Source organism: Bos taurus, chromosome 11 (assembly GCF_002263795.3).
Source record: "Bos taurus isolate L1 Dominette 01449 registration number 42190680 breed Hereford chromosome 11, ARS-UCD2.0, whole genome shotgun sequence".
NCBI lineage: Eukaryota > Metazoa > Chordata > Mammalia > Artiodactyla > Bovidae > Bos > Bos taurus.
In genome coordinates, this window is record NC_037338.1 from 78,056,927 (window position 1) to 78,129,015 (window position 72,089).

Genomic DNA, 72,089 nt, shown 5'->3' on the forward strand with positions numbered 1-72,089 from the left:
CAATTGCTGCTATTAAAGCTGATATTCCTAAAATAAGTAGGCCCACAAACCATCACGATCACATTAAATCTTGTAGTTGTTGTAACACAGAGAGACCATAATTAACATATCAATAAGTGGTTACATCATAAGATAAGGTGGATGTTGTAACACTACAAAGGAGCAAACATTATACTGAGGGTTTAAACAAGATGAGAGCATGCATTGTTCACAAGTCACTACATTGGGTCCACCAGTGAAAGTCACATGTACATTAAGTTTTCCAGAATCGTTGGTAAAGAGAAAAACATAAGGAGAGGGTAGACAAGCCAAAACAGAATAAAGTAGAATTATTTTCTGGTTGGAGTTCGCGCTGCAGCAGCCCCGTCGGTCCCGCCGGGATCTCGATGTTTATTTTGCCTCCCCTTCCGGCGGGCTCTTCTTTTGTGATCGAAGCAATGGGGGAACTGGATGTCTGGGGGTCTGCAACATGGCGAATCAACCTGTCCTGGATCTAAATTGGAGAATCTGCATCCTGTGGAAAAATACAAGCACATCCTCCACCGCTAGTTAATAATGGGTCAGGACCCTTCCATTGTCCTGAGAGGAGGTCCTTTCATTTGACTAAATGTTTTGCATTTAATTGCTCCAGGCACCAATGGCGAAGCATTGCAGTAGTTCTGGCTGAATCAGTATTTAAAATATTTATTACAAAAAGAGCATGTTGCAAGATTTGATGGGGAGAACTATACTTAAACTCCCCTTCTTTTAGTTTTTGAATTTGGATTTTTAATGTTTGATGCGCTCTTTTAACAATGGCCTGTCCCTGGGGATAATAAAGGATGACAGTATTATGTTTAATTTGAAACTTTATACAAAATTCCTGAAAAGACTTAGAAGTGTAAGCAGGAGCATTGTCAGTTTTCAGAGCTTTTGGCAGGCCCAAATATGAAAAACAAGTAAAGAGATGTTGTATTACATCTTTAATTGCTTCCCCTGTACGAGCAGTTGTAATAACATGAGAAAAGGTATCTACAGTTACATGAACAAAGGACAGTTTTCCAAATGAAGAGACATGAGTTACATCCATTTGCCAGAGTACGTTAGGTTTGAGACCGAGAGGCTTTTGAACTGTGGTGTTGGAGAAGACTCTTGAGAGTCCCTTGGCCTGCAAGGAGATCCAACCAGTCCATTCTGAAGGAGATCAGCCCTGGGATTTCTTTGGAAGGAATGATGCTAAAGCTGAAGCTCCAGTACTTTGGCCACCTCATGCGAAGAGTTGACTCATTGGAAAAGACTCTGATGCTGGGAGGGATTGGGGGCAAGAGGAGAAGGGGACAACAGAGGATGAGATGGCTGGATGGCATCACTGACTCGATGGACGTGAGTCTGGGTGAACTCCGGGAGTTGGTGATGGACAGGGAGGCCTGGCGTGCTGTGATTCATAGGGTCACAAAGAGTCGGACACGACTGAGCAACTGATCTGATCTGATCTGAGCACATAATAAAAGTTGCAAAACAAAATGACAATACCTGCGTAGGTGTGCTACACAAGTTCACATCATACCCATTTGGCTTTAATACTTTGGAGGATTGAACTGCCAGAACCCACATGTGTGGGCAGAGACCAGGCTACAGGTTTTCTGACTCCAAGCTCAGTGCTTCTGTTAAGCACTCTAGATTGTTCCTGGACTTCCCTGGTGGCTCAGATGGAAAAGAATCCTCCTGCAATGCAGGAGACCTGGGTTCGATCCTTGGGTTGGGAAGATCCCCTGGAGAAGGGAACGGCTACCCCCTCCAGATTGTTCCTATCAGTAAACTCAAAAATGTGCTAATTATGCTGCTAATTAGTTAAATGGTCAATCTACCACTTGCTGAAACACAATCTTACTTGAGCTTCCAAAATGTCATTTCCTACTAACATTAAAACTTAATGGAGAATGAAACGTGGTCGAAGAGATGAGCAAATTATGTAAAGCAGGGTGTATAAACTTAGCCCAGTGATGGAAAAAAAAGAAAAGCTGACATCTAGAAAGAGCTGAACAAAGTAACAAAGAACATTTAAGCCAGTGGTTCTCAGACAGGGGTGAATTTTACCCTTGTGGCATTTCTAGAAACATCCAGAGTCATGTTTTATTGTCACTCTGAGGACAGGGTGCTACTGGGTAGAGACCACGGATGCTGCTAAATAGCTTACAATGCACAGGACAGCCCCTCAGCAAACAAGAAAGAGCTAACTGGCCCCAATTGTCCATAGTTGCTAAGGCCAAGAAACCCTGCTTTAAGGGCCACTTGTTTAGGGAGGTAAAAATGAGATGTACTCTGAAGACTAACAACATACATTTTTTAAAATTTATTTATTTTAATTGGAGGCTAATTACAATATTGTAGTGGTTTTTGCCATGCTTTGACATGAATCAGTCATGGGCGTACATGTGTTCCCCATCCTGAACCCCCCTCCCACCTCGCTCCCCACCCCATCCCTCAGGGTCATCCCAGTGCACCAACCCTGAGCACCCTGTCTCATGCATCGAACCTGGACTGGCAATTCATTTCACATATGATAATATACACGTTTCAATACTATTCTCTCAAATCATTCCACCCTCGCCTTCTCACACAGAGTCCAAAAGACTTTTCTTTTCATCTGTGTCTCTTGCTGTCTTGCATATAGGGTCATCGTTACCATCTTTCTAAATTCCATATATATGCGTTAATATACTGTATTGGTGTTTTTCTTTCTGACTTACTTCACTCTGTATAATAGGTTCCAGTTTCATCCACCTCATTAGAACTGATTCAATGCATTCTTTTTAATAGCTGAGTAATATTCCATTGTATATATGTACCACAGCTTTTTTATCCATTCGTCTGCTGATGGACATCTAGGTTGCTTCCATGTCCTGACTATTATAAACAGTGCTGCGATGAACATTGGGGTACACGTGTCTCTTTCAATTCTGGTTTCCTCAGTGTGTATGCCCAGCAGTGGGATTGCTGGGTCATATGGCAGTTCTATTTCCAGTTTTTTAAGGAATCTCCACACTGTTCTCCATAGTGGCCATACTAGTTTGCATTCCCACCAACAGTGTAAGAGGGCTCCCTTTTCTCCACACCTTCTCCAGCATTTATCATTTGTAGATGTTTTGATAGCAGCCATTCTGACCGGCGTGAGATGGTACCTCATTCTGGTTTTGATTTGCATTTCTCTGGTAATGAGTGATGTTGAGCACCTTTTCATGTGTTTGTTAGCCATCTGTATGTCTTCTTTGGAGAAATGTCTGTTTAGTTCTTTGGCCCAGTTTTAACAACACACACCTTGAAGGGAATGGTTTCCTCTGTGCAATCTTTTCCCCTTCACATGTTTAGCTGTTTATAGCCCAGTTTCTATTTCAGAAAGAATCCACGTTCTTATATTCATTCTGTCAGCCTGCAGTCCTGGGTGAAGTTCTGTTTTGCTTGCCTGTTTTTTCTGGCACAATCGCCTCTCCACCAACTCTCTTTATGAGCTTGACTCTCACGCTCAGTGAAGAGATAGGCCATTATTGCCTCGAGTTTTGTCCCTGCTCCCAGTGCATTGCCTGGACAAGGCTCCCAGGTCAGGCAGAGCAGCAGGGGTCTCTGGCTCAATCTACTCCCTTCCAGGCCAAGGTCAGCCCAGGAACCATCCCAGGCAGGGGAGGGTTTTCTGTTCCTTTCCATCCTTCTCTCCAACACCGTAATCCCCAACATCTCTTCTGTCTTTTCTCACTCCTCTTTCAGACAGCGAGTGGAATCCTTATCCTGCTGTCTGACGAGCCTGCCCCACCTGGTGTCCCTACTGAAGCGTACATTCTTTCAATCTTCCCCTTGAACCCCATTCTCAGATAAGGTCACTCAGGGAAGAGTCAAGAAGTTACTGCTTGTGTGTGCTCAGTCATGTTCCACTCTTTGCGACCCCATGGACTGTAGCCCACCAGGCTGCTCTGTCTACAGAATTCTTCAGGCAAGAATACTGGAGTGAGTTGCCATTCCCTTCTCAAGTGTATCTTCCCAACCCAGGGACTGACCCTGCATCTACTGCATTTCCTGCACTGGCAGGCAAATTCTTAATCACTGAACCACCTGGGAAGGAGCAAGAAGTGGTTACTGACTGATGATTAATGTCTGACCCCTTCCATGCAAAGCTGCCTTCTCACAAAGGGCTTTGTTTTGGTTCAGGGAGTAAAGGGCTAATGGGGGTTATCAGACATTCTCGTACAAAGTCCTTTCCCATCCTTCATCTCACTGGCTCTCAGATCTCTTCTCTAACACTGAGAGAGCAAGGCATTTCTAATGCTCAGCAGGGAGATGGGGAAAAGCGTTCAGAGCTCCAGGTGACCCAGTTGGCTCCTGGTGGTACCTGTTTGAACAAGGGCTGCAGACCCCAAGCCTGGTCTTTTCAGTAGAGAGACACCTGTGTGGAGGGGTCAGGGAGGGGTGGAAGAGTAGAACCCTTGCAGGACCCACCCAGGCTCCTCCTTATAAGCACAGTCCCTCTTATGCAGACACCAAAAGGCAGCCAGCCCAACAACCCAGAAGGGGAATCCAGGCTCCGCTTCATGGGGTGGGGTGGTGGTGGGGGGTGGGTGCTGCTCCTGTGTCCTGGCCCTCAGAGCTGCTTTGCTGTTGTTCAGCCGCTAAGTCATGTCCAACTCTTTGCGACCCCATGGACTACAGCACGCCAGGCTTCCCTACTCTTCATGTCTTCCAGAGTTGGCTCAAACTCATGTCCTTTGAGGTGATGATGCCATCCAACCATCTCATCCTCTGTCATCCCCTTCTCCTCCTGCCTTCAATCTTTTCCAGCATCAGGGTCTTATCCAATAAGTCGGCCCTTTGCATCAGTTGGCCAAAGTACTGGAGCTTCAGCATCAGTCCTTTCAGTGAATATTCAGGGTTGATTTCTTTAGGATTTACTGGTTTGATCTCCTTGCAGTTCAAGGGACTCTCAGAGTCTTTTCCAGAGCTGCATGGTTTGGTGCAATTCAGAGTCCTGAATGTCTTTTCCTTATTAGACCCTGACAGAATTGTGCAGTTAGCATCCTTCTTCCTCATGAGGAACAATTCTCAGCAGATGCTCACCCCTTCAAAAAGACCTAGCAAGCTTTCACGTGTTTGATGTCTGAATTTCCTCTCACTCCGTTCTGGCCAGGGAGGAGGACCCCAGATGAAATGGTTCACATTCTTCTTCTGAGTTCTCACTTAGCTTTCTTGCCTCACTAAAGTAAGGGTAATTTATTTAAAAAAAAAAAAAAAAAAGGCAAAACAAAACTTAGAATTTCATTGTTGGGTGAAACACAAATCATTTAAGAAATCTCCTGGAGATCCCATAGGAGCCTTAAGTCTAGAAGGGAAACAAAAAACACAATTATTTAAGTAAGGCCTGAAAAATGTTATAATTGGTATATGCCCGCAAGGTGGTGGGTGCCCAGAGGAGGGAGAGAATGCCTGGGCAGGGTGGCAGGGACGTAGGGACACCTTCCCAGAACAGAGTCACCTGCTATCATTATCAAGTAATAACAGCATCCTCAGGTGAGAAACTTTGGCCTGTTTCAATGGCACCCCTACTTCAGTAGGTGGTTTTATTTCCCAATATATAAACTCCAAATGTCAGTATTCTTGGCACGCTGCATTGCTTTACTAGAAAAATCAAAGTTTTTAAATGATTTCCCATGTAATTCAAAAGGTAAAATATAATTAAGAAAAATGTAAAGTGTTTTGTTGTTGTTGTTTTCGTCCAAATTATGCTCCGTCTATGCTTTTCCAGACTGTTGAATTTTACCCTGGGTTGAACTTCATCTGATTCATGATAAAGATCCTGGCTACAACTGCCTGCATGCCATCGTGTTTCTCCTCAACAATCATAGGCAAGTTACCTTATCTCACAGATGCAGGAAAATAGGACAGCGATTACCTAACGCACCCTGACATATGATGTGACAAGTATTGAGCGTCTTGCCTTGATGTTATCACTGCTGTGCTGATCCCATTTTATTACTCTGTGGCTAAACAGCCTTGACCTAGTTGTCTGCTCCATGCCCTTTGTCTTGAAACTCCCACAGGGATCTGATCATACTTGGTCCAAATGTTTTGCTTTGTTTTGTTTTCACAGGACATTTATGTGTTACAAACAACTTTTCCTTTTTTAACCAAATCAAGTGGCAAAGCTCCTGAAGGTGCGCTGGTTTGGTATGTTCTCCATCCATGATGCATCTCCACTGAGGGCATCAAGTGGATTATGATCAATGATGCATGGTCCTATTTCAAATTAGAAGTGGCACCAGACACACCAACTCTAGATAGAGCCTGCTCCCTCTAGCACTCCACACTAAGCTCTCCTGAGGTGGCTGTGACCACCAGTATACAAAGCAATCTCTCTGGAAGTGCAGGGGAAGCAGAGCCTACTATAATCTAAGGAAATGCCAGAAAACTGGAAACAGAGACAGGAAGCCTGGCTCACTGCAGTCCATGGGGTCACAGAGAGTCGGACACAACTTGGCGACTGAACAACAACAACAGCAGAGGATCTTTAAGCCTGGGTAGAATTTCAAAAAGTCTAGAATAGGAAAAAAGCCATCCAGGGAAATGGAACCACCTCTGGCAAGATGCCGTGGTAGAGAAGGACATATTTAAGAAAGAGTCATTCAGTGTGGCTAGAGATCAAGTCTCTGGGAAAAGGGCAGAAAGGGAGGTAAGGCTATGTAGTTGGGTCTGAGTCAGGTCATGCAGGACATTAGATAACAAGCTGGGCAAAGACTTTATTCTCAATGGATTCCAGTGATAAAAGTGAAAGGTTTTGAAACTTTAATTAGGACACCAGCTTCAGAGAGGAAGAGGAGGGGGAAAGAAACTATGTAGTCATCAAACTGATTAGACTCAAGTCAGGTTGGATATGGCAAACAAGGGATGAAAGGCTGGTAAGAAGAAGAAGAAGAAAGCCAAAGATTAGACCATGTATATCAAAATATCCTCCCTGTGCAAGGTTCAAAGGAGGCACCCAACAAATATTCATTGAAGTTGATGATTCCAGAATTTGGAGTATGAAGACCCAGTGATGATACTCACTGGGATCAGAAAGAGAAAACTAGGCATTGGGAAGGAAATGATGGGTTAAGCCATGGGCAGGTTGCACGTGATGTGCTTAAAAGACCTCTAGGTGGGAATGTCTAACTGGCATTGGATATACAAATCTGGAGCTCAGAAGGGAGATTTGGGATAAAGATGGAATCATCAATGTTGAAAGCACAATATAAATTATATCTTACAAGAAGCACGTATAGAAGAAAACAGAGGGCAGGAGGGATCTTCGGGGAACATCAATGTTTGTGGCATGGCATGCTTTGCAAAGGCATCATTATGCCCACCATATTCCCCATGGTATCTCCAGAGCCTGAGGCAGTCCTGGCAAAGGAGCAGATGCTCAATAAACATTTGTCGAGCAGCAGAATGACTGAATTCAAGGACCAGGTAGTCTGCACTTCAGCAGAGGAATGGAGAGAGATGGGACAGAAATGAGACCTTACCTCTGCTGAACATCAGCTCTCTACCAAGATACTGGCTTTACTTGTGGTTTCTCCTTTAAGAGAATGAAGTGATGTCATGTAAAGCTTTACAAAGCTTCAGAGTCAAGCTTTGTAGTGACCTCAGCTATCACAGTGTCTGCAACTCCCATTGAGTTTTCCCTATCTGCAACATTTTTGTGTTTAGTATTCACTTAAAGAGTCAAGATGGGGTTGAGGGCTTCTTTGGTGGCTCAGATGGTAAAGAATCTGCCTGCAATGTGGGAGACCTGAGTTCATTCTCTGGGTTAGGAAGATTCCATGGAGGAGGGCACAGAAACCCACTCCAGTATTCTTGCCTGGGAAACCTCATGGACAAAGGAGCCTGGTGGGCTACAGTCCATGGAGTCATAAAGACTCGGACACGACTGAGTGACTAAACACAGCACAGCAAGGAGTCAAGGCAAAACAACAGTCCTTTAGCTTGCAAGATTCTTTTTTCAGGAGTAATTTTTTATTAAGGTATAATCAGTATAACTCAGAGAAGGCAATGGCACCCCACTCCAGCACTCTTGCCTGGAAAATCCCATAGATGGAGGAGCCTGGTAGGCTGCTGTCTATGGGGTCGCACAGAGTCGGACACAACTGAAGCGACTTAGCAGCAGCAGTAGCACCAATCAGTATAACTATATTAGTTTCAGTTGTACATTAGGGTCTTTTCCAATGAGTTGGCTCTTTGTATCAGGTTGCCAAAGTGTTGGAGCTTCAGCATCATTCCTTCCAGGGAATATTCAGGACTGATTTCCTTTAAGATTGACTGGTTGGATCTCCTTGCAGTCCAAGGGACTCTCAAGAGTCTTCTCCAACACCACAGTTCAAAAGCATCAATTCTTTGACACTCAGCCTCTCTATGGTCAAACTCTCACATCCACACATGACTACTGGAAAAACCATAGCTTTGACTAGACAGACCTTTGTTGACAAAGTAATGCCTTTGCTTTTCAGTATGCTGTCTAGGTTTGTCATAGCTTTCCTTCCAAGGAACAAGCAAGTATCTTCTTTTAATTTTCATAGCTGCAGTCACCATCCACAGTGATTGTGGAGCCCCCAAAAATAGTCTTTCACTGTTTCCATTGTTTCCCCATCTATATGCTATGAAGTTATGGGATCAGATGCCATGATTTTAGTATTTTCAGTGTTGAGTTTTAAGCCAGCCTTTTCACTCCTCTTTCACCTTCATCAAGAGGCCTTTTTAAGGCCTCTTTGCTTTCTGCTATAAGGGCAGTGTCATCTGCATATCTGAGGTTACTGGTATTTCTCCCAGCAATATTGATTCCAGCTTGTGCTTCATCCAGGCTGGCATTTTGCATGATGCACTCTGCATATAAACTAAATAAACAGGGTGACAATATTCAGCCTTGATGTACTCCTTTCCCAATTCTGAACCAGTCTGTCATTACATCTTATATTCTAACTGTTGCTTCTTGACCAGCATACAGGTTTTGCAGGCGGCAGGTAAGGTGGTCTGGTATTCCCAACTCTTTAAAAATTTCCCACAGTTTGTTGTGATCCACACAGTCAAAGGTGTCAGCATAGTCAGTGAAGCAGAAGTAGATGTTTCTCTGAATTCCCTTGCTTTTTCTATGATCCAAAGGATGTTGGCAATTTGAGCTCTGATTCCTATGGCTTTTCTAAAACCAGCTTGAACATCTGGAAGTTCACAGTTCATGTACTGTTGAAGCCTGGCTTGGAGAATTTTGAGCATTACTTTATTAGCGTGTGAGATGAGTGCAATTGTGCAGTGGTTTGAGCATTCTTTGGCATTGCCTTTCTTTGGGATTGGAATGAAAACTGACCTTTTCCAGTCCTATGGCCACTGCTGAGTTTTCCAAATTTGTTGGCATATTGAGTGCAGCACTTTCACAGCATCATCTTTTAGGATTTGAAATAGCTCAGCTGGAATTCCATCCCCTGCACTAGCTTTCTTCATAGTGATGCTTCCTAAGGCCCATTTGACTTCACACTCCAGGATGTCTGGCTCTAGGTGAGTGACAACACCATCATGGTCATCCGGGTCATTAAGATCTTTTTTGTACAGTTCTTCTGTGTATTCTTGCCACCTCTTCTTAATATCTTCTGCTTCTGTTAGGTCCATACCATTTATGTCCTTTATTGTGCCCATCTTTGCATACAATATTCCCTTGGTATCTCTAATTTCTTGAAGAGATCGCTAGTCTTTCCCATTCAATTGTTTTCCTCTATGTCTTTGCATTCGTCACTTAGGAAGACTTTCTTATCTCTCTTTGCTATTCTTTGGAACTCTGCATTCAGATAGATATATCTTTCCTTTTCTCCTTTGCGTTTTGTTTCTCTTCTTTTCTCAGCTATTTGTAAAGCCTCCTCAGGCAACCATTTTGCCTTTTCGCCTTTCTTTTCCTTGGGAATGGTTTTGATCACTGCCTCCTGTACCATGTTACAAACCTCTATCCATAGTTCTTCAGGCACTATGTCCATCAGATCTAATCCCTTGAATCTGTTTGTCACTTTCACTGTATAATTGTAAGGCATTTGACTTAGGTCATACCTGAATGGCCTAGTGGTTTTCCCTACTTTCTTCAATTTAAGTCTGAATTTGGCAATAAGGAGTTAATGATCTGAGCCACAGTCAGCTCCCTGTCTTGTTTTTGCTGACTCCACAGAGCTTCTCCATCTTCAGCTGCAAAGAACATAACCAATCTGATTTCGGTATTGACCGTCTGGTGATGTCCATGTGTAGAGTTGTTTCTTGTATTGTTGGAAAAGGATGTTTACTATGACCAGTGTGTTCTCTTGGCAAAACTCTGTTAGCCTTTGCCCTGCTTCATTTTGTACTCCAAGGCCAAATTTGCCTGTTACTCCAGGTATCTCTTGACTTCCTACTTTTGCATTTGATTCCCCTATGATAAAAGGACACCTTTTTTGGATGTTAGTTCTAGAAGGTCTTGTAAGTCTTCACAGAACTTTTCAATTTCCGCTTCTTCAGCATTACTGGTTGGGGCATACACTTGGATTACTGTGATATTGAACAGTTTGCCTTGGAAGTTGAACAGTGATCATTTTGTTGTTTTTGAGATTGCACCCTAGTACTGCATTCTGGGCTCTTTTGTTGACTCCATTTCTTCTAAGGGATTCTTGCCCACGTTAGTAGATATAATGGTCATCTGAATTAAATTCGCCTGTTCCCGTACATTTTAGTTCACTGATTCCTAAAATGTTGATGTTTACACTTGCCATTGCAAGTCTGACCACTTCCAATTTTCCTTGATTCATGGATCTAACATTCCAGGTTCCTATGCACTATTGTTCTCCATACAATACAGCATCAGACTTTACTTTCACCACCAGACACATCCACAACTGGGTGCTGTTTCCACTTTGGCTTAGCCTTTTCATTCCTTCTGGAGCTATTTCTCTGCCCTTCTCCACTAGCATATTGGGCATCTGCCAACCTGGGGAGTACAACACAATGATTGATATTTGTATTTATTGCAAAATAATCACCAGGGTAAGTCCAGTTAACATCCAAGTGAACTTGGGACATTCTTAACATTCTCTTCTGTAAAGACAACTCTCATATAACCAGAAACTTTGTGTTCTTCTGGGACTGTTGCAAGTGTTCATCTAATTGACCAATTAATCATTTTCTAAGAGCTAGCACTATACTATACTATATATATATATATATATACACACACACACACAAGGTATATATACAATACAATACGTATGATACAATATGGCTCAGCCCTCAACAAGCTCAACATTCATACAGTTCAAATGTATGCATACTCATTCATATGCACACATGGGCATGAATATTCATTCATAATATAATCTGTAAGTAAGTACAGAATCTGTATTCTGTGGGCACACAGAGAACAGTGAACCACATAGTCATGTCTTAAAAGCGGAGACAGATATGAAAGATCATGGAAGTCTTCACAAAAGAAAAGGAGCAAAAATAGAGCCTTGAGAACTAAATGGATCTTGGAGGGTTTTTGGTTATTGCTTTTTTCCAGGCAGAAGGGGCCACGTAAGCAAAGATGATGAGACGTGAGAGGGCCTGAGTGTGAACTGCTTGAAAAAGGTGGGAAGGAAGCTGGTGCAGTATCCCAGAAGGGTTTTAAATTGAGTGTAGCATGACTGGATTTGTGTTTGGAGGAGACCTTTCTGGCAGCTAGTGTAGACATTGGACTATAGCCTGGAAAGATGCCTAAACAGAGAACTTTATCCCAAGGTGGCTTCCTTTCCATCCTCTCATCTGCCACGTAAGGGCTTCGGGAGGGCTGGATTTTGAGGACTGACATTTACATATGGGTTTTGAACCATTAGAATAGGGTTCAGACCTACATGTATACATGAATGTGTTAGCAGTCAGCAGAAGGCATGGAGGGTTCAGACTCGTCATTGTGGGGGATAAAAATGAGGCTGCTCAAGAAAATAGCTCGGTGGTTTGGTCTAATTTGTACTTACAAGTCTTAATTCATCATGAATAAGATTTCCTCTAATCATTGTTAGGTTTGCATTTAACTTCCTAAAGCCCCTTCTGTATTCTAAGAAGAGTTTGCCTTATGTGTTAACACTGGCCCCAGCTGGGCTCCAGCTTAGCCCCAGCCCTAGACCCAGCCACAGCTACAAGGAAAATTTCAAAACTCTCTTAACCTCAACTTGGCATAGCTCCTTTCATCAGGATTTACTCTTAGTGATTTACATTTTAACAACTCTGTTAACACAGATAGACCATCATGCTATGAAATTCAAGTGGGATTTGCAAAGAGCTCTTAGACCTAATACAGTCCTTTAGATTGTATCTTGAAATATGGCTTAACCACCTCATCAGATTCAAGAGTTTTAACTATCCAAAACCATTTTTTAAGTGCTAACTTAATTGATGTTGCATTTAACTGCCTTTTCACACACGTGTTAGGCATTTTGTACATATGTCACCAAATGAACTAGAGATTGAATTTCTACAGTAATTTCTTAAGAGCCAAGAAATAACAATGGAGGGATTTTATTCCACAGTTTAAGATGCACAAGTCTTAGCATGTCTGGCAACAAACAGAAGCCATGAAAAGGGCTGTTGTCTGCAGCCCTGGGAATCTTCTTCTACCTGTTGATTTACTCTTAAAGAATAAAAATACGTTGCTTAATCTGGCCCTTAATCTATGTTACAGTGTGTGGTACAACATCTATGCCACATAGATGTTAGGTGAGGCTCCACATCAGGAAATTTTTAAACAATAATGACACTCAGGCACGTGCCTTCTGAATGCCGTCTGTGCCTTCCTTTACTCTCAGCATCTTCTTTCCCCTGGTCTGCAACTAAAGTCCCATTATAGTTTCTGGGACTTTTTGGTAAATGGATGGCTACCCAGAACATGGCTATCAATCCCCTTGGTGCAGAGTGAGGATGGGACGTGCCTTCTCTCAGAAAATTCCCACAAAGCCTGAGAGGATGGGCAATTTCATGGCATGTGGACAGGTAGGCTAAGGATCTCCAGTAAGAGATGAAAACCAACCCACCTAACTTGTAGAGTCAATGGCATCATTTACGCCTCCAAGAGCTTTATTATTCCACAAATCTTATTTTTACCTTATATCTGATTTTTTTTTTAATCAAGACATTCCCCCCTCACTTACACCCCAGGCAGGGAGTCCATTCCAAGTTTCACTAAATTAACTACATTTAAAAATATTGTTAACATAAACCTACTATTTCTAACAACCTATGAAATTGAACTTGTTTTCCCTTTCCTTTCTTTTTCCTGCGTCAAGTTTTATTTTCTCTTGATGTTATAACAGAAACAGGACTTCCCTGGTGGCTCAGATGGTAAAGCATCTGCCTACAATGCGGGAGACCCGGGTTCAATTCCTGGCTAGGGATCTCCTGGAGAAGGAAATGGCAACCCAGTCCAGTATTCTTGCCTGGAAAATCCCATGGACAGAGGAGCCTGGTAGGTTACGGTCCATGGTCACAAAGGGTCGGACATGACTGAGCAACTTCACTCCACTATATAATAGGAACAGCACACAGTGAAGAGTCCAGAGGTCTGTGTTTCAGCCTGGACCCTGCCAATACTACTGGAAACTATAGAAGGTCAATTAACCCTTCTAATTGTCAGATTTCTCTCTCCTCAAAGGAGACGGAAGTTTTCTGGACCATGTGCCTCACAAGATGGTTGTGAACCTCAGACAAGAACCAGGTCTGTGAATGAAGTCTAAAACCCACTATGAGCCAGAGCAAAGAAAAGGAGCCTCATATTTCCCACAGATATTTCACATCAAGCATCATGTAGCTTCGATGTATTTAGTTTCCTTTGATAGCAACCATAACTCTAGCCCTCAAATAGTTCACATTCTTAGAATTAATTTAATAATAATTTGCTGCATGTGCTTCCTGCAATATTTATAACCAATCCTGAAAACAGTAACTTTCTCACCCGGGAATTAAAGATTTTAGTGGATATGATTCCATATTAAAATTGATTTAAATTATATAGCATCAGACCATCCATCATTCAGACCATTTCCGATCTAAGGGATTTGCCAACATGTCTTCCTATACTGTCCACTAGGGCTGGATTATTCTTTCAGTCCACAAATTCTGATGAGGCAAACTCTCTGAAGAGTGCTGGCTGCAAAGCCCATGCAGCTGCTGGGAACAAGGAAGTGAGTGAAAGAGGAAATTAAGGAGAAGCATGCGTTATAGATTGTGAACTTTTGGAAGATTTTACGGAGAAATTTTTCCATTTTTTGAAACAAGGCTTCTTTTCAGATTTCCACACTTCATCATAAAATTTACAATGATTTTCAAAATCTGTCTTTGGCAGTGGAGATTATGTTTGATCTGGTAAAAGTCCTAGCAGCTTTCTTTTTTAACCAACAGCTCATCTAAAACCATTTACCAAATCCACAACATAAGAGAACTTACAGTGAGGTTTGGAGGGTAGTAGACCCCAAATCAGCTAATAGAAAGCTAATCCTTACTTGGATGGAGCCTGTGTGAAATATTTTTCACTTATGTATAGAACTGCTCAGAGCAATATCTGTGGAGTTGAATTCAGAAGCTCTGAGTGCCAGAAACAACAACTGCATTAGATCAGGTCCAGGAACATATAATAGGACAAGAAAGAGGGATTTTCAAAAAAATCTGAGTTTCCTTTTTATCTGTTATATTGCTAATACATGGAATGGCTACTATGTGAAATATTGGCACTTTTTTGGCTATAAAAGAGCCACATATACAATAAATATAGGCTATTATGAGATGGCTGGATGGCATCACTGACTCGATGGACGTGAGTCTCAGTGAACTCTGGGAGTTGGTGATGGACAGGGAGGCCTGGCGTGCTGCGATTCATGGGGTTGCAAAGAGTCGGACATGACTGAGCGACTGATCTGATCTGATCTGATCTGATGCCTTATCAACTCTAGTTCACAGAGAAAGCAGTATGGACATCTCCTAATTGCTAGTGATCTACTGAAGTGCATTTGTGTATTGATAAGGAGAATTTAAATATTTCTAACTTATTAAAATATTATTTGAATTTCATTTCCTCTGTTAAATACCTCTAACACTGAATAATACGCTTCTGCTTGGGCTTACGTATTGAGGAAAATTTGAATTGTATTAGTATTTGCTGATCATGTACAGAATTCAAGCATCATATTTTCAAATTGCTTGCTTTTGTTTAAGGTCTTTCCTTTTAAAATAGAGTCAACAAACTCATGTATATTTTATCATATTTAAGCATATACACATAGAAACCCTTAGAAAAAGTTAACATGCAGCATGTTAACAAAAAAAAAAAAATTCCTATTAAAAAAAAATAAAACCTATAAAAGAAAATAGTATGATTAGCCAAAAGCAAATTACCAACAAAAAAAACAATATCTATAAAAGAAAATAGTATGATTCAGTTCAGTTCAGTCGCTAAGTCATGTCTGACTCTTTGCGACCCCATGAATTGCAGTATGCCAGGCCTCCCTGTCCACCACCAACTCCCAGAGTTCACCCAAACTCACGTCCATCGAGTCAGTGATGCCATCCAGCCATCTCATCCTCTGTCGTCCCCTTCTCCTCCTGCCCCCAATTTCGCCCAGCATCAGAGTCTTTTCCAATGAGTCAACTCTTCGCATGAGGTGGCCAAAGTATTGGAGTTTCAGCTTTAGCATCAGTCCTTCCAAAGAACACCCAGGACTGATCTCCTTTAGAATGGACTGGTTGGATCTCCTTGCAGTCCAAGGGACTCTCAGGAGTCTTCTCCAACACCACAGTTCAAAAGCATCAATTCTTTGGTGCTCAGCTTTCTTCACAGTCCAAATCTCACATCAATACATGACCACTGGAAAAACCGTAGCCTTGACTAGACAGACCTTTGTTGGCAAAGTAATGTCTCTGCTTTTCAATATGCTATCTAGGTTGGTCATAAATTTCCTTCCAAGGAGTAAGCGTCTTTTAATTTCATGGCTGCAATCACTATCTGCAGTGATTTTGGAGCCCCAAAAAATAAAGGCTGACACTGTTTTCACTGTTTCCCCATCTATTTGCCATGAAGTGATGGGACCAGATGCCATGATCTTAGTTTTCTGAATGTTGAGCTTTATGCCAGCTTTTTCACTCTCCTCTTTTACTTCCATCAAGAGGCTTTTTAGTTCCTCTTCACTTTCTGCCATAAGGGTGGTATCATCTGCATATCTGAGGTTATTGATATTTCTCCTGGCAATCTTGATTCCAGCCTGTGCTTCATCCAGCCCAGAGTTTCTCATGATGTACTCTGCATAGAAGTTAAATAAGCAGGGTGACAATATACAGCCTTGACGTACTCCTTTTCCTATTTGGAACCAGTCTGTTGTTCCATGTCCAGTTCTAACTGTTGCTTCCTGACCTGCATATAGGTTTCTCAAGAGGCAGGTCCGGTGGTCTGGCAGATGGTGGTCTGGTCCATCTCTTGAAGAATTTTCCACAGTTTATTGTGATCCACACAGTCAAAGGCTTTGGCATAGTCAATAAAGCAGAAAGAGATGTTTTTCTGGAACTCTCTTGCTTTTTCCATGATCCAAAGGATGTTGGCAATTTGATCTCCGGTTCCTCTGCCTTTTCTAAAACCAGCTTGAACATCTGGAAGTTCACAGTTCACTTATTGATGAAGCCTGGCTTGGAGAATTTTGAGCATTACTTTACTAACGTGTGAGATGAGTGCAATTGTGCGGTAGTTTGAGCATTCTTTGGCATTGCCTTTCTTTGGGATTGGAATGAAAACTGACCTTTTCCAGTCCTGTGCCCACTGCTGAGTGTTCCATATTTGCTGGCATATTGAGTGCAGCACTTTCACAGCATCATCTTCCAGGATTGAAATAGCTCAACTGGAATTCCATCACCTGCACTAGCTTTGTTCATAGTGATGCTTTCTAAGGCCCACTTGACTTCACATTTCAGGATGTCTGGTTATAGGTGAGTGATCACACCATCGTGATTATCTTGGTCATGAAGATCTTTTTTGTACAGTTCTTCTGTGTATTCCTGCCACCTTTTCTTAATATCTTCTGCTTCTGTTAGGTCCATATCATTTATGTCCTTTATTGAGCCCATCTTTGCATGAAATGTTCCCTTGGTATCTCTAATTTTCTTGAAGAGATCTCTAGTCTTTCCCATTCTGTTGTTTTCCTCTATTTCTTTGCATTGATTCCTGAGGAAGGCTTTCTTATCTCTCCTTGCTATTCTTATTAGCCAAAAGCAAATTACCAAAAGGATTGACATGTTGTAAGACTATGGGTTTAGGAACTGTGTAGAAAAACCATGCTGTCTTCTTTAAGGGCTGCAGAGCAGAAATTAGCTGACTTCCATGTCTGGCAGCAAGATAGGCCCAGATCCTACCTTGCTGAAAGACCCTCCTGATACATACCATGAAAGTCACTGGTAAAATATTTTAAGCACTTTTTAAAAATGAATAACTGATTTGAAAAAATAAGATCAGAAATCTTCCGAAGAAGAAAAAAACTGGAATTAAATGAATACCAAAGTCAGCTAATGAAACCACGCCACTACTGGAAGAAACATGGATGAGTTCTGCTTTAACTTCAACATCAGTTCAGTTCAGTCACTCAGTCGTGTCCAGCTCTTTGTGACCCCATGGACTGCGCATGCCAGGCCTCCCTGTCCATCACCAACTCCTGGAGTTTACTCAAACTCACATCCATTGAGTCGGTGATGCCATCCAACCATCTCATCCTCTGTCGTCCCCTTCTCCTCCCACCTTCAATCTTTCCCAGCATCATGGTCTTTTCAAATGAGTCAGCTCTTCACATCAGGTTGCCAAAGTATTGGAGTTTCAGCTTCAACATAGAAACAGACTTTCTAAGTGTAATTCATAATCCAGAGGCAATAAAACTGGAAGAAAATATTCATGACAGCTATCACAGATAAAAAGTTAACATATCTAATTTTAAAGAACTCTTTAAAGTTCGGAGAAAAAAGATGAAAAATCCTTAGAAAAAGGGGCAAACAGATAATTCACAAAAAATGATTCAAATGGCCCTAATGCATATGGGAAGATGTTTATCCTCACTCAGAATAAGAAAATGCAAGTTAAAACTGCACTGAAATGCTGTCTCTTATCCAATAGGTTTGCAACAGAGGAGCTGGCAGGCTACAGTCCGAAGAGTTGCAAAAAGTAGCCACAACTATGACAGAGCATGCATGCATGCAGCCGTACACTCTGTCAGTAAGGCTGTCAGAAATAGTAATCGTTTTACACATTGCTGGTGGAACTGCAAAGCAGGGGAAAGTGCTATATGGAGAGGGGAATTTGGCAATAACAAAATGATATATGCACTTATCCTTCACCCCAGAAATCCCATTGCTAAAAATTCACATCTGCCACAATACAAAAATTCTGTGCAAAAAGCTATTCATAGCCGCATCATTTGTAACTACAAATTGTTGAAAACCTCCTAAGTAACTAAGCTTAGAAGATTGGTTGAATAAACTATGGCGCACACACCCAACATAAAAAAAAGAATAAGGAGGGTGATCTCTCTGAACTGCTGTGGATTTATTTCTAGGAGATATTATTAAGGCGAAAAGGCAAAGTGCTATTAAGGTGAAAAGGCAAAGTGCTAAAGAGTATATGTGTTATCACAGCTTTTGTTAAAGGATGAAAGGAAAATAAGAACACATCTACTTATCATTGTAAGAAGGAAATACAGGATGGATTAACCAGAACACAATAAACTCTTAACAGTTAGAAGTAGGAGGGATGGAGTGGAAAATATATGAGAAGTGAAACTTCTTTCCCTTTGAAAGCATATTATTATCCTAAGAGTTCAAAAAGGAAATTAAATCAATGAGAATAGGAATGGAAGGAGGGGGATGCCTAAAATGGGGCTTTCCAGGTGGTGCTAGTGGTAAAGGATCCATCCGGCAACGCAGGAGACATAAGAGATGAGGGTTCGATCCCTGGGCCAGGAAGATTCCCTGGAGAAGGAAATGGCAAGCCACTCCAGTATTCTTGCCTGAGAAATCCCATGGACAGAGCAGCCTGGGAGGCTACAGTCCATGGGGTGGCAAAGAGTCAGACAGAACTGAGTTGACTGAACAACAACCACAACAAAGAGCAGTAAAAGGGTCCTGCTGCGTGGAAGGCAATGATCCAAGGAAAAGCTATTACATACACATAGTGAATGCAAAGAGAGAGGGACAAAGAAGATGAGGGAGGAGAAGGAGAGTGCAAATAGTAAACCTAATGGGATCAAATGTTAACAACACGTGTATTGGGTTGATGGCATGCCCCTCAAAATTCGTGCCCTTCCCAGAACCACAGAACTTTATTCATAAACAGGGTTCTTGCAGATATAATTAAATTAAGAGGAGGTCACACTAGAGTAGGGTGGGATGTTAATCCTATATGACCAGTGTTCTTAAAAGAAGAGAAGGAACGCAGAGACAGACACACACAGGGAGAAGGCTATGTAATGAAGTAGGGAGACATCGGAGTGATGCTTCTATGAGCCAAGGAATGCCAGTGTTGCTTCTGGCAATACCAGAAGCTAAGAGAACACGAAACAGATTCTCCCCTAGAGCTTTCAGAAAGAATAGGATCCTGTCAACACTTGGATTTTGGATACTGAGCCTCCAGAACTATAAGAGTATAATAAATTCCTGTTGTTTAAAGCCACCCAGTTTGTGGAAATTTGTTACAGCAATCAGAGGAAGCTAATACAATAAGCAAATCTGGGTAATGGGTATACAAGATCCGCCTTGTACTGTTTTGTTTTTTATAACTTTTTGTAAGTTTGAAAGTATTTCCAAATAAAAACCTTCTTAAAGGATGTGAAGACAAACAAAAGGAAGAAAAACAAAAGAACAGGGCTTCTAAGAATCTTAAGGGTCTTATCCCATTGCAGTCTCCCAGGAAGATTCACCAGTGTACCTTCGGTCTAATGGAAAGGATTATAAATTGAAGCACAAAAAGGCTTACAACAACATTTTCAAAGCAGTTTTATTGACTCAGACTGAAAACAACAGGGTTAACACAAAGTGAAAAGGGGTCCTTTCATTTCCAAACTTCTATGGACAGGAAAGTGCCTTAGAGTACTTCTCAGCTTCAGCCACGTGTCATTTTTTAAGGAGAAGGAAAGGGGACTCATGGGCAGAACAAAGGGCCCAGAGAGTCAAGAGCCATGGAAAGCAATCCCTAGGAGAAGGACTGAGCCCTAAGGAACCTGCAGCATTCCCTAGCGGAATCTCAGAACAGCCCTGAGCAAGTAACTGCTGGGTACTCTCACATTTCCTATTTTTGAATGGGAGGGTTTCATTTCTGTATGTTGATTGTGTAAGGCATAGAGAATTTGTCTCTGGTTCTTGTTTGGTCACCAACTTCTCTTCATAGTCTTCAGGAGGAGTGAGATGGACCTAGAGATTATTGTACTAAGTGAAGTAAGTCAGACAGAGAAAGACAACTATCATATGGTATCACTTATACGTGGAATCTTTCAAAAATGATACAAACAAACTTAACAGAAATCGAATCACAGATATAGAAAACAAATTTATGGTTACTAAAGGGGAAACAGGGGAGATGGACAAATTAGGAGTTTGAGATGAACAGATATACACTACTATACATAGAATAGATAAACAACAAGGCCCTATTGCATAACACAGAGAAATATATTCAATGTCTCATGCTGCTAAGTCACTTCAGTCGTGTCCGACTCTGTGGGACCCCATAGATGGCAGCCTACCAGGCTCCCCCGTCCCTGGGATTCTCCAGGCAAGAACACTGGAGTGGGTTGCCATTTCCTTCTCCAATGCAGGAAAGTGAAAAGTGAAAGTGAAGTTGCTCAGTCGTGTCTGACTCTTAGCGACCCCATGGACTGCAGCCCACCAGGCTCCTCCGTCCATGGGATTTTCCAGGCAAGAGTACCAGAGTGGGGTGCCATTGCCTTCTCTGGAAATGTCTCATAATAACCTGTAATGGAAAGGAATCTGAAAATGAATCAGTTCAGTTCAATTCAGTCGCTCAGTCGTGTCCGACTCTTTGCGACCCCATAAATCACAGCATGCCAGGCTTCCCTGTCGATCACCAACTCCTGGAGTTCACTCAGACTCACATCCATCGAGTCAGTGATACCATCCAGCCATCTCATCCTCTGTCATCCCCTTTTCCTCCTGCCCCCAATGCTGCCCAGCATCAGAGTCTTTTCCAATGAGTCAAATCTCCGCATGAGGTGGCCAAAGTACTGGAGTTGCAGCTTTACCATCATTCCTTCCAAAGAAATCCCAGGGCTGATCTCCTTCAGAATGGACTGGTTGGGTGTCCTTGCAGTCCAAGGGACTCTCTAGAGTCTTCTCCAACACCACAGTTCAAAACCATCAATTCTTCGGTGCTCAGCCTTCTTCACAGTCCAACTCTCACATCTATACATGACCACTGGAAAAACCATAGCCTTGACTAGACGGACCTTTGTTGGCAAAGTAATGTCTCTGCTTTTCAATATGCTATCTAGGTTGGTCATAACTTTCCTTCCAAGGAGTAAGCGCCTTTTAATTTCATGGCTGCAGTCACCATCTGCAGTGATTTGGGAGCCCAAAAAAGTAGTCTGACATTGTTTCCACTGTTTCCCCATCAATTTGCCATGAAGTGATGGGACCAGATGCCATGATCTTCATTTTCTGAATGTTGAGCTTTAAGCCAACTTTTTCACTCTCCTCTTTCACTTTCATCAAGAGGCTCTTTAGTTCCTCTTCACTTTCTGCCATAAGGGTGGTGTCATCTGCATATCTGAGGTTATTGATATTTCTCCCAGCAATCTTGATTCCAGCTTGTGTTTCTTCCAGCCCAGCGTTTCTCATGATGTACTCTGCATAGAAGTTAAATAAGCAGGGTGACAATATACAGCCTTGACATACTCCTTTTCCTATTTGGAACCAGTCTGTTGTTCCATGTCCAGTTCTAACTGTTGCTTCCTGACCTGCATATAGGTTTCTCAAGAAGCGGGTCAGGTGGTCTGGTATTACCATCTCTTTCAGAATTTTCCACAGTTTGTTGCTATCCACACAGTCAAAGGCTTTGGCATAGTCAATAAAGCAGAAAGAGATGTTTTTCTGGAACTCTCTTCCTTTCTCCATGATCCAGCAGATGTTGGCCATTTGATCTCTGGTTCCTCTGCCTTTTCTAAAAACAGCTTGAACATCAGGAAGGTCACGGTTCACATATTGCTGAAGCCTGGCTTGGAGAATTTTGAGCATTACTTTACTAGCATGTGAGATGAGTGCAATTGTGCAGTAGTTTGAGCATTCTTTCCATTGCCTTTCTTTGGGATTGGAATGAAAACTGACCTTTTCCAGTCCTGTGGCCACTGCTGAGTGTTCCAAATTTGTTGACATATTGAGTGCAGCACTTTCACAGCATCATCTTCCAGGATTTTAAATAGCTCAACTGGAATTCCATCACCTCCACTAGCTTTGTTCATAGTGATGCTTTCTAAGGCCCACTTGACTTCAAATTTCAGGATGTCTGGCTCTAGGTGAGTAATCACACCATCGTGATTATCTTGGTCATGAAGATCTTTTTTGTACAGTTCTTCTGTGTATTCTTGCCATCTCTTCTTAATATCTTCTGCTTCTGTTAGATCCATACCATTTCTGTCCTTTATTGAGCCCATCTTTGCATGAAATGTTCCCTTGGTATCTCTAATTTTCTTGAAGAGATCTCCAGTCTTTCCCATTCTGTTGGTTTCCTCTATTTCTTTGCATTGATCGCTGAAGAAGGCTTTCTTATCTCTTCTTGCTATTCTTTGGAACTCTGCATTCAGATGCTTATGTCTTTTCTTTTCTCCTTTGCTTTTGCTTCTCTTCTTTTCACAGCTATTTGTAAGGCCTCCCCAGACAGCCATTTTGCTTTTTTGCATTTCTTTTCCATGGGGATGGTCTTGATCCCTGTCTCCTGTACAATGTCATGAACCTCTGTCCATAGTTCATCAGGCACTCTATCTATCAGATCTAGTCCCTTAAATCTATTTCTCACTTCTACCGTACAATCATAAGGGATTTGATTTAGGTCATACCTGAATGGTCTAGTGGTTTTCCCTACTTTCTTCAATTTAAGTCTGAATTTGGCAATAAGGAGTTCATGATCTGAGCCACAGTCAGCTCCTGGTCTTGTTTTTGTTGACTGTATAGAGCTTCTCCATCTTTGGCTGCAAAGAATATAATCAATTTGATTTCAGTGTTGACCATCTGGTGATGTCCATGTATAGAGTCTTCTCTTGTGTTGTTAGAAGAGGGTGTTTGCTATGACCAGTGCATTTTCTTGGCAAAACTCTGTTAGCCTTTGCCCTGCTTCATTCCGTATTCCAAGGCCAAATTTGCCTGTTACCCCAGGTGTTTCTTGACTTCTCACTTTTGCATTCCAGTCCCCTAAAATGAAAAGGACATCTTTTTGGGGTGTTAGTTCTAAAAGGTCTTGTAGGTCTCCATAGAACCGTTTAACTTCAGCTTCTTCAGCGTTACTGGTTGGGGCATAGACTTGGATTACTGTGATATTGAATGGTTTGCCTTGGAAACGAACAGAGATCATTCTGTTGTTTTTGAGATTGTATCCAAGTACTGCATTTCGGACTCTTTTGTTGACCATGATGGCTACTCCATTTCTTCTAAGGGATTCCTGCCCAACAGTAGTAGATACAATGGTCATCTGAGTTAAATTCACCCATTCCAGTCCCTTAGTTCACTGATTCCTAGAATGTTGACATTTACTCTTGCCATCTCCTGTTTTACCACTTCCAATTTGCCTTGATTCATGGACCTGACATTCCAGGTTCCTATGCAATATTGCTCTTTACAACATTGGACCTTGCTTCTATCACCAGTCACATCCACAGCTGGATATTGTTTTTGCTTTGGCTCCATCCCTTCATTCTTTCTGGAGTTATTTCTCCACTGATCTCCAGTAGCATATTGGGCACCTACTGACCTGGGGAGTTCCTCTTTCAGTATCCTATCATTTTGTCTTTTCATACTGTTCATGGGGCTCTCAAGGCAAGAATACTGAAGTGGTTTGCCATTCCCTTCTCCAGTGGACCACATTCTGTCAGCCCTCTCCACCATGACCCGCCCGTCTTGTGTGGCCCCACGGGCATGGCTTCTGAAAATGAATATATATTTATATATATTTTATACAGTTCATAGGGTTTTTGAGGCAAGAATACTGAAATGGTTTACCATTCCCTTCTGCAGTGGAGCACATTTATAAAAATTGGGAAAGGAGTACATCAAGGTTATATATTGTCACCCTATTTATTTAACTTATATGCAGAGTACATCTTGAGAAATGCTGGGGTGGATGACTAACAAGCTGTAATCAAGATTGCCAGGAGAAATAACAACAATATCAGATAGGCAAATGATACCACTTTAAAGGTAGAAAGTTAAGAGGAACTAAAGAGCCTCTTGATAAAGGTAAAATAAGAGAGTGAAAAAGCTGGCTTAAAACTCAGCATTCAAACAATGAAGATTATGGCTCCTGGTCCCATCACTTCATGGCAAACAGTGATGGGGAAAAGGAGGGAACAGGGAGAGATGTTCTTTTCCTGGGTTCCAAAATCACTATAGATGGTGACTGCTGCCACAAAATTAAAAGATACTTGCTCCTTGGAAGAATAACTATGATAAACCTAGACAGCATATTAAAAAGCAGAGACATCACTCTGCTGACAACATTCCATATAGTCAAAGCTATGGTGTTCCCATTAGTCATGTGCAGATATGATGTATTTGAAACTCAGAGTTAACTGAGCATCTCATATTTTATCTGCCAACCCTAGAATTCCCCACCTTTAACTCTGAGTTGCTCTGTGATTGTGACAGATATGATGCTATGTGACTTCCAAGGCTAGGTCATAAAAGAAGGCACAGATGCCTAGTTCCTCTCTTGGGTCATTTGCACTTAGAATATAGTCACTATGCTCTGAGCAAATCCAAGCAGCCTGTGGAGGGGCCCACATGGAGAGGAACAGGACCTGCTGGCCAATAGCACTGGCTAAGCTCCCAGACAACAGCTGGTACCAACTTGCTAGTCATGCAGTTGTGTGAGAGCTACCTTAAAAGTGGATCTTTACTCCAGCCCACAGTTGAGCCATCCCAGTTGTGCCACTGGGATTCAGGGTTGTATGCTATGTAATATTAAGATAACTAGAAAACTAGGGGGAAAATAGAAAGAGATTGAGATTTTAAGGAACTGACTCATATGATTTTTGAAGCTTGTAAAGTTCAAACTCTGCAGGGTAGGCCAGCAGGCTGGAGACCCAGAGAAAAGCTGCTTGGGCAAACTTCTATCAAAGTTCCTTCTTGTTTGGAAGAGGTCAGTCTTATTAAGACTTTCAACTAACTGGATGGGGCCCACCTATGTTATGGAAGGTAATTTGCTTTACTCAAAGTCAAACATGAATCTCATCCAAAAAACACCTTCACAAAAATATCCACAATATTGTTTGACCAAATATGTTGGCACCATGACTCAGTCAAGTTGACATAAAATTAGCATCACACACATCAAAGACTCATAGCTCAGGATTCCAGCGCTTTTCTTCTGGGCCCTAGAAAGGCCTTGACACTCTGTTGTGTACAGCTTCATTGGAAATAACAGAAATGCACACTCTTTCCTGCCAAAATTCACCACTGATTGGCACTGATCCTAAGTACCTAGATGGCAACTCTGGGGTTGTAACATTCATTTGGTGACAAAACAGATTTGAAAAATCCCTTCAGTGCATAGAGAAACTAACCTGAGCTGCAGGATTCTTTATCAGAATCCCATGAAGTATGAGATAAAGACAAGTATAGCCTTAATGATAGATATACATGCTCTAAGGCTTTGACACTAATGACCAAGTACCCAGAGATGAAAATGCTTGTGAGGGTTAATTAGTACTTCACTGCCCTTGGTACTTTCACTTACCCCTGATGAATAGAAAACAGGGAGATGAGAACATGCAGTGCTGCTCCAGACATGTTTCTGGGACCTACCCAAAAAGGCATGGGCGTGACAAAAGCTTCTCTTCCCACCTTGCAAAAATCCTATGGTGGATGGTGGGGTGTCTTGCTCCAGGGAGGCCTGTGCACAGCTCTCTCTTATCTCTCCACCTCTAAGTCACATGCTGACCCCATCCCTCTACTTGTTTAGTCATGTCAATTTCTCCTCCTTGAAGGAAAAGGAGGAATACTCTTTATACCACACACCAGAATATTTCCAGAAATTTGGGTAGAGAGCGATTAATATGTTATATCTTGCAATATGTCTGCTTTTACTAGGTAAGACTCTACTTCCTATTTAGATTATCACTACAGAGTCAAGTTCCAGATCCTTGGACCCTTACTTTCCAACTATTTTATGTCTATGATACCCATAGCTCACATCTCAAAGAGAGTATCTATTAGGCCCAATGTCTTCTCTAACTGGATACTCACCCATTATCCCGAATTCCTATGATGCTTGTACATGATCTTACTTCTTTGATCAAAAGAACAATCCGTCTAAGTTGGGCCACCTCCATGAAGTTTGAATAAACCATTTAACCCCTTAACATCTTTGAGCTTCAGCTTCTTCTGTAAGAGTAACACTTGTAACATGGCAATTACTATGTCTGCCTTACAGACTGTTGTGACTATCAAATGAGACAAATTAGGGGGAAATGTTTCAAATTTTAAAAAGCAAAGAAAAATCATAAAATATAAACTATTATATTGTCAGATGCTTTATCCTGAAAAAATTCAGAAAACAGAAATTCTATTTGCCCTCCATTTCAATGGTATCAACCATCCCAAGTTTCAAAATTTTGAAGTCATTTTCAATATCATACTTTTTCATTTTCTATTCTGAAAGTCATTAAACATTTGAAAAATCCCCTATATTCCATCTAGGAGGTTCTCAAAGCTATCTTTAATTCTCCCCCACCTACCTCAGTTAGCCACCTCCAAATCTAATCCTCATGACACGTAACTGCCATATTAGTCTTCCTAAACCATCTCTATTTAGAATTCCATTCCCCTACTCAAGAATTACGAGACCTGTAGGATAAAGGCCTTCACTTATCTTATCTTTCACTGCTCTGCTTTATAATTTGTAAATCAGTAAAATTTCCTCATGTCTTAGTCATTTGACTGCTCACAATCTCCAGCACTTTGCTTATACTATTATTCTATACTGGATGATCCTTGCTTTATCCCATTCTTATAAAAAAAAAAGTTTAATGTGGTTTATAGTGCTCAGCTCAGCCACAAATCATTAGAAGAAGGAAATGTTTATTTTTGTCTGCTCTCATAATACACTAGTTCCATCAGCATTGCTAATATCTAACCTCTTTGTACATATGAATCCAAGCAAGATGCTTGATCAGGTTTATAAGTACATCTTGTCCTACAAGACTAAGCCAACTAGGGTAAAGATACTTTATTGAACAAAAATGTTCCACGATTAAGAAAAATTAGTACTTGAAGCAATCAACCACATTCCTCTCTGTTTACATCTAAAGTTATGAGCACTTAGAGCAATGGAAAAGATTTTGTGTTCTAGAACAGAAAGCAATGTTTTAAAACTAGCATAAAGTAAACAAGAAGGAAAAAATCTCAGAAGATCATCTCAAGAAGTCTGCATCTTCTTTGGAAGTAATCCTCTTAAAGTATAATGTTAAGAAGTTAAAATGACTCATGCAAATACAAAATGAATGTAAGTCAAAGATCTTATTCATTATTTTATTTTACTCGTTATTAATTAGTAAGGGAAACATTAAGATATTAAGATCAGCTAAAGGAGAATTTGAATATATATATATATGTTCATATATATGTATAATTATATATGGAGTTTATATTTTTGAAATATCTTTGGAATGCTGAAATCGATTAGCTACTAGATATAAAACTGATTAATATTCTTAAGCTTGATAAAATGTTAATGTTTACGCTTCTCTATTTCAAAACAGAAATCAATTTTATCTCTACCAAAGACATTTACATTATATAGATAATAATCATATTACTATAATCAATTTTTTATAAATTACCTTCTACCCCTATAGAAGGCCCACAGAAAACCAGTGAAAGAAGCTCTGCTGCTGCTAAGTCGCTTCAGTCATGTCTGACTCTGTGCAACCCCATAGATGGCAGCCCCCTAGGCTCCCTGAAGCACACCTGTTTACAATTAGACAAGCCTCAAATGCACACCAGACAACATCCAGCACTACACTGAAAGGACATCCATCCATCTCTTTTGCCCATTTCCATGTCTGGGAAGTTTTCTGATGACCCCCATGTAGGCAACACTCCACAGACAAGTGTAATGGGGGAAGGAGAGCAGAGGTGGTCTCTGGTTGGATAGGCCAAGGCCACAGAATGGAAAAAGAGAAGGGGCAAATTAAAGCTTATGCCTCACTACAGTGCTTTGGGTGGACCGAGGTGACAGATTGGTTGTCAATCCTCTACCTCTTGGACCTTTCTTAATGTCACCAAGACCTTGCAAACAATCTAGACTCCCTTTTGTAACTTTCTAAAAACTTCCCAGCTCATCCAGACAGTAGAGATGTGTTTTACCATAGGCCAAGGTGTGGTGGTGATCCTGAGCAGATCCTGTTCGATTCAAGCTACACTTCAGTCACAAGTCTTCTACTCTCACTCACCGCAAGCTTTCCAGACTAGGATGCTGCCTTCCTTCAGAAGGATTGTGGATGTCCTAGGACACCAAGGAAGAGGCAATCCCACACAGGGAGGTTGGATACATTCCAAACAGAAGCTCATGACTCCTCCTGACGAGGGGCCATGAGTGGCAAGTTGATCACAGCTAGAGAGTTTTTCATCGGGAAGCTAAACCCAAGGGCAAATAGCAAAGCGCCTCAGTCCAGGATATGCTCATCAAAAGGAGGCTTGTCTTCCTGTGGGCACTGGCCTAAATCCTTTACGGCTCATGGGTAGAGAATACTTCGGTTGCTTGCTAAAGCGGCATATGGGGTGATCTTTGGAAGCCATCTTTCTTCCTTCCCCTATGGTCCATCCCAGTTCCACCAAGCTCTCCTCTAATTAGCTGTCTTCACCTTCCTCTCACAACCCTCCCAGCCTAAGGAATGTCCTCAAGTTTTCTCTCATCAAAAAGTCTTCCAACCTATAGTCTAGTCTTTTGAGTTTCTCCCCTTTCACCGAGGCTTAGAGTTTTGAAACACAAAAGCAAGGATTGCTTTGTTTCTGTTTTTTGCTGTGTCTTTTCTACCCTGAGGCAGGGAATATGAAATTCCCACTTGACCAGGTGGGAAAAGGGCCAGAGGAACACAATAGGAGCAAAACTGTACCACAAACATTGTTTCAAAAGCACAGAGTAGATTTGAGACACCAGTGACCCAGCCAAGATGACATACCCAGCCAAGACGACAAGGCAACAGAGCTTACTCCATCCACAGCTGCACTCAGGTCAGTGCTTCTCTTTCAAAACAGAAGTTGTTTGTTTATTCATTCAACATGTTAACATTTTGCAATTTTATTCTGTTGACTACTTAGTCTGAGTAAAGGAAGCATTATGCATAAAATATCAAATAAAAAATTAGAAAAAAAATTACTTGGTAAAGGAATACAATGTTCAGAGTCAACAAAGGTCAGAAACCATAGTGGATAAGAGAACTTCAGAGTTCAAACTGTCACTTTTAACTGAGAAAATACTTGTGAAGAACAAGGGAAAATATAAGAAGTGACTAAAGTTCACTGGACCTTTCAATACAATCAATGGTGATAGAAGAAAATTTCCATCTCCATGCAGTTAAAGTCAGATACTGAAAACCCATGTGCCTCTGAATTGAGCATCTACTGCAGGAAAGGTATTTTCCTGTTAAAGTCTTAAGAACAAGTAAGGTGAGACATTAAAGGAAAAAGATTTCTGTAGAATAAAAGCTACTTTTTTTTCAGGAAAAAATCAGTTGGTAGATAGAGTTGAGGGTAGGGGTGAGAGGGACTTACTTGTTGGAATCTCATTCATAGGAGCTTGGAAAACTGGTGAAGAAGTTGTGTTGAAAATTTAGGGGAATTTCCTGGCAGTCTGCACTCTCACTATCAAGGACCCAAGTTTGATCCCTGGTCAGGGAACTAAAATCCCACAAGTTGCATGGCATGGCCAAAAAAAGGAAAAAGAAAGAAAACTATAATCTTCCCAACATTTATTATTTATGCTATTATTGCTCATGGATATGCTACTGCTCATTGATTTTTTAAAAAACTGTGAATTTTTTCTCTATAAAAATCATAAACAAATTTCAAATTTGTTTATTTCATTGAAAACTGATTTGTTTAACTGGTGAAAGAAAGCAAAGAGGACACTAATAGATGGAGAAATATACCATGTTCATGGATTGGAAGAATCAATATAGTGAAAATGAGTATACTACCCAAAGCAATTTACAGATTCAATGCAATCCCTATCAAGCTACCAACGGTATTCTTCACAAAGCTAGAACAAATAATCTCACAATTTGTATGTAAATACAAAATACCTCAAATAGCCAAAGCTATCTTGAGAAAGAAGAATGGAACTGGAGGAATCAACCTACCTGACTTCAGGCTCTACTGCAAAGCCACAGTTATCAAGATAGTATGGTACTGGCACAAAGACAGAAATATTGATCAATGGAACAAAATAGAAAGCTCAGAGATAAATCCACGCACATATGGACACCTTATCTTTGACAAAGGAGGCAAAAATATACAATGGATTAAAGACAATCTCTTTAATAAGTGGTGCTGGGAAAACTGGTCAACCACTTGTAAAAGAATGAAACTAGAACACTTTCTAACACCATACACAAAAATAAACTCAAAATGGATTAAAGATCTCAACATAAGACCAGAAACTATAAAACTCCTAGAGGAGAACATAGGCAAAACACTCTCCAACATACATCACAGCAGGATCCTCTATGACCCACCTCCCAGAATGTTGGAGATAAAAGCAAAAATAAACAAATGGGACCTAATTAAACTTAAAAGCTTCTGCACAACAAAGGAAACAATTAGCAAGGTGAAAAGGCAGCCTTCAGAATGGGAGAAAATAATAGTAAATGAAGCAACTGACAAACAACTAACCTCAAAAATATACAAGCAACTCCTACAGCTCAACTCCAGAAAAATAAATGACCCAATCAAAAAATGGGCCAAAGAACTAAATAGATATTTCTCCAAAGAAGACATACAGAGGGCTAACAAACACATGAAAAGATGCTCAACATCACTCATTATCAGAGAAATGCAAATCAAAACCACTATGAGGTACCATTTCACGCCAGTCAGAATGGCTGCGATCCATAAGTCTACAAGCAATAAATGCTGGAGAGGGTGTGGAGAAAAGGGAACTCTCTTACACTGTTGGTGGGAATGCAAACTAGTACAGCCACTATGGAGAACAGTGTAGAGATTCCTTAAAAAACTGGAAATAGAACTGCCTTATGATCCAGCAATCCCACTGCTGGGCATACACACTGAGGAAACCAGAAGGGAAAGAGACACATGTACCCCAGTGTTCATCGCAGCACTGTTTATAATAGCCAGGACATGGAAACAACCTAGATGCCCATCAGCAGATGAATGGATAAGAAAGCTGTGGTACATATACACAATGGAGTATTACTCAGACATTAAAAAGAATACATTTGAATCAGTTCTAATGAGATGGATGAAACTGGAACCTATTATACAGAGTGAAGTAAGCCAGAAAGAAAAACACCAATACAGTATACTAACGCATATATATGGAATTTAGAAAGATGGTAACAATAACCCTGTATACGAGACAGCAAAAGAGACACTGATGTATAGATCAGTCTTATGGACTCTGTGGGAGAGGGAGAGGGTGGGGAGATTTGGGAGAATGGCATTGAAACATGTATAATATCATGTATGAAACGAGTTGCCAGACCAGGTTCGATGCACGATACTGGATGCTTGGGGCTGGTGCACTGTGACGACCCAGAGGGAGGGTATGGGGAGGGAGGAGGGAGGAGGGTTCAGGATGGGGAACACATGTATACCTGTGGCAGATTCATTTCGATATTTGGCAAAACTAATACAATATTGTAAAGTTTAAAAATAAAATAAAATTTAAAAAAAAAAGAAAATTGATTTGTTTGATAACCTGGTATCGATATTGCATACTAATATTGAATTGGTTCTGCCACTGACATAGGTGAGTTCATGTAACAAATGGGACTATATCAAACTAAAAAGATTTTTCACAGCAAAGGAAACTATCAACAAAATGAACAAGCCTGCCTATGGAATGGGAGAAGATATTTGCAAATGATATATCTGATAAAGGCTTAACAGCAAAAATAAACAAAGGACTCATACACTCAACATAAAAAAAACCTCTATTTAAAAATAAACAGGATTTGAATAGACTTTTGTTCCAAAGGAAACATGCAAACAGCCAATGGGCACATGAAAAGATGCTCAAAATCACTAATTATCAAGGAAATGCAAATCAAAACCACAATGAGGTATCACCTCAGAATGGCTATTATCAAAAAGACAACAATTAAGACAAAGTGTTGGTGAGTATTGGAAAAAAGGCAGCCTTAATGCACTATCTGTGGGAGCGTAAATGGTTCAGCCACTATGGAAAACAGTATGGAAATTCTTCAAAAAATTAAAATAGGACTACCATACTATCCAAGAATTCTCCTTCTAGTTATTAATCCAAAGAAAACAAAATACTAATTTGAAAAGCTATATGCACCTCTATGTCCACTATAGCACTGCTTACAATAGCCAGGATATAGAAGCAATCTAAATGCCCATAAATAAACGAATGGATAGCAAAGATGAAGCACATGCTTTCAATAGAATACTACTCAGTTATAAAGAAAGAATTAAATCTTGCCATGTGAAACAATATGGATGAACCTAGAGGGTATTACACTAAGTGAAATAAGTCAGAGAGAGAAAGACAAATACTTGATGATTTGACTTATATGTGGAATCAAGAAAACAAAAACAAATGAACAAGTATAACTAAACAGAAACATAGTCATAGATACAAAGTATGACTGGTGGTTGCCCGAAGGGAAGGGGTAAGGGAAAAGAGAGAGGTAAACATTTCTAGTTACAAATGAGTCACAGTATATAATGTACAGTGTGGGAGAATATAGTCAATAATTATATAATATCTTTGCATAGTGACAGGTGGTTTGAAAAAAGGAAGAAAAGAAATGAATGATATTTCGGTCATTCGTTTGGTCACCCTCATTCCCACCACCAATTCAAGAGTCATGCCTTGGCAGAAATCCATATGATACTTATATTATTTTAAAACATACAGTAACCCAGCTCTCCTACTAGGAAATAACAGAGTAAGAAAGATATATATGAAGATAGTCCAATATTATACTCTTTGGTAACTGCTGTAAGGCAGGTATATTAGTAAAGATTAAAGGTGGAGCTGGCAATGGACAGGGAGGCCTGGCGTGCTGCAGTCCATGGGGTTGCCAAGAGTTGGACACGACTGAGTGACTGAACTGAACTGAGAGTTGGTGCACATAACAGAAAACCTAAACAGGGCCAAGTTAAAACACAAGAAATAAATTTCTCTCTCTCATGTAAAATGTTCAGAGGTACATAGTCCACGGCTGTTAAGGCAATGTCACAATGTTAATCTTAGATTTCTCCTTCTTCCTGCCCCACCATCTCTAACATGTGGTGTTTTCTCAAGGGAACCTTATAGTCCAAGATGAATGCTGGAGCTCCAGCCAATACATCCACATTTTAGGCAATATGTGGAGATAAAAAGGGCCAGTTCCAGTTTTCTCCTTTTGAGAAGATCTCTTAGAGGTCCCACTCAGCATCTACTTGTATTTCATTGGCCAGAGATTGACCACTTGGCCACAAGAAGTTTGGGAACTGGGCACACTGCCACTCCAAATAAAATCAGGAATCTCTTATGAGTGGAAGGACGGAGAAAGGATATTGAATTGGCTGTAAATTAGCCGTCTTTCCTTCAGCAGGTGTGTACAAAATACAGTGGGAACTCTGTAGGATGCCTGAGGCAAGGAAAGTCTTCACGGAAAAGATTCAGAATGAGTTAAAACAAAAGGAATTAACTGGCTTCCCCAGTTGGTAACGAACATCCCAGGCCACACAAATAGTATGAGCAGAGACAGAGGGATTAGAACATAGCTTGTATAGAAACTAGATAGTTTAGACTCCTAGAGGTGGGAGATGAGGCCAAAATGGAACATTAGGACCAGATTATGAAGACCTTATAATGCTAGAGTGTGGGTTTCATATTTTAGGTAAGAGGGAGCCAAGAAGCAATATTAAGCATCAGAGTGACACAGCCTAATGTTTATGACTGAAAGATCATTCAGCACTCACATTAGGGTATGTCCATTAATGAATGATGCAAGGGAATTCTCTCACATCCTAAATGGCTCTCACCCCAATAGAGTTGCTAAGAGATGTTAAGAACATCTCTAGTGCTGCGAGAAAAAGAAAGGAGGACAAGGCAAACAACTGAGCTAAAAACACTTTCCAACACTTCCCTCCAAATGCACACACGCACACACAAACATACACAACGCACTTACAGACAAGCCTAATATAAACACATTCCAAATACGCAGAAGTTTACAGAGAATCCTGGGGCTCAGATGAACAGAAAGGAGGGGGAAATTAAGAGATGGATAAAAAAGTAACATTTAATTATAATCTATTCTTTTGTTCTGTCTTTTATAGATCAATCTCCCCCACCACCACTTAAATCCTATCTCACTCTTAACATAACGGAGAACCAATTTTTTAATCAAAAGCCATTTTTAGGATCAAAGAGAAACATATTTCTAGGCGGATAGTATGTTAGTTATATCTTGTAACATCGTATGGTGAGGGGTATTCAACTAAAATTAGAGATGATATTCACTGAAATTCTCAAAAAAATCAAATGCCTCCAAATCCAGCAGGGAAAATTGAATCTTTATTTCTTCCAGGATATTTTTCTCAAGTACCAGCGGAAGTGCTAATGAGACACAGGCCTCCTTGCCATTCAGTGACAAATGTAATAGGTTACATGAAACCACAGAAAATGAGTCTATTTAAAAATGTCAGATACAACACTAAAGGAAAACTAGGTCTTGTATTTTTTCCTCTTGATCATGGTCTAATAGAGACAATTCAGAAATGATTTCTTCTGAACTTGGTGATATTCATGATTGAAATAGTGTTGCTAATGATAACAATGTGTAGAATTATTACATGGAAAGTACTAATAATGCAAATCATATGGTCTGTAGCTACGGTTCCCCTGCAGATTATTTTTTCCTAGGCATATTTGATTACTCAGAGATTAGCATTCTAAAACTCAGATTTGTACTAACATACAGAGAATTGGGGTATAAAAGAACAAAATTAGACAACTAACCAAATTTTCACTTAAGCCAGCTTTGCTATGTAAAATAATGACAGTACAAGGCAGAGGGCACTGAACCAAAAACATTGTTTTCAAATATTTTTAGCATCTTACACTGTTGCTCAGATCTATCAATAAATATTAATGTTCTATAAAATATTACATAATTTTAAAATATATAAGAAATTGCTAAATCAAAGGCATAACTCAATTTATTGTGTTAAAAATAAGACGCATATTTTGGAATCTTTAAATATTGCCTGACTTCTTAACTATGCTTTGAAGAAGAAAATAGAGTATTTTCTTTGCTCTGTTTAGAATTTTTTAAACTATCTTCATATCTCATCAGTTCAGTTCAGTTCAGTCGCAGTCGTGTCCAACTCTTTGTTACCCCATGAATTGCAGCACACCAGGCCTCCCTGTCCATCAGCAACTCCCGGAGTTCACTGAGACTCATGTCCATCGAGTCAGTGATGCCATCCAGCCATCTCATCTTCTGTCGTCCCCTTCTCCTCCTGCCCCCAATCCTGCCCAGCATCAGAGTCTTTTCCAATGAGTCAAATCTCCGCATGAGGTGGCCAAAGTACTGGAGTTTCAGCTTTAGCATCAGTCCTTCCAAAGAAATCCCAGGGCTGATCTCCTTCAGAATGGACTGGTTGGATGTCCTTGCAGTCCAAGGGACTCTCAAGAGTCTTCTCCAACACCACAGTTCAAAAGCATCAATTTTTCGGAGCTCAGCCTTCTTTACAGCCCAACTCTCACATACATACATATCTCATGCTGTTTGTATATCTGATGGTTATAGAAGAACATTTTTTCTCTTTTGTAAGAGACAACATCTATAAAAATATATTAGGTCACTATGATTATAGATCATTTTTGCTGGTTTTAAAGGAGTAATAAAAAAGAATTTAAAAACTGCAAACAAATTAAAGCAGTTTCCTTTTTTTCATATTAATGAATTTCTATAACTGTGTCCCAAAACTGATAGGTATCGAGCAATGGGATTTTCTTGAGAGTTCTTTTTGAGAAAAAAACTCCTTAGAACCAAAGGCTTGGCATCAAACAAATTATGACTATGACCATGAATGTCTCATTAAAGCAAAGACACAATGATAAATTTTTATAAAAGTTAATTAGCAAAATTATATCTTAAGTTCCATAAAATATACTTATCCATTATTTGTTCAAAAGATGTTGTTGGTTGGCCAAAAGTTTGTTTGGGTTTTCCATAGATGCTTATGGAAAAACCTCAACAAGCTTTTTGGTCAACCCAATACTATGTCATATTTGAGAATGCATGATGTATTATATGTATATATAGTACAGTATATAAAAGCACATATAAAGAAATATATACATAAGTATATTCAATATATGCTGTATCAGACAGTTTTTGTTAATTGATCATGCAATGATAACCCATGAATCTCAGCAGTTTACAACAACAAAGATCTATTTCTTGCTCCCATTACATGTCATTCACTGGTTGCTTCCACCTCTATTTCATGTCTTTCTCATTCTGGGACCCTGGATAAACAAACAACCCTCACATGGGATATACTGATCTTAGGGCAGAGAGATGAGAGAAATGACAGAAATCCACAAGGCTAGAAACCTGCAATGGACCATCTGTTAACATTTCATTGTCCAAAACAAGCCACATATCCTAATTTGATACCAATGGGACACAAAATACAACTTCTCAGTGGGAAGGGCAGAAAATTATTGGGAACAACTTTATTGCTTCAGAGACTTCCTGGAAACATGTTTATCCAAACAACAGACTGTTTAGTTCTCTTCTTCACAGGACAATAGATCTCTCAACTAGGCAGATCTGCTTATCAAATGCTTGTTTTAGCCATCAGTACTTCAGAAATGTGAAATAGAAGCAAAGCAAAGCTCAGAAGAAGATTGATAGCTGCAAAGTTTATATTTACAAATGAATCTCAAGGTAGGAAAAAAAATGTCTTGGAAAGCAGAAGGGAAGGATCATAAATTTAAAAGTACTCAATAATGAATTTGAAAAGAAAAAAACATGTAAAACTATTGCATAAATCCAAGAACTGCTTCTTCCAAAAAAAAAGTCTTGACTAAAAGTCTTGGCTAAAAGAAGTCTTAGTCTACCTGGCTAATAGTATTCAATTGTTTACAAAACAGAAATGCCTAAGCCTTTATTTAGTTGGTATATTAGTTTCCTATAGCTGCTGAAATGAATTACCACAAATATATTGGCTTCAGTTCAGTTCAGTCGATCAGTCATGTCCGACTCTTTGCGACCCCATGAATCACAGCACGCCAGGCCTCCCTGTCCATCACCAACTCCCAGAGTTCACTGAGACTCATGTCCATCGAGTCAGCGATGCCATCCAGCCATCTCATCCTCTGTCATCCCTTTCTCCTCCTGCCCCCAATCCCTCCCAGCATCAGAGTCTTTTCCAATGAGTCAACTCTTCGCATGAGGTGGCCAAAGTACTGGAGTTTCAGCTTTAGCATCAGTCCTTCCAAAGAACATCCAGGACTGATCTCCTTTAGAATGGACTGGTTGGATCTCCTTGCAGTCCAAGGGACTCTCAGGAGTCTTCTCCAACACCACAGTTCAAAAGCATCAGTTCTTCGGTGCTCAGGTTTCTTCACAGTCCAACTCTCACATCCATACATGACCACTGGAAAAACCATAGCCTTGACCAGACGGACCTTTGTTGGCAAAGTAATGTCTCTGCTTTTGAATATGCTATCTAGGTTGGTCATAACTTTCCTTCCAAGGAGTAAGTGTCTTTTAATTTCATGGCTGCAATCACCATCTGCAGTGATTTTGGAGCCCAAAAAAATGAAGTCTGACACTGTTTCCACTGTTTCCCCATCAATTTGCCATGAAGTGATGGGACCAGATGCCATGATCTTCGTTTTCTGAATGTTGAGCTTTAAGCCAACTTTTTCACTCTCCACCTTCACTTTCATCAAGAGGCTTTTTAGTTCCTCTTCACTTTCTGCCATAAGGGTGGTGTCATCTGCATATCTGAGGTTATTGATATTTCTCCCGGCAATCTTGATTCCAGCTTGTGCTTCATCCAGCCCAGCATTTCTTATGATATACTCTGCATATAAGTTAAATAAGCAGGATGACAATATACAGCCTTGACATACTCCTTTTCTTAATTGTAACCACTCAGTTGTTCCATCCAGTTCTAACTGTTGCTTCCTGACCTGCATACAGGTTTCTCAAGAGGCAGGTCAAGTGCTCTGGTATTCCCATCTCTTGAAGAACTTTCCACAGTTTATTGTGATCCACACAGTCAAAGGCTTTGGCATAGTCAATAAAGCAGAAAGAGATGTTTTTCTGGAACTCTCTTGCTTTTTCAATGATCCAGTGGATGTTGGCAATTTGATCTCTGGTCCCTCTGCCTTTTCTAAAAACAGCTTGAACATCAGGAAGTTCACGGTTCACATATTGCTGAAGCCTGGCTTGGAGAATTTTGAGCATTACTTTACTAGCATGTGAGATGAGTGCAATTGTGCAGTAATTTGAGCATTCTTTGGCATTGCCTTTCTTTGGGATTGGAATGAAAACTGACCTTTTCCAGTCCTGTGCCCACTGCTGAGTGTTCCAAATTTGTTGGCATATTAGTGCAGCACTTTCACAGCATCATCTTCCAGGATTTTAAATAGCTCAACTGGAATTCCATCACCTGCACTAGCTTTGTTCATAGTGGTGCTTTCTAAGGCCCACTTGACTTCACATTCCAGGATGTTTGGCTCTCAGTGAGTGATCACGCCATCGTGATTATCTGGGTCATGAAGATCTTTTTTGTACAGTTCTTCTGTGTATTCTTGCCACCTCTTAATATCTTCTGCCTCTGTTAGGTCCATACCATTTCTGTCTATCGACCCCATCTTTGCATGAATTTTGGTATCTCTAATTTTCTTGAAGAGATCTCTAGTCTTTCCCATTCTGTTGTTTTCCTTTATTTCTTTGCATTGATCTCTCCTTGCTATTCTTTGGAACTCTGCATTCAGATGCTTATATCTTTCCTTCTCTCCTTTGCTTTTCTTATATATATTTCTTATATATATTGGCTTAAAACAACACAAATGTACTATCTTACAGTTCTGGAGGGAAGAACTTGAAAATCAACTTCATTGGGCTAAAATCAAGGTGATGGCAGGTCTGCATTCCTGCTGGAGGCCTGGGGGAATCCATTTCCTTGATTTTTCCAGCTATTGCTGCTGCTGCTAAGTCCCTTCAGTCGTGTCCAACTCTGTGTAACCCCATAGATGGCAGCCCACCAGGCTCCCCTGTCCCTGGGATTCTCCAGGCAAGAGTATTGGAGTGGGTTGCCATTTCCAGCTATTGGCTACCTGTATATTGGTTGTGGCCCCTTCCACTATTCTTAAGACAGCAGTATGCTGCTGCTACTGCTGCTAAGTCGCTTCAGTCGTGTCCGACTCTGTGCGACCCCATAGATGGCAGCCCACCAGCTTCCCCATCCCTGGGATTCTCCAGACAAGAACACTGGAGTGGGTTGCCATTTCCTTCTCCAATGCATGAAAGTGAAAAGTGAAAGTGAAAACGCTGAGTCATGTCTGACTCTAGCGACCCCATGGACTGCAGCATACCAGGCTCCTCCGTCCATGGGATTTTCCAGGCAAAAGTACTGGAGTGGGGTGCCATTATAGCATCTTTCAATCTCTGTCTCTCTGACTATGACTATTTCTTCCACCATCACATTTTCTTCCCTCTTTCAGCTTCCATCATCACATATCTTCTCTGACTCTGATTTACCTATTTCCCTCTTCTATGACCCCTTGTGATTACATTGGGTCCACCTGCACAAACCAGGCTACTCTCCCCATTTCAAGATCCATAACACATTTCAATCACATCTGCAAAACCCTTCTTGTCACATAATGGAGAATACTCACAGGCTTAAGGGATTAAGACAAGGACATCTTCAGAGAGCCATTACTCAGTCTATGACAGTTGAACAGTTGGACAATACAGGTAGACATTTTGGTTTATGACAAATTCCATTCTTATTTTCAGTTCAGTTCAGTCACTCAGTCCTGTCCAACTCTTTGGGATCCCATGGACTGCAGCACTCCAGGCCTCCCTGTCCAGCACCAACTCACAGAGCGTGCTCAAACTCATGTCCATCAAGTCAGTGATGCCATCCAACCATCTCATCCTCTGTCATCTCCTTCTCCTCCAGCCCTCAATCTCTCCCAGCATCAGGGTCTTTCCCAATGAGTCAGTTCTGCTCATCAGGTGGCCGAAGTATTGGAGCTTCAGCTTCAGCATCAGTCCTTCCAATGACTATACAAGACTAGTTTCCTTTAGGATTGACAGGTTTGATCTCCTTGAAGCTAGTTCCAATCTCTACTTATTTCTTAATTTAGAGAGGTAGTTGAACTACATTTCCCATATTTTTCTTATCCTTAAGATATCCTGCTCTACTATTAAAAGCATCTTTATGGTATAGCTTCATTGAAGGGGACTAATGAATCACATCAGAGGATTACAACAAAACATTTGGAGTTGCAGTTACAGAGCATATGGTGAATGACCTTGAGAGTCCTAAAATAAAAATACTATTCTAGTCTCTCATATATATATATATATATTTATATATGTGTGTGAGTATGTGTATGTATTTTTTGATAACCTGAACATCTAAATGTTGATGTTTGTCAGATATTTTTTAGTTCATTTCTTTTACAAGCCAAGTGCCTCCATGAAGGCAATGCTATCAGTGAACAGTCCCATAGTGAGACACTCCAAGTCTCAAAGTTTAAGTGTGCTAGCTTTTAGGACCATCCATCTCTTTGGGTTTCTGTGTAATTAAATGCCAAGAGGAACAGTATAACTGTAATATGGGAGTTAAATGTGACTTTGTCAACTTTTAGCTACTGGTTTCTAATTTATGATTAAGATGAATCATTATGTGGATCTATTTTCTTGACCTATAATGTTTGAGAAAAGATATTTACATGGATTTCTGGATACACCAGAGCCATCTTAAGGAAGCTGCATGAAGCGATGGTATGTTTACATGCATTTAGAATTACTTACACTTAAAGGTTTACAAATGAGAAAATTCACTATTAGAATTAGTGAAAAAACACAATTCAAAATTCATTGATGTTTTTGACTAGTAGTTCTATCTCCAGAATATATACTGAAGACAAATCTTAGTTGTCTCCAACACTTAGAAATAAATCTTTATTTTTCCTATTTCCTTGTTCTTTTTTCTCTTTATCTTGTTCCTTTTTATATAATATTTAATGTACATATCTCAACTCAAAGTCTAAATAAAGAGTTTCAACTTTCTGTGTAGTGGAATAATCAGAAAGATGGGAACATATTTTATTAATAAATGAAGGTCCTTCTAACAATCTCACAACATCCACCAGAAATATTCTTTACTATCATAAATATCTAAGTGTTACCCACTTCTCTGTCTCACTCTCAGGAACCACTATAACAGAGTACCTATTGAGCAGAGAAGTCTGTGCAGTGTCCCATGGACACAGAATGATTTAAGGAGACTGTGAACCATATACAGAACTGACAGGGAGGAAGTTGCAGCGGAGATAGTATCTCAGCTTCCTGCCATTTCATGGGCAGTATCATTAAAGAGAAAAAAAAAAAGCTTGCATTTCTGATATTGTCCAAATTAGGTATGCAGAGATTTTTAAAAGCAACACTTAGAAATGGCAACAGTTGTTGGGGACACTTTGCAGAAGGAATGGAGGACCCATAATATCGATGAATAGTCATGAAGTCAATCAGAAGACCCTGAATTGCATCTTTTTTGTGGACGCTGCTGGATTAATGAAATGTGGAGTCAGCCCTGAATGCTTTTATGAGTCCCCAGGTGCCACTGCAGGAGATCAGCTTCTGGCCAACAGCCAGTGAGGAACAATGGCTGGCCAACAATCACATGGCTGAGCTTAGAGGTGGATTTCCCAGCCTCGGTGGAGCTTGAGATGTCTTTAGCCCTGACCAGCCAGCTTGGCTGAAATCTTATAAAAGACTTTGAGCTCCAGGTAGGCTCTCTGGCTTTCCTGACCCTCAGAAACTGTGCAATATAATAAATGTTTGCTTTAGGCTGCTATGTTTTGGAGTAATTTGTTAAGCAGCAGTAGGTAATAAATGCACTCCTCACTCTCTGTTACCCCACCTTTTAGTTCCCCTTCCACTGTCCTTATTATATTAATATATTTAAATTTGTTTATTTTCCATGCAGTGGGAGCAAGTGTTTTTCTCTCTAGGCTGCCTTGTGTCCTCAGTGCCTGGAAGAATGTTTGGAACGTAACAGGTACTCAGTAAACACTGAATGCGGAGAAGGCAATGGCACCCCACTCCAGTACTTTTGCCTAGAAAATCCCGTAGATGGAGGAACCTGGTAGGCTGCAGTCCATGGGGTCGCAAAGAGTTGGACACGACTGAGCGACTTCACTTTCACGCATTGGAGAAGGAAATGGCAACCCACTCCAGTGTTCTTGCCTGGAGAATCCCAGGGACGGGGGAGCCTGGTGGGCTGCTGTCTACGGGGTCGCACAGAGTCGGACACGACTGAAGCGACACAGCACCAGCAGCAGCAGCAGCAAACATTGAATGAGTAATAGCAGTCTAAATTTTTTATGTAAAATGTGAAAGTGTTTCAATTCCATTTATTGTTTTTTAAATCAGTATACAATGGTCTAATTTTATAGCCAAGTGTGCTTGTAGCCGACACCTTTGTGGAACGTTTGCCTGATCACTAAATCCCTTAACTGTAGCAGAGGATCTTTGTCTACAAGGTACAGTATGACCCCTAATGCTTGTCACTGATGATGAGACAACTACTGACAACCAGACCCAAGCCCAGCCAATCAGAAAGTCTCTCCTGAGTATTTGGAATTTAAATCAAGAGAGTGAGGAAAGAGAGCCTCTCTGCTGCAGGCTGTCCCTCTGTATCTACGCAGACAGGCTACATTGTAACAGAACCAAAAATAGCAACAGAGGTTTCTTTTTCCAATAGTCATCACAGGATGGTCAATAGGTTTTATGTAGCAGCAGCTACTCAAGGACACAGGCTGTTGGGACAGACATCATTCAAATGTTGCCATCATCTCGACAAAGGATACAGTGACATTTTGGAGGATTTCACACAAGAAATATCAACTGCTCAGCCTGCAAGTGACATAGTATTTCTCCTCACAATTCATTGGCCAAAAATATTCACATCCCCTTGGCCGCTCCCTTCCTACAAGTCCCCCACCCCTAGCCTATAAGAGAAGTGCAATCCTAACAAATGCCTTCAAGGTCAAAAGTAGAAACTATTTGAACAGCAAATAATATGGGGATATTGGTGATGGACAGGGAGGCCTGGTGTGCTGTGATTCATGGGGTCGAAAAGAGTCAGACACGACTGAGCGACTGAATTGAACTGAATTGAATATAGACTGGCCAAAGATTTGGAAAGATAGACTAAAAAAAAAGAAAAAAAAAAGATGGAACCCCTGTGGTTACTTTTTCTGGCACAGACTTATTTAATGAAATTGGAGACAAAAATCACTTTAGCAATGCACCACAAATGCATATGCAAGAATTGAAAAAACTGCTGCACTTTAACCACACTCACTGGAATTTTGCACCCATAGAGCTGTGCATTAGTAATGAGGGACAACAACACCTTGAACAAGTCATGTTAGTGCCATGCATGTGTGCTAAATTGCTACAGTGGTGTCTGTGTGCAACCCTATGGACTGTAGTCCTCCAGGGTCCTCTGTCCATGGGATTCTTCAGGCAAGAATACTGTTGTAGGTTGCCGTGCCCTCATCCAGGGGATCTTCGGACCCAGGGATTGAACCTACATCTCTTAAATCTCCTACACTGGCAGACAGGTTCTTAACACCAGTGCCACCTGGGAAGCCCCCATGTAGCGTGATTGCATTGTCATTATTCACTTATTTTGTGCATTTGTCGATTTCCAGACTCTACAGTCATGTATTAATATTGACCTCATTGGGGTTGTGTGAGGATTCAAAATGTTGATCCATGAGAAGCTCTAAGCACAAGCAGTGACCTTTTCTAAACTCTTTGGGTTAACTATTATGTTTAGAAGTAAACCAAAAGCAGAGAAGGTAATGAAGAGGTACCAATCAACTTCCAACTAGCAGCTCGAAGATGGTGCCTCCACTGAGATATTAAATACAAAAGGATCAAGTCTTCTTTTCTATGTATGGGGGAGATTACTGATTCACCAGTCTACTTGTCTGCTTCTCCCTGGTGCTAGAAAACTATTTCGTTTTCTCTACTGCATTTTTGGACAGACATATGCCACTCACCTATGTGCCAGGTGCTGAGGATATCAACAGTTCACAGAATGAATATGGCTTTTGTCTTCATGGAGTTTAGTTATGTAAGCTCTGTCAACTACAAATTGACACTTGCCAGGAGCATTTGCCAACAACTGAACATCAATAAGGGAACTGCCCATCTGCCTCTGTGGAGATTGAACCCTGTGCTGTTGAAACAGCACAAGGGAGTTCAGCGTGGAGTGAGGCACTCTGGCTCCAGGAAATCTGGTGGGACAGGTCTTTAGATGGTTGGATGTTTTTAGGAACGGATTTTATGACCTCAATCCTTGCATCTCCTCATATCTAGAAAAGCACTAAATCCCTTCATGGTGACATTGGAGCCTTGTGACAACAGAAGTGAAAGTGAAAGTAGCTCAGTTTTGTCTGACTCTTTTCGAACCCATGAACTATACAGTTCATGGAATTCTCCAGGCCAGAATACTGGAGTGGGTAGCCTTTCCCTTCTCCACGGGATCTTCCCAACCCAGGGATCGAACCCAGGTCTCCCACATTGCAGGTAGCCTATTTACCACCTGAGCCACAAGAGAAGCCCAAGAATACTGGAGTGGGCAGCCTATCCCTTCTCCAGCAGATCTTCCTGACCCAGGAATCAAACCAGAATCTCCTTCCTGCATTGTAGGTGGATTCTTTAACTGAGCTATCAGGCAAGCCCTTAAAAAAGCACTAAATCCCTTCATGGTGAAGTAAGAGGCTCGTGACAAGCAGAAAACCTCTTGTAAAAAGGAGTGCCTAATTGTATTGAACTTCCCCCCTTCACCAAAATCTTATATATCGACCTTCCACTACTGACTCTTTGGAGCAGTCTCTCAGAGCTATCTGAGGCCGCTGCCTCCCAAGCTGCAGTCCTCATTTTGCCCCCAAATAAACGTAACAGGCAACTCTCAAGTTGTGCATCCTTTTTTCAGTCCACAGCTTAAAATATTTCTGAAATAGGGATCTTCATCATTTTGCTACAGGGCCGACTAGCAGAGGCTGGGTATATTAACGCTAACAAACAGGTCAGCTGAGACCCAACTTTCCCGTGAATGTGGGCAAACTAAAGAAAAAGATGCAACCAGTAAGGGAGGAAAAGGAAACATGGGCAGAGGAAAACACGGGGAAGACTTGGAGAAAGGGAAGCTTTAAGTATATCAAGGATGATTAAAATAAAAGCAGGTGAAATTCAAATGAAGGAGGAAAGAAAGTTCCAGCACAGATAAAGTTTTCCGGCGCTTTCGCTGGATCCGGGCCACCGGGTCCAAGCCAGAGTCAAGCATCTTGCAAAACTCGCCACACCCCGAGACCTGGAGGGGCCCGGTTCCCCAGCGCGGCGCGTGGCGCGGCTCTATTACGTCGGAGGGGGCGGGACTTCTGGACCCTGTGACGCCTAACTGAGGTTTTGGCAGACGGTGGTGTCTTCCGGGTGGACAGGTGAGGAGCTTCCTCCCACGTTCTGGGGGTGCCTTCGTAGGAGGAAGGACGGCGGGACAGGCACCCGGGAGCTAGAGCCCTTTCTCTTAATGGCTCTCGTAGAGCCTGTGCCGCCCTTAGCCAGACGGCCGGTAGGAGCGTGAATAATGGTGCTGCGACCGCTTGGGGGCCCGGAGCCCCTTTGGCTGCCGGCCCAGCGGGAACGTACCGTGTGGACCGCTAAGGGCAGCCTGTCTGTAGGGAGTCTTATGGCGGCCCCTTTGGGGGAGTAGGGGGCCCGGACTTTGGGCGGCTGGTTGGGAACAAGTGACTAGAAGTGGCCAAAGTCTGGGCTAGGAAGTCCAAAGGTCTGAGTTCTTGAACCAACTTAAGCCTCTAGCCCTGAGCGAGTCAGCTGTCTTGTCGCCCTGGGTGTCAGTTTCCCATCTTGTCCATTGATGGTCTCTTTTGGTTTGGAATCAAGTTTCTCCTCAGGATCAACCGCCTTCCCGCCGCCTCTCTCAAATTTGCTACACCAGGTATCCTTGAGAACTGAATGTTGCACCAGTCTCTGAACTTGGCACTCTTCTGAGCCTGGCGTGCTGCAGTCTATGGGGACGCAGCGTCGGACACGACTTAGCGACTGAACAACCGCCACCACCCTTTGTTTGAGGTTCACTCTAGTTGGTCTAATAGTTCTCCGTGACGCCAAGGTCAGAATGGCACTTGCTGCCTTGAACTTAAAGAGTGCAGCATTTCGGGAAAACAGTTGTGACTTTTGTTGCCTCTACCGCGTGTGATGCATCATGGTATTTTTCGGAAATAGTCCGTGTCTCATTTTGTCTAATGTATAAAATGGGGTACATTAGTAGCCACTTGATAAGATTGTTTTCTTAACTGAGATACTTCATGTAACACTTGGAACAGTACTTTGCACGTAATAAGCACTCAGTAAATGTCAACTCTTAAAGCATGACCTGTCCACACCCTGCACCGATTTCCTAGCTCTCTTGAAGTTCTTTGCTGCAGGGTACTGGGAGTTTTCTTTGAGCCCATGTTTTGGGGTGGAGGGGTGGACGAGGCAAGAATACTGGAGTGGGTTGCCTTTCCCTTCTCCAAGAGATCTTCCTGACCCAGGGATTGAACCCGTGTCTCCCGCATTGTAGGCAGACGCTTTACAGTTTGAGCCAGCAGGAAGTTTTGGGTTTCCCTGGTGGCTCAGAGAGTAAAGTGTCTGCCTGCGGCGTGGGAGACCTGGGTTCGATCCCTCGGTCGGAAGATCTCCTGAAGAAGGGAATGGCAACCCACTCCAGTATTCTTGCCTGGAGAATCCCATGGACGGAGGAGCCTGGTGGGCTACAGTACACAGGGTCACAAAGAGTCGGACAAGACTGAGCAACTTCACTTTCACTGGAAGTTTACTGTAATCTCTCACCTTTGAGGTTTTGTTTTTTTTTTTTTTTTGCACACCAGACAGGATGTGTGAGTCCTTTGAGATCCATGCAAACTGTTGAGTGAGTCAATAGTTTGTTCCTTTTTCTTGCTGAGTAGTATTCTATGGTATGGCTTATCATAATTGGTTTGCTGCTGCTGCTGCTAAGTCACTTCAGTCCTGTCCGACTCTGTGCGACCTCATAGACGGCAGCCTACCAGGCTCCCCCGCCCGGGATTCTCCAGGTAAGAACATTGGAGTGGGTTGCCATTTCCCTTTCCAATGCATGAAAGTGAAAAGTGAAAGGGAAGTCGCTCAGTTGTGTCCGACTCTTAGCGAACCCATGGACTACAGCCTACCAGGCTCCTCCGTCCATGGTACTTTCCAGGCAAGAGTACTGGAGTGGGGTGCCATTGCCTTCTCCATAGTTGGTTTAGCCATTCACTTTTTTGTAGTGTCCAGTTATAGGCTATTACAAATAGAACTGCTGTGAATCTTTGCTTGAATGTTTTTGCGTGAATATGTTTTTATACCTCTTGGACAAATATCCAGTAATACAATTGTTGGGTAACAGGATGTGCATTTAGTTAACTCATGTGAATATGTGTTTTTTTTTTCTTTAGTATCTTAATAGGTAAACTACATTGATTGACTTTTGAATGTTAAATATACCTGGAATAGATCCCACATAACTCATCTTCTGTGTTGCTAGATTCTATTTATTAATATTTTGTTAAGGTATAGATATGAGAGGTCTTAGTGTATAGTTTTCTTTTTCTTTCTTTTGACCTACATAAAGTTAGAATCCAATTAATATAAGCAGATAAACACCTATGCTTACCTGAGTAAAGCTTACCTAAATTGTGCAGATTGTAGCTACACTGTGTACCTGGATTTTAATCCAGAGTAAGTCTTGCTGCTTGCCAAAATTGATCATTAAAAATTGCTTGTAGGTGATGCCTGAGGGCAAGGCCATCAACCTTTAATAATTTATATTAGAACACATTGTCTCCTGTTAATCTGCCCATTGTTTGCAGCATTGAATTACCCTGGGTTCTTAGGTAAGGAAGAAAGTAAAATTTTTCTTTACTTTGTTTTTATTTGGCTGTGTAAGATTCAGAAACATAAGAGTGAAGTAAAATAAAAAGATGTTTTACAATATGTACATTAACTCCAGGTTTCTCAGTGGTATTTTACTTGAAGTGTTTAGAGTTATTGTTAGTGTTTTGCTTGTTTTCCAATTTTCATAGACTGCTTGCTTTCTTGTTAATTCTGTGGCTAAACTCCTACGATGTCATTTACTTTGAAATTAAGTGTTTATGAGTTGAATATAGTTAATAACTTTGGATTCTCTTTCTGGTGCAAATCTTAAATTTAGCCAGTGTCCTCTCTGTCGGCACTCTAATTTTTTACTGTGTATAACAGTTAAATCTAATTGTTTCTAACACTTTATAAATGTCATAAGACCTTTATAAATATATTGTATTTTGTGATAGTTTTAGAGATTGGGCTACAGTGACATTTATTAGTGAACCAAAAATCAATTGAAAAGGTGAGATGATACTTTTATTTACTTAGTCAGTCAACGTATTTTAGTATAATTTTAAAAGGAGTCCCCACTTCATAAGTGAAAAATTTTCATTCCAGACAGTTTTCCACTATTGACCTTTTGGGCTAGTGATTCTTTGTTGTGGGGGCCTGTAATGTGCAGTGTAGGGTGTTAAGCAGTATCCCTGGCCTCTACTCACTAGACGCTGGTAGTAATACCTCCCCTGATACCAAGTGACAATAAAAACTGTTTTTATTTTTTGCCATATGTCTTCTGGGGGACAAAATTGTGTCCGCTTGGAAGTCACTGCTCTAGAGAGACCTCACAGCCTGAGCGTGGAAGTGGGAGGGATGAGTCCTCGAGAAATCTCCTGGGAGAGTATACTGAAACCAGGGGGAAAAAATCCCTTCTTCTGCAGTGTCTCTCTTCCAGCCCGTTCTTCAAGGTTAACATCATGTCAGTTGGCAGAGGGAAAATATTTTAAAAACTCTGATCCATTTGTCCAGAGAAGGCAATGAAGAGTGAATTTGGAGGCAATACATTGATAACTGGTACAAGGAGGAAAGCATCTGAAAAATGGTCGGGGAGTAAAACATTGGCAAAGCTCTAGGACCAGAAAAGCATGAAGTCAACTGAGGAACTGCAGGGACAAGACAGACCCGAGTGCAAGGTTAATGGTAAAGCAGTAAGAGGAGAAAAAATGAGGGGCATTTATAATCTAGACTCTGGAGGGCTTTGAATGAAAGGAGGATAGTTGAAGAGGAGGCTAGAAAGACCAGTGAAAGTCTGGGACATGGTCCTATTGATAGAGGCAGAGGCAGATTTGGAGGGCTGATAGAAGTAATTTGGGACTGCATTTTTGCATGTATCTTGATTATTCAGAAAATTGTTTTATGGTTATTCAGAAAATTGTTTGTGATGCTATGATATTCTGTTTTTTTCTATCTACCAATTTCATAATTGAATAATATAGTGCTTTAATATCATAAAAATATAAAATAAAGGAATAACTCAGAGCTCATCAAGGAGTTCACTGTCCTTCTTTACCTTCTTATCTGGGAGAGTACAAGTGCAGCGAGAGCCTCTGTTTCTTCATCAGACTTCACCAGGTCTCACTGGTAGAGCATCTAGCTATAGGAGAATTCCAGCAGAGGGAAAATAAAAGTTAGCCGTGGATATTGTCAGTTTAGACTGGAGAGGAGAGTGGCGGGGTTTTTGTTTTGATTCACACTCCTCTATTGTCTTTAATTTCACCAGATGTGTCCCTCTATCTCTGTACTCTTGTGGTTTAATTTTTTTTTAATCCAAAAATCTAGGGTAGGTAAATAGTCATATATTTCCCATAACTCTTTGTGACATTTCCTTCTAGGTATATTGAATTTTGTCTTCTTTATTCTCGAATATTGCCTTTGGCTCAAAGTTTTATATTTTAGTGACTCTTCATATTGTTCTTCTCCCCTTATTTAGAAATGGACTCAGAAATCAAGGAAGAAATTCCTGTGCATGAGGAATTCATTTTATGTTGTGGAGTTGAAACCCAGGTTCTAAAGTGTGGGCCCTGGACTGACCTCATTAATAATCAAAGTGGCACAAGGCCTAAGCTGCTTATTTTCATTATTCCTGGTAAGTTTAAAAAGTTGGATAAGATGAATGTATACAGATACATGTGACTATTTCTGATTTTAAAGAGAATTTGATAAACATAAAAATCCTTGTGGAAGGAAATAGAATCACTCAAACCATTGATAATAACCACCCTTAATACTTTAGTGGCTTGACTTTTTGTTTATCTTCTGTGCATTAATAATATATATAATATACACATTTTAAAAATCATGATGTATACCATACATATCATTTTATAACCTGCTTTAAAATTTCTTTAGCAATACTTAGAATAATTAGAACTTTATCAAGTATTTCTAAATAATTTTTACTGTCTCATTTCAAGATGATTATAAGTTTATGGTAGAACATTTATTCTGGGATTTGTCAAATGGGTGATATGTGATCTTTGCTGAATCAGTGTCAATAGAATGATAGGGAAAGATACTTTATTGCACTTCTTAAAGTTATGAGCTTAAAAAAAAAAAAAATATATATATATATATATCAGGCTCAAAGATTAAAAATGAAACTGTAAATATGTATCATTTTATAGCACAACATATCATGTACACAGCTAGGCCTATGGAGTATTGTTACATTTTTTTTCTTGTACATTTTTGTTTGTTTTCCCTATGTTAATAATTGTCTCTTTTATTTGCTTAGTTGTCTGTGTTTCAATCAGTAATTTATCCAAAAATTATTCTCTAGAAGTGAAAAAATCTTCTCATATTCAGAGTAATCAGTTTTCTGTTTTGTTTTAGTTCATTTTTTGGCACTGTGACCAGAATTCTATGTTCTTCCACTCCAGTCTAGACTGGTTGCTCTCTGGGCCTCCTACACAGGCCATCCTGAGGACTCCTTTCACTTTTCTCTTGGGTTGGATTCCTTGTTTCCCAATCCCATATTTTTCTTGGTTTATTTCCCTGTTTTCGGTGGACCACACCTGCTAGGAACTTCCTGAGAAGAGGTACATGGGAATTCATCTTTCCCATGCTACATGTATTCATCTTCCCATGTAGCATGGGAAAGATGGTCTAGCCTGTCAGAAAATGTCTTAGAGTTCTAGGTTAGAGATGGTAGTTTCCTTAGAACTTGGAGTAAATTTTCAGTGTCTTCCATGGTTTTAACTGTTTTTAAGAAGTCTTGGTATTTTTCTGATTTTTTTTATCTTTTATGTGTGAAGTTCTCCCCCTCTGCTGGGAAAAAATACTTTAGATCTTTTCTTTGTTCTAAGATTCTGAAATTTTATAACCAAGCCCCAAGGTGTGGGTGTTTTCCATGCATTGTATTTGGATTTCGGTGGACCGAAATCCAAATTTTTTAAACCAGGAATTGTACTTCAATTCTCAAAGCTCTGTGTTCTTTCTTTTTTTCATACTCTTCTGTTTCATGTTTTGTCAGTGCATAACCTTATTTTTGGCTTCTTGCATTATTAGTTGTTGCTGCGTTCTGTTTTCTGTTTCCACTAGTGTTTGTTTTTTCTCAAATGTTTGATAATCCTTGACTACCCTTTCATTTTTAAGAGGAAGACATAAGCAGTTGATTGGAAGTTTGTATTCAGAGGTGGAGCTTGTCCACAGATGGCCAACCATCCTAGTCTGAAGGGTTTTCTAGGACACACAACTTTCAGTACTAAAACCATGACAACAGGATGGGCAAAATAGAATGGTTGGTCACCCTACGTTGTCCTCACCTTAAGGTAATTTGATAGGGACCTAGCATTCACTGGAGGATTTCTAGCTTTCAGTATCTGTACCTGTTTTTTGAATTGTTCACTTTTCCCAGGAAGGACTCTTCCTAGCATCCCATTTGAGACATGGATGCCTGGCTGCTGGTGTTAGAGCTGAACAAGGGAAAAGAGGTTGGAATTTCAGTGTTTCTTCTCAGTATAGTGCTTTTGTTCTCAGCTGGGCTATGATTTCTGATCCAGAACCTCTCTTTGGTTTAACCTTTTCTGAAAATAAACTTCCAGTGTTCTGCTACAATGTAACAGTATTTTTGAAAAGCAGTATGTCAGCTTTCTATTAAAATTAAAAATACATTTACTCGGCCTGTAGTGAGGGAGAGTTTGAAATTATAGGCATAAGAAGTGTTCTTTTGATGAAGCAGAGATTTGAGACCATGGTAGAGTGTAGGATTGAAAAAATAATCAAAAATATTGTCTTGGACTTTAGAAGGGATATCTTTCTGAGGCTAGAATGAAGGAGGTGAAGTTGGTTACTGAAATGAAGAAGTGTGAAGGTGTGTTCAGAGGAAATGAAGTAGTTCCTGCCTTTTGACCTCTGTTTTCTCTGTTAAGAGTTGAGGTGATCTGTGGGGAGTAAGGATGGCAGAGGGTGATTGTGGCCTTGAGGAAATTGGTCAGCATTAAAAATAGCAGATATGCTGGACTGACACAAATATGCGGGATGAAAGGAATTATTGACCAAAAGCAAGTAGGTAGATTTTGAGTAGGGCTGTGATCAAATACAGGTATATTGGGAGTGAAGTCTAAAAGGGCCGAAGGTCAACCTGGAAAATGGCTATCAGAGTTGGGATGCTTTGAATGTAAACCATTTCTGGGTAATGAAGAGACACAAACCTGTGATTTTTAAAGTTGTCAGAACCAACAGTATCATCTAATAACTTGTTACAAATGCAAATTTGGGGGCCCTGTCCTAAACCTAATGAACCAGAAACTCTGGGAGTGGTACAATTCTTAAGAAGTCCTCTAGTGGATTTTTTAAATTTAATTTTTAGTTGGAGGATAATTGCTTTCAATATTGCAATGGTTTCTGTCATATATCAGCGTGAATCAGCCATAGGTATACATATGTCTTCTCCCTCTTAAACCTCCCTCTGACCTCCCTCCCCACTCCACCTCTCTAGTTGTCACAGAGCATCAACTTTTAGTTTATGCACACCACCGGTCTAGGCTGAGGCTACTTGAATTGGTTGCTTACATCGGATATAGGTGAAGTTCTTTGAATATGATCAAGATAATGAATTATGGGACAAAGGTGTTGGCTCAGTTAGTCCACCCAGATTTTGAAATCACTTAAGTCTTTGGAATGACAAGTGAAACTGACATCTCTTTTAAGGGTCAGGGTTTTCAAGGAATGTGTTAAGAGTGACTAAAAAGTTGATGGATGGAAGTAGATGGCTTCAACCTTAGAGGAAGAGAGGTTGTTCCAGTAGCATAAACTAGTAATGGAGAAACAGCTTACTCTATACTTAACCACTCAGAGATGTTCATTCACTCACTCACTGGTATGAGGTGTCAGGAATACTGTGTTGCAAAAGCCTTTGCTGTTATTGAGGTGTAGGAAGTGTTAGAGAATAGTGAGGTCTCTACTACACATGGACATCACCAGATGGTCAGTACCAAAATCAGATTGCTTATATTCTTTGCAGCCAGAGATGGAGAAGCTCTATACAGTCAGCAAAAACAAGACCAGGAGGTGACTATGGCTCAGATCATGAATTCCTTATTGCCAGATTCAGACTTAAATTGAAGAAAGTAGGGAAAACCATTAGACCATTCAGGTATGACCTAAATCAAATCCCTTACAATTATACAGTGGAAGTGACAAATAGATTCAAGGGATTAAATCCAATAGACAGAATGCCTGAAAAACTATGGACAGAAGTTCATGACATTGTACAGGAGGCAGGGATCAAGACCATCCCCAAGAAAAAAGAAATGCAAAAAGGCAAAATGGTTGTCTGAGGAGACCTTACGAATAACTGAGATAAGAAGAGAAGCTAAAGGCAAAGGAGAAAAGGAAAGATATACCCATCTGAATGCAGAGTTCCAAAGACTAGCAAGGAAGATAAGAAAGTCTTCTTCAGTGATCAGTGCAAAGAAATAGAGGAAAACAATAGAATGGGAAAGACTAGAGATCTCCTCAAGAAAACTAGAGATACCGAGGGAACATTTCATGCAAAGATGGGCACAGTAAAGGACAGAAATGGTATGGACTTAACAGAAGCAGAAGATATTAAGAAGAGATGGCAAGAATACACAGAAGAACTATACAAAAAAGATCTTCATGACCCAGATAACCACAATGGTGTGATCACTCACCTAGAGCCAGACATACTGGAATGAGAAGTCAAGTGGACCTTAGGAGGCATCACTACAAACAAAGCTAGTGGTGGTGATGGAATTCCAGTTGAGCTATTTCAAATCCTAAAAGATGATGCTGTGAAGGTGCTGCACTCAACATGCCAGCAAATTTGGAAAACTCAGCAGTGGCCACAGGACTGGAAAAGGTCAGTTTTTGTTTTTTTTTTTTATTCCAATCTCAAAGGCAATGCTAAAGAATGTTCAAACTACCACACAATTACACTCATTTCACATGCTAATAAAGTAATGCTCAAAATTCTCCAAGCTAGTCTTCAACAGTACATGAACCGTGAACTTTCAGATGTTCAAGCTGGTTTTAGAAAAGGCAGAGGAACCACAGATCAAATTGCCAACATCCGCCGGATCATCAAAAAAGCAAGAGAGTTCCAGAAAAACATCTCTTTCTGCTTTATTGACTATGCCAAAGCCTTTGACTGTGTGGATAGCAACAAACTGTGGAAAATTCTGAAAGAGATGGGCATACCAGACCACCTGACCTGCCTCTTGAGAAACCTATATTCAGGTCAGGAAGCAACAGTTAGAACTGGACATGCAGGAAGAGACTGGTTCCAAATAGGGAAAGGGGTATGTCAAGGCTGTATATTGTCACCCTGCTTATTTAACTTCTATGCAGAGTACATCATGATAAATGCTGGGCTGGAGGAAGCACAAGCTGAAATCAAGATTGCTGGGAGAAATATCAACAACTTCAGATAGGCAGATAATACCACCCTTATGGCAGAAAGTGAAGAACTAAAGAGCCTCTTGATGAAAGTGAAAGAGGAGAGTGAAAAAGTTGGCTTAAGCTCAACATTCAGAAAACGAAGATCATGGCATCTGGTCCCATCACTTCATGGGAAATAGATGCGGAAACAGTGGAAACAGTGACAGACTTTATTTTTCTGGGCTCCAAAATCACTGCAGATGGTGATTGCAGCCATGAAAGTAGAAGACACTTATTCCTTGGAAGAAAAGTTATGACCAACCTAGACAGCATATTAAAAAGCAGAGACATTGCCAACAAAGGTCCATCTAGTCAAGGCTATGGTTTTTCCAGTGGTCATGTACGGATGTGAGAGTTAGAGTATAAAGAAAGCTGAGCACTAAAGAATTGATGCCTTTGAACTGTGGTGTTGGAGAAGACTCTTGAGAGTCCCTTGGACTGCAAGGAGATCCAAGCAGTCCATCTTAAATGAAATCAGTCCTGAATATTCATTGTAAGAACTGATGCTGAAGCTGAAACTCCAATACTTTGGCCACCTGATGCAAAGAACTGACTCATTGGAAAAGACCCCCCCCAAAAAAAAAAAAAGGAAAAGACCCTGATGCTGGGAAAGATTGAGGGCAGGAGGAGAAGGGTACAACAGAAGATGAGATGGTTTGGATGGCATCACTGACTCAATGGACATGGGTTTGAGTAAACTCCGAGAGTTGGTGATGGACAGAGAGGCCTGGCATGCTGCAGTCTGTGGGGGTTGCAAAGAGTCAGACTGAAAGGAAGAGAGGCCGTTTAGAGAGAGCCAGGTTTAAGATATGGTGAAAAGATAGAAGGAGCATTCATTGAAGACACTGAAAAAAGGGAAGCTTAAAACATTTGTTTCTTAATTGTCTCACCGTTTTCTAGTCTTTGATCATTTTCTTATCGTTTCATTTCCTGGTGTTCTTTTATATTTACCCTTCTATTCTCCTTGCCACCCTTGGCCCTTTTCCTTGGCTTTGTGCAGGCTGTAGACTGGTGCTGCTCTTTAATTTGTGGAGTTCAGAATTGTCTTTTATCTGGGGGCTGTCTATTTGTACTGTGGGGAGAATTAGGATGACAGTTTTTCAAAGATTATTAAGCCTCTATAGACCTCATGTTTAGTCCATCTCAGATAGACTAACATAAACCTTTTATTTTAAATCACTTTGCTTACACACATAGCAAAATTTGTCCATGACTTTTAAGTTAGTAATGATGATAATGAGGAATTTTTTATTGGAATCCACAGACTGAGGAGCTTTTAATTTAGTTTCATCTTTTCCAATGAACTTTTGTTGTAGAATTTCTGCTACTAACATACTTGGACTTTAAGTAGTGAAATAAGCAAAAGGAGACAGTGTGGGTGTTCACATAGAATATATTGAATCATTATAGTTCTCAAGTGGTCATATGGGGATAGTGGAATCGTGTGGCATGTTCTGTGTTGTGAGTACACAGACTGGAGTTGGAGAAGACAAGACTTTATGGAAAACTCAAAGCCCAAAGTTCTGTCCACATGACAACGTTCTCTAGATGCTATACCACATTAACTTGATATATGGTGGGTTTTGTCCCCTACAAGGTTAACTATTAATAGAAGGCGTAAGTCTACAACTGCAGTGTTAAGGGTTTTTTGGCAATTGGAGTCTAGAGATAATCACCACAGCCTCTCTTATACGTTGCTCAGGCATTTCACTGTGTATGTTCAAGCCGGTGTTTATAACACATTTTGATATCCTTTGATAAAATTTATGACTTTCATTTCTGTATTGGAATGTTTTTGAGCATTCTTACACCTGGAGATGGATACACACACACACACATCTGATTTTAGTTGTATAAACAAGACCCTTTTAATTTTCTCTGTGGTTTCCTAACCAGGAAGTTTAGTTCATGGTTCATAAAGTGTAACATAAGCCATAACATTTAAGTGGTGAAGTATGCAATGACATTTAAACATTTTGCATTATATTTTCTACCTCCATCTCTAAGTTGGATCTTTGTTACTGGCCATTGTGTACTCTTTAGGAGCCAAGTTCTTTATTGCTTGAGGGCCTTTGCACCTATTCCTACATTCTAGTATTCTTTTCATCAAATCTTTACATGGTGAATTTCTTCTCATGTTTTGAGTTTTAGCTAAATGCCACCTCCTCAGACATTTTTCTCAGGCCATCCTAATCTCCTCTGTCATATGATCCTATTTATTCCCTCATAGAAGTTATCATACTCGAGCTATTTTCCTGTTTAGTTATATGAATATATTTGCCTACTAGAATATAAATTACAAAAAATAACTATAAAAGAATATATAAAAAAGAAGCTATGTACTGAATAGAATGAATAGACATGGAGTGGTTGGCATTATCACTTACTTGCTGGAGATAAAATAGTAAATTAGAAAGATTAAGGGGATTTGCTTAAGATCTTACAGTCATTAAAGGAAAGAACTCAGACTTAAACCTGGAGATAGGGAGAAAAAATTGTTTTCTAGTAGTTCAGTTATTAGTACTTATTCATTCTGGTATTATCTATCCCGTCATTGCGACTATTGTGTCTAAATCATGTAGTTGTATTTTTGGATTTTCCTTAAAGTTAAACCTGTTTAACATTCTCAGAAAATTTAAAAAGTAATAATAATTGTAGTGATAATAGTAGTAGTAATAAAAATAATAATGACTGTCCATTCATTACCCTTAATGATAATGTCAGCTGCTTTATAGAGCTGTTGTGAGATTAACTAAAACAAGGTATGCAGAAGGTCCTAGACTAGGTAATTTTATGTTCTTTTTAAATATCAGTATTATTTTCTTCTGTAAGTTCTTTCAATTTTCAGATATTTATTTATCTGAGCATTTATCATCTGTGTGATAGCACCAGTAACACCTTGGGCAAGCTATTTAACCTCTCGACTTCAGTTGCCTACATCCCATAACCTTGAGATAATAATAGTAGTAAATGAGTTATGTATGTAAAACGCTTAAATACTGCCTGCCATGTAAATAGTTATAGCACTTTAAAATGTTGATTATTATTATTGTCTTGCCCTGTGAAGAAACCTATAAAGCTTTGCTTTGTTTGTTTTTTTAAGACTTTTTTGATGTGGACCATTTTCAAAGTGTTTATTGAATTTGTTACAATACTATTTCTGTTTTATATTTTGGTTTTTTTGGCTGCAAGGCATGTGGGATCTTAGCTCCCTGACCAGGGGTTGAACTTGCACCTTCTGTATTAAACGGTTAAGTCTTAATCACTGGACTGTCAGGGAAGTCCAAAACTTTGCTTTCTGAAAGACATAAAATATTTGAATATTATACGTGACACTTCTCGAAGGTTATACTCAGTAATGTAGAAAATATAAAATATTTCTGTTTGTATATAAATGAGATAAAATTCAATCAGAATTCCAAGAAAAGTTTTAACAATTTAAACTGGTGAATACAATTCTAAGGACCTACCAGTTACTGAAACATTAAAAAAAAAAAACCCAATGTGGTAATCAAGACAATATGGTGCTGGCAGAGAAGAAAGTGAAAAAATAAGTGAAATTATTTGAAATTAGAATTAGCTAATGAATGTAATATTAAAATGCAGAAATATCCCTTTGCTGACAAAGGTCTTTCTAGTCAAAGCTATGGTTTTTCCAATAGTCATGTGTGGATGTTAAGTTGGACCATAAAGAAAGCTGAGCACCGAAGAATTGATGCTTTTGAACTGTGGTGTTGGAGAAGACTCTTGAGAGTCCCTTGGGCTGCAAGGAGGTTCAACCAGTCCATCCTAAAGGAAATCAGTCCTGAATATTCATTGGAAGGACTGATGCTGAAGCTGAAACTCCAATACTTTGGCCACCTGATGCGAAGAACTGACTCATTGGAAAAGACCCTGATGCTGGGAAAAATTGAAGGCAGGAGGAGAAGGGGATTACAGAGGATGAGATGGTTTGATGGCATCACCGACTCTATGGACATAAGTTTGAGCAAGCTCCAGGAGTTGGTGATGTACAGGGAAGCCTGGCGTGCTACAGTCTATGGGGTTGCAAGAGTCAGACGCAGCTGAGCAGCTGTACTGACTCATTGAATGAATGTAAGAATTCAGTATTGGATCAGAAGACATTTCAAGTCTATGTAGAAGGAATGAGTTATGTAATAAATGGTCTTGGGACACTGCCATTCACTTGGAAGGAAGTCAGATTGCTACTTTGTACTTTACATTCAAAAATATTCCAACCTTACTGAAGATTTAAACATAAAACAAGAATAAAACATGAAACAGTGTCATCACATCCAACATTGATGTTACAGTAACTCTGTTCAGATACACCCCTCTTCCCTTCTTTCTCCTCTTGCTGCACAGCAGACAGTAAGAACACAAAGATGACACTAGCACCATCACAAAAAGGAATTTGGAACTTGAGTCACTAGGTTAGAATGCAACAGTAGCCATGATAAGGCCATCATATGTTACTATCATGGCTGGACACTGATGATGAATTTGAATACCTAACATACAGCGAACAATGTATTGAGCAGTGTTTAAGGACTTTACACATTTTAGTTCATTTAGTTCTCACATGAGGTAGTATGCTTCTTATCCTCACTTTATGGGCAAGGACACCAAGGCCCAGAGAGGTTAAATAACTTGCCAAAGGTCACACAGTTGGCCAGTGGCAAAGCCAGGATATCATCGCAGTTAATCTGGCTCCAGAGTCTATACCCTTAACCACTTTGCTACACTGCTTATGTAGGAAACTAAAACATATAATGAAGAAGAAATCAGTAAAATTTGACAAGGATGACAGAGGTTACATCAGTGCAGCAAAACCCTGTCATGTAATAGCAAAGAGGAGAAAACCTAGTAGCATGAAGAAATAGATACATTGAGTGGACAGATATTGATGGAAATGGTCTAGTATTTACAAAGGCATTGTACAGATGATGATTGTTAGATGAAAACCCCATTTCACTCTTTTGCCCCTAAAGATGTATCAGATTGACTGTTTTTTTTTTAAATTACTTATTCTGTTTCTTTATAGCAAACCCATGTCAAAAATACGTTCTGTACATACACAAGAAAAATCTATGTATATTAGTTGGTGGTCTTTCCCTCCAGAGATCAAATCATACATCTCTTTACAATATAAGTACTTGTGATAAAAGACCAGAAAACACTCAGTAGACTCTTTAACATTCTCGTTGTGAATGATTCTGACACTGATTGGTTTTTATGCAGCTTGGTAACTGCTCACAGGCAAATGTTGAAGGGGCTTACAGGCAGTATTAATGATTTTAGGCGATGCAAAGACACTCAGATGTTTAAGTAGGGTGCTGCTCTGATTCTATTTGAGGTTTAGAGAAATCTATCCAAGTACCCTGAAGCATAGATTCCAGGGGGACACGAGTAGATAGAAGAGCCTTTAGGAGGCTGTTGTGAGAAACACAGTGGGAAGTGGTAACACTAACAGAATTGGACAAAATTGAGGTGTATTTTGGAAGCAAAGTCAACAGGACCTCTTGGTGAACTGGATGTAAAGAGCAGGGAGGAACCAAGAAAGACCTGTGCTGTTAGAACTTGGTTTATGATTGGTGGTTCCACTTATTAAGTAGAAGAACATGGAGGATGAGTTTATTTGAAGCCACTGGAGAACAGAGCAGTAGGAGAAATTTTCTAAATGATAATTCCCAGACTTAAGGTATCAGATCAGATCAAATCAGATCAGTCGCTCAGTCGTGTCCAACTCTTTGCGACCCCACGAATTGCAGCACACCAGGCCTCCCTGTCCATCACCAACTCCCAGAGTTCACTCAGACTCACATCCATCGAGTCAGTGATGCCATCCAGCCATCTCATCCTCTGTCGTCCCCTTCTCAAAGGATATGAAAATTGAGTTGTACAGGTAATTGTTACTAAATTTGTATGGGAAAGTATAAGGAGATGCCTTTCTTTTTCAGTCTGTATTTTATCTTGTGTAAGTTTATTGTTTTGGTTAATCTAAAAGTCTGTGTTTCTTTTCATAGGTAACCCAGGTTTTTCTGCCATGTATGTGCCATTTGCAAAGGCTTTGTATTCTGCAACAAAAAGACGCTTTCCAGTTTGGATTATCAGTCATGCTGGGCATGCCTTAGCCCCCAGAGGCAAGAAGATTCTTAAAAGCTCAGAAGGTATGTCTTCATTAACATTTGCTTTCTTTTACGGTGAATGGGTGTTCATATTTCTAGAAAGCCTGCTGAGGTTAAGAGTTACACCAGTGGAAACCTCTGCTTGTGGCATTACACCCATGATGCCACATTCTGGTAATTTTAGGATTTGAGGGGTCATTTTAGTTATTCTGCAGGTAATTTTTTTAAAGTTTGGGCAAATTAAACAGTTTGTCTAGGACTTACCATCTCTGTTTACCAACTAGTAATCAACTATATATTTATCAGTCATGTACTGTAGTTGCAGGATTGTATTAAGAGGAGTGGGGAAGTGTTACAAGACATGGTCCTTAGCCATGGTTCTTACTCTAGAGAAGCTCTCATTCCCACATTTGTAGAGTGACTAAGTGATATCCCCTGGCCTGTGATCATGTGGATACTTAAAGAGTAAACAAAGGAGAGAGTAAAAGAGTTGAGTAGAATTTGAATTTGGGGGGTGGAGGTGTGTGCAGAGGTGTAACAGGCAGAAGGATTAACATGGGGGCAGGAAGAGAGATTCAGTAGGTACTTGAGGGCTGAGCAGGGCCAGATTCGGAGGAGCCTTGAAAGCTGAGGGTAGAACTGTGTGGTAGATTGCTGGAAGCCTTAAATGGAGGAAGTAGATCAGAGAGCTACAAATTACCTGCTTTTAATTCATGAGTATTCTAGCACGTTCACTCTCTAAAAAAAAAAAAAAAATGACTAGAAACAAGATAAACAGTTTCTCTGTGGGCATTCCCTAAGGGTGTGTGTGCACTCCATCGTTGCGAACCCAGGGACTATATAGAGCAAGCCAGGCCTCTCTGGCCATGAAAATTTTCAGGCAGGAATACTGGAGTCGATAACCATTTCCTCCTCCAGGAGATCTTCCCCACCCAGGGATTGAACCCACATCTCCTGCATTGGCAGGCAGATTCTTTACCACTGAGCTATCTGGGAAGCCAATTCCTAAGGGCACCGCTTTGTTAATCTGAACTGGGAGAGAGGTGGCTCTGGCTTCATTGCCTAGTTTGCCCCTGTTTCTGGTATGCTTCTTCTATGGTGTGAGCATCTTCTTGTACTTATCAAGCATCTAATGACAGAGGAAACCATGTGTGGTAGGGGAGGATGAAGGGATAGGTAATATGGGAACTCTCTGGGCTAATCTGCTTACATTTTCTACAACTCTAAACCATTCAAAAAATAAAATCTCTTAATAAAACAAATACTAGAGTTTTTTAATTATTTTAATATTTGCATTATACTTTTTTCATTGTATTAGTTCAACTCCCATAACAAAACCCATAAACTTAGGTAGCTTAAATAGCAGGAGTTTATTTTCTCATAGTCTGGAGACTGTAAGTCCAAAATTAGAATTTCAGCATAACTGTGGTCTAATGAGAGCCCTCTCCCTGGCTTTCAGGTGACCACCTTCTCTTTTTGTCCTCACATGACAGAGGGGCAGGGAGGGAGGGAGAGAGAGTGAGAGGAAGGATGAGAAAGCAAGAGTGAGAGCCAGCCAACAAGCTCTCTGGTATCTCTTCTAATAAGGCACCAATCCCTTTATGAGGGCCCCACCCTTGTAACCTCCTCTAACCCTAGTTACCTCCCAAAGTCCCCATTTCCAAATACCATCACACTGTGGGCATGCAGTTGTTCAGCACAAAAATTTTAGGGGACACAAATATTCAGTCTACACAGTCATGAATGGGAATGTTATGTATCCACGTATTAATTCAATCACAAGTATTGGTCAGGGTATGTATATAACATTATACCAGAGCAATAGCAGGACATAGAAATTATCTCTTAAAACATTTTTACTAAATATTTGTTCAAGTTTTAGTAGCTGCCCTTCAGTCCATCCTCAGAAGTATTACCTTATAGGTGTTAGAAACAGGCCCTTTGAAGTCTCACTCCTGTTGAGTAGCAAAGGATAAGTTTCTCTTATAAGTGGAAATTCTTTCCACATTCATGAACATCTGCAGGCATGCTAAATTGTTTTTATTTGCAGAAGTGGGTGACAGTTAAGAGGTCATTTCTATTTTTATCCATGTCCTAATTTTGGCTTTTAACTGATACATATGGTCAAGACACAAGGTAGTTATTGCAGAATTTGAGAAACAAAATTACTCTTGTGCATACAGAGTAGATACTCTGGTTCTGTAGTTAGTATGGGATTTGGTTCTCTTTTCTTTATTCATAGATCAAACTATTCATGGGTCATCTCACTGTGAACATCACAACTCCCTGGCTCTTGACCTCTCCTCTGAATTCCTACATTTTGTAGTATAGATCAGCTTCCTGAAATGTTAGTCTTCCAGAATACTGTGTTAATTTTAAATTGACTTTAGCGTCAGATGCCAGCTCTTCCCCATCCCGCCCCCCCTTCCCCCCCGCCCCACCACTACACTAGTTTATTTTATTTGTTCAAGAACCCATCTTGCAAGCATGGGCTTTGATTCTGGGCATCCAGATTCCCATACTTAGGAAGAAAAAAGCAAACTGTGCTTCATGTACATGGGTGAAAACTAAAGGCACATGGTTAATCACACTGTAATTAAGTTTCTATAGCCTAGCAGCCAGAAGCCACAGGTCCTTTAGGTCCTTCTGGATGCCCGAGAGGGTATCTGCACTTTTCCTGAGTCAGGCAACCTCTTCATCCTTCAGCTTCTGGTTGATAACACTGGTTAACTCCCGAGCGTTCAGGATACATGGAAGACTCAGGAACACTTCATTCTCAAAGCCATACATCCCTTCACAGTTTTTGACACTGGATGACTCCTGGATAGACTTTTCATCATGGATTCAATAAGATCAGCCACACTTAATCGAATAGCCCAGATGGTGTCGCCTTTGAGCTTGATGACTTATAGGCATTTTCAACCACCATCTTATGCACTTCCTTCCAATTTTCGCTGTGATTATCTGTTCCCATTTCTGGATTCAGTTCCTGGAGAGAAATGCCTGCCACATTCACTTCACTCCACATAACCACACTTGAGTCATCGTGTTCTCCTAGAATCCATCCGTGGTGGCTTGGGATGAATGCGTTTTTTCAGCCATAAAATAGTGAAGTCTAGCAAAATCCAGATTACATCGACTGCCAAACACACAGTGCTTGGGTAATCCACTTAGTTTCCAGGTAACATATATGAGAATATCCACTGGGTTGGAACCACCAGTCAGGACTGTACTTGATGATCTGAGGAATGATGAACTTAAAGACATTAATGTTCCTTTGCAGCAGATTCAGATGACTCTCTCCCTCTTGCTGGCGAACTCCTGCAGTTACTGCCACAATCTTGAAATTGGCAGTGACAGAGTAATCTTTGTCTGCCACAGTTTTTGGTGTCTGAAGGAATAAGCTTCCGTGCTGCAAGTGCAGCATTTCTCCTTTGAGTTTATTTTCCAAAACACCCACGAGAGCAAGCTTATTAAAGACTTGCCCAGAGTGCTGATGCCACATGCAATACCGACTTGTCCAACACTCACTACAGTGATTTATTGTTTGGGACCATTGCCTCTTCTTCTGCAACTGGTGGCAATCAGTTTTTCTTTAGGGAAAGAAAGTTCTTCAGATGGCTGTCAGGATTGCAGAAGAAAGTCAGAAGCCTGCATTTCCTAGGGTGCAGGATCGGCAAGGAAGGAGGAGGAGGCAGCCTTGGCTGCCTCTGAGCTTCCTCTACTATGATTCCAACTCTGTTTAAAAACAATTTTACTTATTTTGGCTGTGCTGGGGCTTCTTCATTGCTGCTCAGGCTTTTCTATAGTTGTGGTGCACGGGCTTCTTATTGTGGCAGGTTCTCTTATTGCAGACCACAGGCTCTAGGATACAAGGGCTCAGTAGTTGTAGCTCCCTGGCTCTAGAGCACAGGCTCAACAATTGTGGCATACGAGCTTAGTTGCTCTGTGTCATGTGGGATCTTCTTGGATCAGGGATTGAACTGTATCTCATGCATTGGCAGGTGGATTCTTTACCACTGAGGCACCACGGAAGCCAGATGCCAACTCTTGAGAGTGCAATCTGAGATTTCCTTTTTCCTAATTCAATTTACTCACTAAATCTTTGAGTACCTGCCTTTGAGTATCTTTGAGCCTGTCTCTTTGCTAGCACTTACAGAAAAATACCTCTGTGCTTAATGTACTTTACATTGTTTAGTATTAGTATTATCTCACCACCCAGACTCCCTTTTTAAAGCATTACAAGTAAGATTACCCTTATCTTGGCTAATGTCCTCCTCTCTTCAAAAATAGTTTCCACACTCAGTAGTGATCAGGTCCTTGATTCAAAGCAAGAACATCCAGACTGTTGCAGCTCTAAAGTTGCTCAGATTTCTTCCATTACCATTTTCATCTACTTTATATTTTTTATTTCCCTAATCATGTTCTGTTTAGAATGATAAATTTATAGATTAAGTGTAGTCCTTCTATAAATTCCTCCAAAAATTCTAATTGCATTTTTTTTCATAGGAACAGAAAAAAATCCTAAAATTTGTATGGAGCCACAAAAGACACCAAATAGGCAAAATAATCTGGAGGAAGAGGATTGAAGTTCAGGTTCAAAGTTAAAGTATCACACTCCCTGATTTCAAGCTATATTACAAAGCTAGTGATCAAAACAGTGTGGCGGTGTTATAAGAACAGAGAACCCAGGAAAAACCATGAATAAAGGCTCAACTAATCTTTGACAGGGGCACCAGGAATACACAATAGGAAAAGGATGGTATCTTCAATAAATGGTATTGGGAAAACTGGATATCCACATACAAAAGAATAAAAAGAGACTGTTTATATGCATAAACAGTCTATATGCATATTAAGTCATTACCTTGTACACTTTTAAAAACAGTAATGTTGTACAACCTAACTATATGCAAATTTTGTCAGTCATACTTCAGTAAAGCTGGAAAGAAAAAAATAATTATTGAAGCTAGACCATGGATACATAGAGATCTATTATACTATTCTCTGGACTTGTGCACGTTTGAAAACTTCCACTCTTAAAAAAAAGAGTTTAAAGAAAGAAAAAGAAATATAGAATCTTAAAGCTGAAAGTGGGTGCTTATGCTCAGTAGCTCAGGCGTGCCGACTCTTTGTGACCCCATGGACTGTAACCCTCCAGGCTCCTCTGTTCGTGGGATTTTCTAGGCAAGAATACTGGAGTGGGTTGTCGTTTATACCTCTGGAGAATCTTCCTGACCCAGGGATCAAATCCACATCTCTTGAGTCTCCTGCATTGGCAGGCAGATTCTTTGCCATTGCACCACATGGGAAACCCCGAAAGCCAAAAGTATCGTCATTAAATTCCATCTTAAACCCTTATTTTTCAAGGAAGGAAAGTAAGGCCTAACAGGGCTAAATGACCTTGTGTCAGTGAATGGTAGAATCCAGACAGGATGCCAGCACTGCTGATCCTGAGGCCAGTGCTTTAGTCCTGTGGTAGCTCATCCCAGGTGGCTGGTGCAGCGAATAGCCCTTCGTGGTCACAGATTGTATCTTGGTCTGCCATCCTTTTCCGCTGTGACCTGTAAAGGGGACTGGGTAAATGGAGTATTGATGAGATTATGCAACTCGGCAGATGCTTGCCTAAATCCCTCAAAATGCTATTTTTCATAGTGTCTTTCTCTTTTTACATGTATGTGTGTATATATTTTTCTGTAAATGCAGTTTACTTGCGAGCCTTTTACACTTTGCTTAAATACTAGGGTATGCTTTGAAAGGCAAGTAACTATGGATTACCTAGCAATGAGAGATTTTGTGAAGTGAAATTGAATATATAGATTTCATTGCCTTGATTAAAAACATCTATTTCCACAACTATCACCTTCAAATGTGACTGAAAGTGAATCAAATGTGTGGTATACACTTGCTTTACCTTGAAATAGTTTAAAAGATACGTATTTCATTGTTCTAAGTTATTTCTTCATACATACTCAAAGAAAGTTGGGGGTTTATTACAACAGTTTTTCCTGTCAGGAAATTTATGTTTGCTTAAAATGTGCTTTGACTATCTTTGTGTTGTGTTGGAACACAGAGGTGTTAAAAGAATTCTTAGGAAACAGGCTTGCTTTACATACTAAATCTCGAAAAGCTGCCAACTGGCCTGTTATCTTAAGTCCAGAACGAGAAGAGATAACCACGGACAGGAGGAGATAGGAAGTAGTGAAAATACCTCATAGTACACTTCTTTCATGGTGTTGAAATTTAATGATGATTACCTAGTGTGTTATATTCCTACATTCAGACCTCAGTGAGAAATACCATCATAATAGAAACTCTGTACTGAATTACCTATTGAGAAGAGTCCCAGCTCAGCCATCATAATAAGCCCTTAAGTCATACTTGAAGACAAAGACATTGAACAGAACATGAGTAGCAACTTTGAAAGTTGAAAATAGACTCAAAGAATAACCTTCCATCAATGGCTCTCAATCTTTGGCAGTTATCAGAATCACTTGGAGGATTTATTGGAACACAGATTACTGGGTGCCACCTCCTAAGCTGTTGATTCAGTGTATGTGGGGTGGGACCTGAGAATCTTCCACATTTCTAACAAACTCCTAAGTACTATCTGTCCTGGTACCACATTTTCAGAAGTCCTGCCTTAGATCTTCACCAGTAAAGATGTCTTGGTGGGGAAAACCAGTAGAAAGTATCTGTTGTTATGTTTGAATTTCCTTAGCTTATGCTGCTTGTGTGCTCTTGGAGTTAATGACCGTAATTAGAGCCTGGGTCCTTTGCTACTAATGAGAACAGTGCCATCTAGAGGCATTAGCCCAAAGGGCCACCACAGGGCCAAAGGAAACTGGTTTCTAGAGGAGGGTGAAAGGGCAGTTCATCCATCCTCAAGGATTTCTCAACAGCCTACTAGGTTATTGTGTGTGGTGCTACAGATGTATACGAAGAAATGAGAATGCCGCCTTTTAGTGAATTTCCACCCATGTTGTGAGTACCCCAAAAGTTCTATAAAGGGCAGATGGGGGTCTGAGCTTCACCAGTGGCCCCCCACCCCACCCCCCCGCCCCGCATTCAACCAGAGCAGTTGTGCTTTCATCCGTTTTACGTACTGGAGGCTGTATTTGTAAACGCACGCTACAGTCGATTGATTTGGACAGATATATTATTCATCATCCAAGATTATTGTTCTAAAGTACAGGTTTTCTGACATGCAAAATATGGTGTGAAAAATACATAACTACTGAGAGAAAAGACATAAGCTCTAACCACACATCAAATGTTGAAAGTATGTTTTGCTTCATATTAGCACATGTTAAAATTATGAACAGTTGGAAATAATATTCTAGTTGCGCCACATTATCACAGTCATAAATTGAGTATAATTGGGAGAACAGATGTTCACCAATGTCAGAAGGAGGTGATTCAAGGGGGAAAAAAAGTGTGAAAAGAAAATTTGAGGAATTAGGAGTATAAACTCTTTCTGGCTTTGATTTAGTATGGAGTCAACTTACTTGATGGCAGATTCATTATCAACTATTTTAAGTCATTTGTTCAAAACGTGTAACATAAAAGCTAGAAAAAATGGGTTAGTTTCACCTGATAAAACATGAACTAAAAAAATTACACAGTCTTTCAACGAATGATGAATTTGGGCGATGTTTATCCAGAGAATCATTAAACCACTCCCATTCTAGCACCCAAAACTGAAAGAAACAGAAAAACCAGTAGGCCTTCTCTTGCCAGAACTGATTGGCAGAGGAACATGGAGGTTAGAGGGAACGACTACAAGGCAGGGACAGTCAGTCAAGTCTCAGGGCTCACAAGAAATAAACAAGTGAGTCAGTGGTAGAAAGAGGCAGAAAACCAAAGGGTAGAGCAAGAAGAAATGTTGAGAATCAAGCAAATTGTTAGATTCTCGTGGAAGACAGAAGAAAGCAGCAGACAGGAGCAGGGAGCCCAGCATTGTAGCTGAGGTCCTGTAACACAGATGGCGCCTTTGTCCTTCCCTTTGAGGTCCCTGGGTCTCTTCTCACTGCTTATACAGTGGAGTCCAGACTCCTGGGTGATGTTCAGGGTTCTACTTGATCTAGTCTCAACCTTCCTTTCTAGCCTTATACGTTCTACCTTTCCCATAACCACAAACAGACATAGAACTCATCGTGGTGTCCAAAATTATACTCACACTCTTATGCCTTTGTGTTATACTATCATGAATTTAGAGTGAATTTCATTTCTCTTTTTAGTTATGTATAGATAATGCTAAGCAACACATGATATTGTTTTGTGTGTTTTTTACAGCATGACCTAAAGAGCAAGCTGTACATTCATCTTGCTTAAAGTATTCTTTAAAATACGAAGTGCTGTTTTTAGCCCTTAATCTCCATGTGTAAACTGTTTAATTTAATTAAAGTTATCCTTAAAGTGTAGATTTGGAGTAATGATGGGCGCAGGATAGGAGACTTCACTGGTTGAGAAAATTCTGGTGTAAGATTTAGAGAGTTTCTGTCTGCAGGCTCAGTCCTAGCAGAAGGCTCATGTAGCACTAATCTTTGGGCTTGTTAGTTCTGTGGTCATTGGTGACTTGTAAATACTGTTTGTGTGACAATATATAGTAAAACATATGCGTTTAGATTCAGTGCGTATCAAGATAAATATGTATGTGGGTGTGTTGTTAAAATATGTATTGTTAAATTTAGACCATTGTGATAGTGTTCAAATGTGTAGTTAAAATTAGTTATAGTAGTGTGAATATAATAAATGTATTTTCCAGGTATCTCTCTTGGTTTACGTGGAGAAAGGCATAGTACTTTTTATGTACTGTGAAAACATGGCAACATTTCTTTTCACTTTTTATAAATTCAAGAGGGTGTTACTTTCCTATTGTGATCCAATAAAACTCTATTTTCTTAAGGAAATGCTTGAGCTATACTTACTTCAATATTTTGTAATGGTATTTTCATCTATTTCTGTTTCCTCTTATTAGACTATGAGCTCCTTGAAGACAAGGGAATGTATTGTATTTACATCTGTGTTTTCAGTATTTCATGGGCCAGTTAGTCACTGTTTTCTGTCAGAATAGTCAATTTAGTTCACATGAAATGAAAGAAAATAATAGTTACCAGTGTACCTGAAGATATACAATGTCAATTTTGATCCAAAATTGACAGAATTTTAGTAACTGGATCAATCAGTTTGAACAAATAGATGAAAAGTAAAGGTGAAGTATTGATATTACTTAATTTCTCAAAGAACAGATTTTACATACCTTTTGAAATAAACTCTATAATCAGTAAATGAGCTATGAAGTGGATTTCATTGAGATGGGTCTAAGAAAGAGGCTCAGGTTCTAAAAGGGAGTTGTCAATATCCTATTCAGGGCCATATATTGATAAAGAATTAGTAAATTGGATATAGTTCAGTTCACTTGCTCAGGCGTATCCAGCTGTTTGTGACCCCATGGACTGCAGCACGCCAGGCCTCTCTGTCCATCACCAACTCCCAGAGTTTACTCAAACTCATGTCCATTGAGTTGGTGATGCCATCCAACCATCTCATCCTCAGTCGTCCCCTTCTCCTCCCGCCTTCAATCTTTCCCAGCATCAGGGTCGTTTCCAATGAGTCATTCTTCACATCAGGTGGCCAAAGTATTGGAGTTTCAGCTTCAGCATCAGTCCTTCCAATAAATATTCAGGACTGGTTTCCTTTAAGATGGACTGGTTGGATCTCCTTGCAGTCCACGGGACTTTCAAGAGTCTTCTCCAACACCACAGTTCAAAAGCATCAATTCATCGGTGCTCAGCTTTCTTTATAGTCCAACTCTCACATCCATACGTGACTACTGGAAAAACCATAGATTTGACTAGACAGACCTTTGTTGGCAAAGTAATGTCTCTGCTTTTCTTTCTTTTTTTTTTTTGTCTCTGCTCTTCAATATGCTGTCTAGGTTGGTCATCACTTTTCTTCCAAGGAATAAGCATCTTTTAATTTCATGGCTGCAGTCACCACCTGCAGTGATTTTGGAGCCCCCCAAAATAGTCTGTCATTGTTTCCATTGTTTCCCCATCTATTTGCCATGAAGTGATGGGACCAGATGCCATGTTTTCTGAATGTTGAGTTTTAAGCCAACTTTTTCACTCTCCTCATTCACTTTCATCAAGAGGCTCTTTAGTTCTTCACTTTCCTCCATAAGGGTGGTATCATCTGCATATCTGAGGTTGTTGATATTTCTCCTGGCAATCTTGATTCCAGCTTGTGCTTCATCCAGTCCAGCATTTCTCATGATGTACTCTGCTTATTAATTAAATAAGCAGGGTGACAA

At 40.3% G+C, this 72,089-nt stretch overlaps 1 protein-coding gene, 1 non-coding gene and 1 pseudogene across 2 annotated transcripts; 2 read left to right on the forward strand and 1 right to left on the reverse strand.

The window, feature by feature from the left end:
- The first annotated feature begins 13,353 nt into the window (after positions 1-13,353).
- Positions 13,354-13,425, forward strand: TRNAC-ACA (transfer RNA cysteine (anticodon ACA)). The gene has a single exon. It is a non-coding gene; the product is annotated as a tRNA-Cys (tRNA).
- A 32,764-nt stretch (positions 13,426-46,189) lies between these two features.
- LDAH (lipid droplet associated hydrolase) lies at positions 46,190-66,744 on the forward strand. The gene is given in 5 exon segments (NM_001079608.2): positions 46,190-46,246; positions 49,713-49,883; positions 50,674-50,829; positions 61,673-61,816; positions 66,284-66,744. Coding segments are annotated over 3 exon segments (378 nt in total). The 5' UTR covers positions 46,190-46,246; positions 49,713-49,883; positions 50,674-50,675; the 3' UTR covers positions 66,364-66,744.
- On the reverse strand, positions 64,216-65,493 carry LOC101907704 (lactate dehydrogenase B pseudogene; annotated as a pseudogene).
- Positions 66,745-72,089: the final 5,345 nt, after the last annotated feature.